The sequence below is a fragment of the Antechinus flavipes genome, chromosome 3, assembly GCF_016432865.1.
Source record: "Antechinus flavipes isolate AdamAnt ecotype Samford, QLD, Australia chromosome 3, AdamAnt_v2, whole genome shotgun sequence".
In the NCBI taxonomy this organism is placed as follows: domain Eukaryota; kingdom Metazoa; phylum Chordata; class Mammalia; order Dasyuromorphia; family Dasyuridae; genus Antechinus; species Antechinus flavipes.
Window position 1 is genome coordinate 568,030,290 of NC_067400.1, and position 72,089 is coordinate 568,102,378.

Sequence of the window (72,089 nt, forward strand, 5' to 3'; positions counted from 1 at the left end):
TAATAGCTTTCATTTTCTCAATTCTAATTTTTTTTTTTTTTTTTTTTGGCTGAGGCAATTGGGATTAAGTGACTTGGCCAAGATCACACAGCTAGGAAGTGTTAAGTGTCTAAGGTCAGATTTGAACTCAGGTCCTCCTGACTTTAGGGCTGGTGCTCTATTCACTGCATCACCTTGCTGCCCCTCTATTCTAATTATTAAAAAACTATTTTCCTCAGTGAGCTTTTATACTTTTCCCATTTAGCCAATTTTGATTTTTAAGGCATTTTTCTTCTCATTAGCTTTTTGCATTTCCTTTGGCATCATTTTCATTTCTCTTCCCATTTTTCCTTTCTCTCTCTTATTTGGTTTTCAAAATCCCTTTTGAGCTTTTCCAGAGTCTGAGACCAATTTTGTTTTCCTTTGAGAATTTGGATGTAATAGCTTTGACTTTGTTCAATTATTCTGAGAGTGTGTTTTGATTTTCTTTGTCACCATAGCAGACTTCTAGCCCACCTTCTCATTAAATGGAGCAACAATAAGGGTCAATTTTCACTAGCAAAGGGCATTCCCTTTTACACAGGTATTTAAAGCATTCACTGTCTCCATTGGATGTCTTTGTTTATAGAGAGAAATCACCATCAGTTTATTGATTACTGGGCTAGCCTAATAAATAAATTGGTTATTAATTACTCAGAAATTCTGTCTCTTGGGTCTTTATTTAAATTTATTACACAATATTTAAGAAGCACAAAACTCACATGTGATCTCATTACTAGAACTATATCCTAAAGTTATCAGTAATGTTTTTTAAAAAAACTTGTTTGTAGAAAAATACTCATAATAACTATGCCCAAAGGGTTACAAAATAGTGCATACCCTTTGATGCAGTAATACTACTAACAGGTCTGTATCCCAAAGAGATCATAAAAAAGGCAAAAGTATCAACATGTACAAAAATATTTACAGCAGCTCTTGTTTTGTGATGGCAAAGAACTGGAAATTGGGAAAATGCTCATTAGTTTGGGAAATGGATAGACTGTGATATATGGATGTAAAGGAATACTACTGTTTGATAAGAAATGATGAGCAGGCTGATTTCAGAAAAGCTTGGACAGACTTACATGAACTGATGCTGAGTGAAATGAACAGAATCAGGAGATCACTGAACACATTACCAGCAAGATTATGTAATGATCAATTGTGATGGACTTGGCTCTTCTCAGCAATGTGGTAATTCAAGACAATTCCAATAGTGTTGGGACAGAAAATGTCATCTGCAACCAGAGAAAGAACTATGGAGATTGTATGTGGATGAAAGCCTAGTATTTTCACCTTTATTTGTTTGCTTATTTTTATTTCTTATGTTTTTTTTCCTTTTTGGTCTGATTTATCTTGTACAACATGACAAATATGAAAATATGTTTAAAAGGGTTGTACATTTTTAACTTAGATTGCCTGCTGTCCTGGGAAAAGGTAAGGAAGGTGGACGAAAACTTGGGAACACAGATTCTTACAACAATGAATGTTTAAAACTACCTTTACATGTATTTGGAAAAATAAAATACTACTGGGGTTGGGGGGGGGGGAAGGATGAGCAGGTGTATTTCAAAAAAACCTGTAAATAATTATATTTGCTAATGTTGAGTGAAATGAGCAGAACCAAGAGCATATTATATACAATAAAAGCAACATTACGCAATAATCAACAATATACTTAGCTCTTCTCAGAAATATAACAATCCAATCCAATTCCAAAAGACTTGTGATGGAAAATACTATCCATATCCCCAGGAAGAATTATGGAGTCTAAATGCAGATTAAAGCATACTATTTTCACTTTTTTTGTCTTTTCATTTTTCTTGTTTTTCTCTTTTGTTCTGATTCTTCTTTCAAATGTGGAAATGTTTAATATGATTGTACACATATAAGTTATAGATGGGAGAAAAAATAGAGGGAGAAAAAAATTGGAACTCAATCTTACAAAAATGAATGTTGAAAATTGCCTTTACATTTAATTTTTAAAAATTAAAATGCTATTAAGTGTAAAAAATAAAAGTTCATAATAGCTAAAAACTGAAAACAAATGTGTTCAATAAACAGCTATAAGGGCTAAACAAATTGTCACATGTTAATGGAATATTTTAGTAATATTGAAATTTGAGCAATAAAAGAAAATATGTAAATACCTATTTGTATAAAGTCATTCATAAAGATTCGTAAAATAACAACACCATACATTTTGACTTCAAATTTTTTACACCACTGTAAACAAACAAACAAAAAAGACTATGAGGTTTTATAATGGGATTCAGAATGAGACAAAGAGAAAATTTGTTAACATTTATGTTTTTCTCTTCCTAAATATATGTTACAAGGAAAAGTTTATTGAGTAGGAGAAATATTATTTGAAAAATAAATATGTTATAAAAACTAAATATCTAAATAAAACAAAAATATGTGAAGTAAAAAAATGAAGATTTGTTTATTTCATAAAATGAAATTATGTATTTATGCTTTATAGTTCATCTAGTTATTAGTATGTGTTCTATATGTTAAGTTTTTTTAAAAATTATTTTAAAATAAGCAATTACATTTCCCCCACAAGAAATTTCTCATTCTTTACCAATTTAGGATTTGCAGACTTGCTCACACATATTTGCTATACCTGCAATACAGACTCACTCTGAGCCAATCAGGAAATCTCATGTTTGTATGATGGAAGATTATGGCATGTTCTGTCTACATTCCAACATAATCACTTACTACCTGACTGCCTCTTTCCATGATCAAAGGAAAGATGAGGAAATACATGCACAGTGCTCCTATTACCTCAAAAATAGATTAGCACTTCATAAATACAAACAAACAAGGCCATCACTTACAATGACCTTGTTCTGATTTCCACTGGTCCAGAATGTAAAAATATTTCCTCTCTGGAAATAGCCTACTTATCATTTAAAGCTCAGCTCACAATGCAGTTCTTCCAACTATTGCTACAACCCAAAATAATCCTGTGAGTTTCAGAAGATCAGAATGTTAACCAATGAGTTGAAGAATTAAGTGCATGCTGGGTTTGCTGTTAACCTAGGATTAATGCTGAAAGGATTAAGAAGTGATCTTCAATACTTAGTGTAGGGATAACTGAGACAAAGACTCATCTGACAGCAATCCTACTTTTAGGTGTGAATTTAGTGAGATCAATATTATTTAGAAATTGGGCAATGTCTAAATACATTTAGTCCAGAAATTGAGGTGATATAGGAGAAGAGTACTGGGGGACATTTTTTAGACTTTTGTTATTGCTGTATTTTCTAAGTAAATTTTTTCTTGTAATAGATAATTAAAGTCAGTTAAATAGAACTAGGATATTAATTACTAAGAGTAAAGCAAATAAGCCTAAAATGGGAGTCAATGAATGTAGAAAAAAAGATACCTTATCCCCTTAAGTGTATCCCTAGAACCTTGAGGGAGATATAGTCAACCTGTTTCTGTGATAATCAGAGAATGGAACATAGAAATAGAGTCACAGTTTTATATAGTTTTTTGTGTGTGTGTGTGTTGGATGTATATGGAAATACTATATACATATATATACATACATACATATGTATACATATATATATACATGTATATATAATTCTTTGGTGTTTAAATTCTGAATTAAAAAAAAATGCTCCAAATTTAAAAAAAAACAGGCAGATAGTCCTTGTTCTCAAAGAGATTACATTATAATAGGGGAAAATAACAAGGAAAGGCACTCTTGGTTCCCCTAGAATTAGAGGGATCATGAGGAGGGTCATTAATGATTGATAAACTTGTTTCAGGAGCAATCCATTTTGAGTTTATTGTAGTATGATTTGGTCTTTCAAGAGTAACTAGGTGACAAGGTGGATAGAACAACAGCTTGAAGTTAAGAAGACCTGAGTTCAAATCCAGCCTTAAACACTTACTAGCTGTATGACCTTGAGCAAGTCTGCCTCAGATTTCTCATCATGAAGGAAATGGCAAACTACTCCAATATCTTTGCCAAACACAACTACAACAACAAATGGGGTCACAAGCTGAAATGACTGAATAGTAACCACCTAGTTTCTGTCAATCTGGTTTCCCGTTTCCTAGCAGTTCTTCCCAAAGTTCTTCCTTAAGTAATCTATATTCTTGAATCTATCCAAAACTGGATTGTTGGGTTCAGTTTTTTTTTGGTTAATCCATACTTAGTCTGCTCCATGGATCTACTTTTTAATTTTTTTTAAGTAATGAGTTATGATAAACTTCTGATTTTCTTTTTTCTTTTTCTTTTTTCTCAATATTTTATTTTTCTGAATATAATGCTAATTTCCAACATTCATTTTTGTAAGATTTTGTGTTCCACATTTTTCTCCCCCACCTTACTTCTTCCTTCCCAAGACAGCAAACAATCAATATAGGTTAAACATAAACAACCCTTTTAAACATATTTCTATATTTGTCATGTTGTACAAGAAAAATCAGACTAAAAGGGAAAAACCATGAGACAGAAAAAGCAAAGAAACAAAGCATAAAAAGGTGAAAATACTATGCTTTGTTCCAAATTCAGTCTTCATAATTCTCTCTCTGGATTTAGATATTATTTGCCACCTCAAAATCTATTGGAATTGTCTTGAACCACCACATTGCTGAGAAGTCAAGTCCTTAGTAGATGATCATGAATCTTGCTTTTACTGTGAACAATGCTCTTTTGGTTTTACTCACTTCACTTAGCACCCGTTCATGTAAGTCTTTCCAGACTTTTCTGAAATCAGTCTGCTCATCATTTCTTATAGAAAAATAGTATTCCATTACATCCATATAACCATAACTTATTCAGCCATTCTCCAATTGATGGGTACCACTCATTTTCCAATCCCTTGTCACTGCAAAAAGAGCTGCTACAAACATCATTTTGCACATGTGTGTTCTTTCCCCTCCTTTATGATTTCTTTGGAATACAGACCCAGTAGAGACACTGCTGGATCAAAGGGTATGCACAGTTTCATGGCCCTTTGGGCATAGTTCCAAATTACTCTCCAGAATGGTTGAATCTGTTCACAGTTCCACCAACAATTTATCAGTGTCCCAGTTTTCCCACATCCCCTCTAACATTTATCATTATCTTTTTCTGTCATCTTAACCAATCTGAGAGATGTGAAGTGATACCTTAGTTATTTTAATTTGCATTTTTCTAATCAATAGTGATTTAGAGCATTTTCTCATATGAATATAAGTGGCTTTAAGTTCTTCATCTGAAAATTGTTCATATTTTTTGATAACTTCTCAATTGGGGAATGATTTTATTTTTATAAATTTGACTTAGTTCTCTATGTATTTTGGAAATGAGACCTTTATCAGAAACATTGGCTGTAAAAAATGTTTTCCAGCTTTCTACTTCCCTTCTAATCTTGACTTCATTGGTTTGTTTGCGTAAAACCTTTTTAATTTAATGTAATCAAAATTATTCATTTTGCATTTCATAATGCAAGTTCTCTAGTTATTCTTTGGCCATAAATTCTTCCCTTCTCCACAAATCTGACAGGTATACTAGTTCTTGCTCTATTAATTTGCTTATAGTATCCCTAAATCATGAACCCATTTCATCTTTATCTTGGTATGGGGCATGAGATGTTGGTCATTGCCTAGTTTCTACCATATTATTTTCCATAAGACAATTGTCATACAGTGAGCTCTTATTCCAGAAACTGGAGTTTGGGGGTTTATCAAATAGTAGATTACTACAGTCATTGATTATTGTGTCTAGCTTCTAATGATTTCCAACTTAATTTCACATACATCAAGAATCTTAATATAGATTTAGAAAAGGTAGCTGGAACATAAAATAAACATAAGGACATAGTACCTGGGATATAATGAGTATTTAATAATTATTTGCTGATTGATATATATTGAGCATGACAAACTTCTTAAAGACAACATATATGGCATAATTAATTGTGTATTATGAATAGTAACCAATAAAAATGGTGCCCCAAATTTGTATTGATATCAACTCTCACAGGTTTCTGAATGCAACCCAGAAAGGAATACCAAAATTGAGACACATGTATTAGAATATTTTTATTCAACTGTATTAAATAACTGAAAGAATTATGTTTTGTTTTATGTTTCATATTTATTATTATTATTTTTTGATGAGGCAATTGAGGTTAAGTGACTTGCCCAGGGTTACATAGTCAGTAAATGTTAAATGTCTGAGGCCAGATTTGAACTCAGGTCCTCCTGACTTCAGGGTTGACACTCTATCCACTATGCCATCTAGTTGCCCCTATTTTCATTATTCTTAAGTTTGTTTTATGCTAGTGCTATACATGCTTAAATAAATTTACCTTTCTAATTTTATTGTATCACATTTTTTGTGCTTCAAGGTTCCTACTTAGCTGTTGTCTTTTCCTTAGAAATATTTGAAAACCTTCTTCTTATCCCATCAGGCATGGACTACTGCAATAGTGCTGCTAGGTTGGCTTCAAATCTCTCCACACTCCAGTGGATCCTCCATTCAGCCTCCAAAGAGATTTTCCTAAAATACAGGTCCAAATGTATAATCTCCACTCCTCCATTCAGTAAACTCCATGAGCTCCCTTTCATCTCCAAGATAAAGTAGAAAAATCTTGTTTAGTGTTCCATCCCTTTATAACCTAGCTTCCTATCCCTACAGTCTTTTTTTTTTTTTTTTACTAATTACTTCCAGCCATGTACACTTACTTATAACTTACAATAATAGCCTCTCTTTTCTGTTCCTCAAAAAAGACACTCTATCATATTCTGGCTCTATGTATTTTCTCTGTTTGTCCTCAACAACTGGAACACTCTCTCTTTTCATATATACATATTGGACTCCTTGGTTTCGTGTAAATCCTAATTAAAACCCCATATTCTAAAGTTTTTTCCAATCCTTCTTAAATAAAGTGTCTTCCCTTTGTTGATGATTTCCAATTTATTTTTTATATAGCTTGAGGACAGAGACTCTCTTTTATCTTTTGTATAGTTTTGTTTTTCTTTGTATCTGAGCATTTACTACAATTCTTGGAACAGAGTACGCATTTAATAATGTTTGCTATTTGATTGACATTAAATTTTCATTTCCCCCATCCACCCCTTTTATTTGCCCTACAGGGTAATACTCTTTTTCAGGATAGGTTATTCTTGGTTGTAAGTCTTATTATTTTTTCCCTTTTGGAGTATTATATTCCAAAATATTTTTTTCCTTTGTAATGGGAGCTTCTAAGTCTGTGTGACCTTCAGTATGGTTCATTGGTATTTGGTCTGCTTCTTTCTGGATGCTTTTAGTTATTTTTTGTCGGTGGTAAAACTCTAGATTTTGGCTATTTCATGGCTGGGATTTTTCCTTTTGAGTATCCTTTCAAAAGGTAATTGGAGAAATTTTCTGTCTTTACTTTGTCCTGTGGTTCCAGTAGATCTGTAAAGTTTTTATATAAGAGTTATTAAAATTTAGTGTCACCCAGGAAAAGATAATGATTATATGAGAAGGTGCTCTAAGTCACTATTGATCAGAGAAATGCAACTTAAGACAACTCTGAGATACCACTACACACCTGTCAGATTGGCTAAGAAGACAGGAAAAAACAAGGACGAATGTTGGAGGGGATGTGGGAAAACTGGGACACTGATACATTGTTAGTGGAGATGTTAATGGATCCAGCCATTGTGGAGAGCAATTTGGAACTATGCTCAAAAAATTATCGAACTGTGTATCCCTTTTGATCCAGCAGTGTTTCTACTGGGCTTATACCCCAAAGAGATCTTAAAGGAAAGAAAGGGACCCACATGTGCAAAAATATTAATGGCAACCGTTTTTGTAGTGGCAAGAAACTGGAAACTGAATGGATGCCCATTAGTTGGAGAATGGCTGAATAAGTTATGGTACATGAATTTTATGGAATATTATTGTTTTATAAGAAATGACCAGCAAGATGATTTCAGAGAGATCTGGAGAGACTTACATGAACTGATGCTTAATGAAATGAGTAGAACCAGGAGATCATTATACAAGGCAATACCAAGATTATATGATGATCAATTCTGATGAATGTGACTTTCCAACAATGAGATGATTGATGCCACTTCCAGTGACCTTGTGATGAAGAGAACCATCTACATCCAGAGAGGACTGTGAGGACTGAATATGGATCACAACATAACATTCTCACTCTTTTTCTTGTTTGCTTGCATTTTGTTTTCTTACTCATTTGCTTTCTTTTTTTGATCTGATTTCTCTTGCACAGCAAGAGAATTGTATAAATATGTCTATACATAAAAAAAAGAAAAGATAATGATAAGTGTTGGAAGATGTGGAAAACTGAAACACTAATGCATTGTTGGGGATGTTGTGAATTGATCCGACTATTCTGGAGAGCAATTTGGAACTGAGCCCAAAGGGCTATAAAACTGAGCATACTCTTTGATCCAGCAGTGTCTTTACTGGGTCTGTATCCCAAAGAAATCATAAAAGAGTGAAAAGGACCCACATGTGCAAAAATGTTTGTGGCAGCCAGTGGATGCCCATCAATTGGAGAATGGCTGAATAAGTTATGGTATGTGAATGTAATGGAATATTATTGTTCTCTGGGAAATGAAGAACAGGATGCTCTCAGGAAAAAATAAAAAACAAACAAACAACTTGAGAAAGTTCTCCATGAACATGTATACAAAGTAACAGCAATGTTCTGGGATGGCCAGTTATAAATGACTTTGTTATTCTCAGTCGTATAACCACCCACAACTACTCTGAAAAATCCTATCCATACTCAAAGAATGAACTGATTGTATCTAAATACAGATTGAAGCATTCTCTATTTCCTTTCTCTCTTTTTCTTTTTAATTTAATTTTTTTGAGGATTTTTATTTTCATTAGAATGGAAGATCTGTTTTCTTTCACAACTTGACTTTTATGGAAATGTTTTGTATAACTCCAAATGTTATTTCTTAATTGTGAATGAATATAAGGGAGAGAATCTAGAGGTCAAAAATCTTAAAAACAAGTGTAAAAAAAAGTTTTGAATGTAATTGAGGGAAAATGTTATATATATATATATATATATATATATATATACACATATACATATACATATACATACATACATAAATAATGATAAATTTTGGAGGGGATGTGGGAAAACTGGAACACTAATGCATTGTTGGTAGAGTTGTAAATTGGACATTTTGGAGAACAATTTGGAACTATGCCCAAATGACTATCAAACTGTACATACTATTTGATCCAGCAGTGTCTCTACTGGGTCTGTTTCCCAAATAGATCATAAAAGAGGGGAAAGGACCCACATGTGCAAAATTGTAGTGACAAGGAACTGGAAACTGAGTGGATGCCCATCAGTTGGGGAATGGCTGAATAAATTGTGGTATATGAATGTAATAAAATATTATTTTTCGCTGGGAAATGATGAGCAGGCTGATTTCAAAAATGCCTGAAAAGACTTGTATGAAGTGAGGCTAAGGGAAGTGAGTAGAACCAAGAGAACACTGCACACAGCAACAAGATTATGTGATGAACAACTGTGATGGACTTGGCTCTTTTCAACAGTGAGGCAATTCAAGGCAGTTTCAACAAACTTGTGATAGAAAGAGCCATCTGCATCCAGAGAAAGAACTATGGAGAATGAATGTGGATCAAAGCATAGTATTTTCACTTTTTTTGTTGTTTGCTTGGTTTTTTTCCCTTTCTTGATTTGATTTTTCTTGTGCAGCTTGACAAATATGGAAATATGTTTAGAAGAATTGCACATATTTAACCTATTATATTAGGTTAGATTGCTTGATGTCTATGGGAAGTTATGGGGGGAAAGAGAGAAGGAAAGAAAATTTGAAACATAAGGTTTTGGAAAAATGAATGTTGAAAACTATCTTTGGAAGTATTTATAAAAAATAAAAAGCTATTTTAAAAAAGAAAAGAAAAAATTAGTTTTTTTTTCTTTGTAGCTTTGCATGTACCTGTTTTGATATTGTTGTCCTCTTCTCAGTTTGCGTTTTACTCTTCCTTGTCACCATAGTAACTTTCTATAGTCAGATTGTTTTTTTTTTTAGTTGTTTGTTCATTTTCCCAGCCTAATTCTTGACTTTTATCTTTATATTATGGTTATGCTCTGCTTCTGTGGTGGAAAGGGCACTGTCCCAAACTTTAGGTTTTTCATATTCTTGTTTTCAGGGCTAATTCTGGGGATCTAAGTTTTCAGTTCTTCCAACGTATTATGATCTAGGAAGAGGTGTGGTCACTGCTCTTCTGGTTTTCTGCTCTGGTCTGGATGACAAGCACTCCTCTGCTCTAGACCGGGGACCAGGATCCCCATGATCCTATGCCCACACACTCTAATGTGCTAGTGCTCCTCTTCACTCTTGGATTGCCACCCTAGTCTGTGACCTGGGTCCCCATTTGGGCAAAGTAATCCAGTCCTATACCCAGTGCCAGCAAAGTTTCCCCCATTATTTCTTTCTGACCAGTTTTCTGATCCCCTTTCCAGCTCTAGGCTGTAAATTCAGAGAGTCCCTTAAACTGATTGAATTAGTCCCAAAGTGGGCACTGGTTTTCTGAGATACAACTTGCTGCTGGCTTAGCCAAGCCACCTGTGCTAGAGTATACTCCACTCTCACCTTAGTGACACAGCCCTTTCTTGTCAACATTCTAAGTTGTCTTGAGCTGGAAAATTGTTTCACCCTGTCCTTTTGTGGATTCTGCTACTCCAGAATTCATTTTGAGGTATTACTTTAAAAGTTATTTGTAGGGGAATTTGGATCTCTCAGGTGAATTCCTGCCTTATTCTGCCATCTTGAATCCCCCTTCTATTTGTTGGTGCTTTCATCTGTCTAGCTTTAGTTCTTGAATTGGGACTTTCTGCCAAGACCAGGATCTATTCCCTTCTTGACTTTTGAGTGAGGTAGTGGGATCTATTTGTTTTCACCCCCAAATCACCTTGTTTCCTGAGCTGACTTTCACCTCTCAAAATTAGTTCCCCACCTCCCTGGATCTTTGACATCCAAAGTACTGGTTCTTCAGAGTTTAAAAAAAAGAGTATTTGGATCTTAAAACTGAGAGCTCTTGGGTTTGCTGATTGTTCCTTGATGTACTGCCATACTTATGACTTTCTGATAACCATGAGGCTTTGTCAGAGTAGAATTCCTCTTTGGTTACCTCAGGACACAGAGCCTTATAAAATACCAGTGTTGCTAGTCACCTGAGGAAGCTACTCTGTGCTGATATTAGCTTTGATAACTCCCTTTCTAAACACCCTCAAGCTGACCGCTTAAATAGTTTGGGAATATAAAAATTCACTTACTTTAGATTCTTATTATATTTCTTGATCACTGTTCTATGTAGTGCAAATTTCCAGGCTTTGATGGAACAAGAATATGGAACTTGGGTAACTGTCGTCTTGTTCAGGAAGCCATCTGGACAGAAGTCCCAAATTAGTGGTGTTTTTTTATACCTAGAGGTCCATAGTAACAGAATATCCTTGGTTATGCAATGACTTTAATGCACTTAGAACACTTAAAGGGCTGTTCAATCACTATTTTGATCTCCCTTCACTATTTATCTAAGCTACTACTTATATCATAGGCTGGGTAATTTTCCCCTCATACACTACCAACGGATTTACTTTGTTGGGCAGAATCTTATAGAGGGCATCTCTGTCAATTTGCAATTGTGTGTCATATTATCAATGTCAACATTCTTATGTAAATCTATCATAAATGCCCCTCAGAATACACTTCAAGCAGAATTTTCCTTTTTTCCTTTGGACCACTTCTTCACCATTTCCTCTAATAGCTATAGCTCTTCCTAGAAGAAGCACATATTTGCTTTTAGTCTTTTGTGCTTGCATGTATCAGAGGTTATGTCCCTTGCCATTCATAGTCAGCTGCAGCTCCCTAATTTTGGATTTCTAATACTGACTGAATTTCCTGCCTACCCTGTTCTCTCCAACTCCATCTGCTGCTTTGTCCTATCCAGAGTTATCACTAGCTTCCCTTCTCAAAACTGGCAGTCAGCATTTCAGCAAGATTCAGAGATAGCTCAATGACTTTTCTTGAATAATACCTTCAATTATGTTAATCCCCTATAATATCTTGAATTAAACTTTTACCAGCTATTTGGTAAAGTTTTTTTTTTTTTAACCAATTGAGTTTCCCTTCTTAATTACATTGATTTTGTTCATGAAAACCATTTTAATTTCATGAAATTATTTTCTCTTTTGTTATCACTTTACACATTGTTAAAGACTTTCTCTTTCTATGGTTGAAAATTCACTTAATAGCTATATATTTTTAAAATTTAAATTGTCAATCTTTCTCCTCTACTCCTCTTCTCATTTAGAAGGCAACAAATATGATCACCATTATACATATGAAGTCATAGCAAACACATTTCCCCATTAACTCCCTCCCCTCCAAAAAAAAAGCAAGAAGAAGAAATAGAAGAATATATGCTTCATTCTACACTGAGTTTATCAGTTCTCTATTTGGAGATGAACAGTGTAGTTCTTCATAAGTCTTCAGGATTTATGATTGATCATTTGTTGATCTGTTATTTACTTGATTTTTTATTTTTATTTTTATTATTATATTTTATTTACAAAATATATATTATTATATTTTTATTTACAAAATATAAATTATTATATTTTTATTTACAAAACACATGCATGGGTAATTTTTCAGCATTGATAATTGCAAAACCTTCTGTTCCAAATTTTCCCCTCTTTTCCCTCCGCTCTTCCCCCAGATGGCAGGTAATCTAATACATGTTAACTATGTTAAAGTATATGTTAAATCCAATATATGTACATATATTTATACAATTATCTTGCTGCACAAGAAAAATCAGCTAGAAAGAAAGAAAAAACCTGGAAGGAAAACAAAAATACAAGCAAACAATAACAGAAAGAGTGAAAATGCTATGTTGTGAACCACACTCCGTTCCCACAGTCCTCTCTCTGGGTGTAGATGGCTCTCTTCATCACTAAACAATTGGAACTGATTTGATTGATCTCATTGTTGAAGAGAGCCAGGTCCAACAGAATTGATCACTGTATAGTCTTGTTGTTGCCATGTATAATGATCTCCTAGTTCTGCTCATTTCATTCAGCATCAGTTCATGTAGGTCTCTCCAGGCCTCTCTGAAATCATCCTATTGGTCATTTCTTACAGAACAATAATATTCCATAACATTCATATACCATAACTTATTCAGCCATTCTCCAATTGTTGGGCATCCACTCAGTTTCCAGTTTCTTTCCACTACAAAGAGGGCTGCCACAAATATTTTTGCACATGTGGGTCCCTTTCCTTCCTTTAAGATCTCTTTGGGATATAAGTCCAGTAGAAACACTGCTGGATCAAAGGGTATGCACAATTTGATAACTTTTTGAACATAGTTCCAAATTGCTCTCCAGAATGGCTGGATGTGTTCACAATTCCACCAACAATGTATCAGTGTCCCAGTTTTCCCACATCCCCTCCAACATTTGTCATTGTTCTCCTGTCATTTTAGCCAATCTGAGAGGTATGTAGTGGTATGTCAGAGTTAAGACTTGATTTTTAAAGAATAATATTGTTGTTGCTATATAAATTATTCTGGTTATAATCATTTTATTTTATACCAGTTCATACAAATATTCCTAGATTTTTCTGAAATCATTCCCTTCATTATTTCTTAGAGCACAATCATATATCATAAATTGTTTAGCCACTTTCCAGTGGATGAGAGTGCCTTGTTTCCATTTTTTTTTTGCCACCACAAAAAACTGCAATAAGTATTTATATTTAGGATTTTAATTTTGAACTTGAATATAAAAAGACAAAAAAAGAACATTTCCATGCACACAGAACAACATGAAATCAGAACTCAATATAAAACCATAAATTTACATTTCACACTTTTTTTCCCAAAGCTACCTCTTTTCTCTGTGATACCTTCTAAGTTTTCTTTTGTTCTCTGCTATGCACTTTTTTTCTTTCTCACTTCCTATCCTTCTCTAAAGTAAAGTATTTTAAACTGTGGGTCATGGTCTCAGATGGGGTGTAGGTAGGGGTTATGAAATTATGATTTGTTATGAGTAAATGTTTGATTTGAAATAGCTATATATTAGGGGTTGTGCAAAATTTCTCAGTTGATAAGAGGTCATGAGTGGAAAAAATTTAAGAAGACCTGCTCTAAAGAAGGGCTACCATTAGACACAAATATATACTATATATATTACACATACAGGCTATACATACTTCTATTTATCCGTTTTTTGTCTGGATGTAGATAGCATCTTTCCTTCAGAGGCCTTTTGTGTTTTATTTGAATATTTATAATACTCAAAATGACTTAGTCATTTCAAAATTGTTCTCAGAATGATTTTGCTATTACTATGTACAATGTTCTCTTGGTTCTGCTCATTTCAATCTTCATTATTTCATGCAAGTCTTTCAAAGTTTTTTTTTTTTTTTACAATAAACCTGCTCATCATTCCTTATTGCACAATATTCCATGATAATCATATACCACAGCTTGTTTAGCCATTTCCCAATTGACAAGCATCCACTTAATTTCCAATTCTTTGCCACTACAAAGAGAGATGTTATAAATATTTTAGAAGATATCTTCTTTTCATTTTCCCTATTCTTCTTATAAATTTTACAAAATTCTTTATATTTGAGATATGAGATCTTTATCAGAGAAACTGTCTATGAAAATATTTTTCCAATTTTTCTGTTTTCCTTCTAATATTGGCTACATTGGTTTTTATATGTATAAAACTTATTAAATTTATGTAATCAAAATTATCCATTTCTACTTCACAATGTGCTCTATCTCTTATTTATAAATTGTTCTCCTATTCATAAGTAGATAAGTAATATGTTCCATGTTTTTCTAATTTTCTTGTGATATCTCCCTTTATATCTAGGCCATATATTCATTTTGATCTTATCTTGTTAAATGGTATAAGATATTGGCATATGCCAATTTTTGCCAGACTGCTTTCTAGCTTTCACAATAGTGTTTTTTTTTTTTTACCAAATAATGAATTCTTATCCCAAAAGCCTAAAGATTTACATTTTTCAAGCACATATCACATAATCATTTGCTACTGTATATTGTATGTAGTTTCCCCTAATTTTTTAGTGGAATCTTTAGAATTTTCCAACTATATCATCATATCATTTGCAAAAAGAGAGTTTTATTATCCCCCCCCTTTCCATTCAGATTCCTTTGATTTCATTTTCTTCTGTTATTGCTATTGCTAGAATTTCTAATAGAATATCAAATAATATTGGTGACAAAAAGCATCCTTTTTTCATTCCTAATTTTACTGGGAAGGCTTCTAGGTCATCTCTATTATAAACAATACTTGCTGACAGTTTTAGATAGCTGCTTCTTATAATTTTAAGGAAAAAAATCCCTTCATACTTATGCTTTCAAATGTTTTTTAAAAATTTAAACAGGAATGAATGTTGAATTTTATTAAAAGCCTTTTCTGCATCTATTGATATAATCATATTATTTTGTTACTTTTGTTACTGATATAAGCCATTATATTAAAAGTTTTCCTTACAATAAATCATCCATTAAAAAAATAATTTTTTGTAAATATTGGTTCTTTTCCTTTGATTTCTTTGGGATATAGACCTTGTAGAGACATTGCTGGGTTAAAGGGTATGCATGGATCATAGTTCTAAATTATGATCCAACAGTGTATTAATGTATCTGTCTTCCCACATCCACACCAGCATCTGTCCTTTTCCTTTTCTTGTTACCTTAGACAATCTGATTCAGTGTGAGGTGGTCCTCACAATATTTTTGTGAACTGTTTGGGTTTGCATTTTTCTAATCACTAGTGATTTAGAGCACTTTTTCACTTGTCTGTTCATATCCTTTGATCGTTTATCATTTGAGAATGTATAGCTATAATTGTGAAGATGAAATATCCTCTTTCATTCACTACCCAGGAGGAAACTTCTGTCCTGAGTCTCTGCTGTCCCAATTAATTAGTGACTATGCTAGGACTACTAATTTCGGAAAGATCTACCTTTAATGCTCTATTTCCCCACTAGTTTCTTCCACAAGTCTTCTATTCCACAGCCCTTCTTTCCTCCATTTTATAGTACTAAGAACTGAAGTCAAATCCATTTTATTATTACTTTTGAATTGCTTGTCAATCGCCTTCACTGGAATGTAAATTTCTAGAGCTTTTTTGTTTTCAAATCCCTAATATTTAGTATTGTGTGTTGTATAATCACTCAGTGATTGCTCTTCCATTCATTTTTTTCAAGTAAACTTTTATATTAAGTTCACACCTATTTGGAATTTATTATGGCATGTAATTTACCAACTTAATTTTGTTTACTGCTGATAAAAGAATTTCAATAGCTCAGGATATATCAGACAGGGAAATTATAGTTTAGTTATGCAATCAAGAATGTGATACATTACATATATTGGATTTAACATATATTTTAACATATTTTACAAGTATTGGACTACCGGCCAGCTAAGGGAGTGGGTGGGGGGAAGGAGGGGAAAAGTTGGAAGGCTTTGCAAGGGTCAATGTTGTAAAATAACAAACAAAAAAAGAATGTGATACATACCCTCAGTCAGGAGATAGGTCATGTACATCCTTACAACTTCACATATGACATATCTATATCTAAATTTGTTCCAAAGGCCATGAAGGCAGCTGCCGTGGGCACTAAGGAGCACTTGGAGCTTGGCTCCTCCACTGCATCTCAAGCCATCATCTTGCCTTGACTCTGTCCTAACACTGGACTGTGATGACTCTGGAGAACAACACGAGGTCAGCAAGATCCCTTCAATCCAATGTAATATGAATCAAAAAACATCCCGCAGGCCATTTTACCTTTTCTACCTGTCTCAGACTCCTGAGGTAACAGACAAGTGATGGAGCGGCAGGTGCAGATACACTGGAAGCTGTATCACAATCCTGTACTGCCCAGGCCAGAGGAGCATCTTCTCAGTGGAAGCAGCAGTGGGACTCAGCAGCCCCCAGGGCGTCTGAGCAGCCTTTTAGGAATCATACTACTCATCTCCTAGTGTGAGGGAGGAGCTAGAAAAACTGTACTTACCCAACCCTAGCCTGATTATCCTGGTAAGCTGAGATCCCACCCTGGGTTTGAAATACAAAAAAAAAAAAAAAAAACCAAAAAAAAAACCACAAAAACTTCTGCAAAGATGATTCCACTCATCATTGGTACATGGAATATATATATATATACACACACACACACACATACTTATAGACCGCACAAAATCCAGGAGATTTGAAAGACGAACAGCTGTTGTTTCAAGAAAACTCAGCAGCTATTACATCCAAATAGCAGGCCTGGATTAAACAAGACTGGCAAAGTAAAACCAGCCATGAGGCTGGTGAAGGTTTTGTACTCAGAAGTAATCTAGTCAACAATCTTGAATGCCTACCAAAAGGAATGAATGACAGGCTCATGATAATACAATTGCCACTTGCAAGAAAATACCATACCACATCATCAGTGCCTATGTTCCCACTATGACAAACTCTGATGAGGTCAAAGAAAAATTTTATGAAGACCTGGATACCCTTATCATCAATGTACTAAAAGAAGACAAGCTTATTTAAAATATATATATTATTGTTTTATTTTGCTTGTTTTCTTTTTTAAAATAACTTTTTTTATTTTCAAAATATATGCAAAGATAGTTTTCAACATTCACCCTTGAAAAACCTTGTGTTCCAAATTTTTTCCTCCCTCCCTTCCTCCCACCCTCTCCCCTAGACAGCAAGCAATGTTAAACATGTACAATTCTTCTAAACATATTTCCACATTTATCATGCTCCACAAGAAAAATCAGATCAAAAGGAAAAAAAAAACCAAGCAAGCAAACAATTAAAAAGGTGAAAACACTATGTTGTGATGCACATTCAAGAGACAGAGAAGATGTGAAAGTGACAAAGGCAACGTGTGACAGAGTGCTGGACTGATCATAGACTTATCTTCTGCAAAATATTTGCATCCAACAAAAGTGGGAGCCCACCAAAAAATAAATTAAAAAGTAGAGACTTCAAGGGGAAAAAAACCTACCAGAAGAGTTCATGTCAGCAGATTTGAGCACTTCAATAATTCTCTTGAATTATTGATAATTTAGAGGGAAAGCTGAGCCAGCACACAATTGGCAACAGTAGAGCAGAAAAGGAGTGGACAACCTTTAGAGATTTGATGTACATCGCTGCATTTGTTCACGTGGGTCAGAATACTCATAAACATCAAGACTGATATGACTGGGAAATTCAGAAGCTGCTAACTAAAAAACAAGAATTCCACAGAGTATTCCAGCAGGATAGTTCATCCATCTCTAAGAAGACAGCATTTAATTCCATCAAAAGTAAAGCACAAATGAAGCTTAGAGAGAAGTAGGAATCTTCGCTCAGTAAGAAGGCAGATGGAATTCAGTTTTATGCTGATAGTAACAATCTAAAGCATTTTATGTTACTCTGAGGGCTATTTATGGGCCAAAGAAAGACCTATGGTGCATCTCAAGTGCTGATGAAGCCACACTGATTAGTGATAAAGACATAATCCTAGAGAGATGGAGTAAACACTTCCATGGTGTTCTCAACAGAACATTATCAATCAGTGCTGCTATCTCAGGTTGAAGTCCTTCCCTCTTTAGCCAAACTTCTAACAGAACTGGAGATTTTCAAGGCCATTAGGCTACTTTGGTGTGGCAAAGTACCTGGTGCTCATATAAAATCTGATGAAAATTTTCCACAAGAGGAGTTCAAGGGGACCAATTGTCTATCTCTATAAAGGTAAAGAACAATCACAAATTTGGTTTCCCAAAAATGTCCATCAATATTATATGTCAATTTTACAGCAACTTGCTTGGTCGGGTTCTAGATAATGGAAAATGCTCTTGCACTTTCCCAATCACCAATGGAATGAAACTAGGCTCGTGTCCTTGCTCCCATACTTTTTAGCACAGTGCAGCCACATTGACAAAAACCTTCATTGAAGATGAATTATGGCATCCAGGTTAGCTATTGCACTGATAGTAAGTTCTTAAACTTAAAAAGCATTTAAGTCAAGACTAAAGTGGAGGGAGAGTTGGTGTATGATTTTTTATTGTTGTTGTTCACTCATTGCAGCTTCTGATGCTGAAATGCAATAAAGTATGGATATCAGTTTTTAGCTTAACAATTAACACCAAGAAAACAGACACCCTACTATCCATATATGAAACCATTGTTTACAGCAAATGGAGAAGTTCTAATTGCTGTAGAGAAGTTCACAAACCTTTTAGGAAGGCACACATTGATAAGATTGATCCATGCATTGCCAGAGATTGTTCAGTGTTTAGGAGGCTCTGAAGAAAAGTATGGGAGAGAAGAGGTACTAGATTGACCAACAAACTAAAGGTCTATAGAACCATTGTGCTGACCTTATTGTTGTATGCCTGTGAAATCTGGAGAGTAAACTAGCATCATGCCAGGAAACTTAATTACCTACATTTGAATTGTCACCTGGCAGAATAAGATATCAGATAATAATTGAACACAATTGCCAAGCATTCAAAGCATTACCGAGAGAGCAACTCTATTGGGCTGGCCACATTATTCAAATGCCAAAAAAAGAGTATTTTATGGAAAGTTCAGACAGGGCAAGCACTCACATAGTGGTTAGAAAAAGCCATACAAAGACACTCTTGTAATGCCAGAGAAACTGAACAAGATAGAGATTAGAGAGTATTTAATAATTTATTAAACAGGAAAGATTTACTGGGACCAAATAGATCCATGGTTTGGTCGCAGGGCTGAATGAGACTATAGTCTCAAAGAATGTCAGACCCAAGATTCTTTTATATCGTTATAAGAATGATGACATAATGGGGGAGGTACCTGAATGGGAATGACCTAATGGGGGGAGGAACCTAGGATGAGGATGACATAATGGAGGCAGACACCTAGGATGACATAATGGAGGGAGGTACTGGAGAGGCTCCTGATATTCTAATGATGTCTAAAATGGATAAAGACCTTTATCCCATCAAACATTAAGAGGGAATGGTTATAACCTGAGGCAGAGTAACTGAATAGGACAATTAGGGAAACTGGGTCAGGACATTAAAAGGGAACTGTGGCACAACACTCTCAAAGTCTCATTTTAAGAACTGGAATTGATTTTAGGATGGGGGAGACACTGCCAATGTGGTGTATCCTCATCAAAGAAGCTGCCCTATAAGCAAAGCAGAAATGAAGTAGGTCAAAAGAAATGCAAGATGCACAAATTTATAGAACCATCCCAAATGTTTATGGGGATTATTTGTGCCCAGTCTGTGGTTGAACATTCTGAACTTGTACCAGTCTGATCAGCTACAGGTGAACACACTGTAACTTGACTCTAACATAATGACTGATGTGGCTGAGGTAGCAAATGATGTGACACCAGATGATGTGCTTCAGAAGAGTACCAAATGTTGGGGTTCGGTCATGTGAAGAATTCACAAATGGCCATTCTCTTTGGCAAAAGATAGATTTATTTAGAAGAAGTTACAGACAAAATGAAGAGATACCATAGACAGGAATAGTAAGTATGAAATAGAGTTGGGATAGCATAAAAAGATAAATTCCCCAGTGGAACTCACCCGACAGAAAGAGACTGGGGCATTGCCTTTAGCTGGCAGGCTAAATCCTGAAACAGGTTTAGCACCCAGCTGTAAGGAGAAGTGGGGTTGACAAGCATAGTGGGGTTAGGAGAGGTACTACATGGCGGGGAGGAGAGGTAAGGGAAAAGACATATGAAACAAAGTGCTGTGGCAGACTGACCATGGAGGTCCAATGTCAAAGCCATGGCTTATAAGCAGAGTCATATGGAAAAGTTCGCTTCCGGGATTTGATGTAACTTAGATTTCTGACTAGATTACCTCCACAGAGAGAAGGACCACAGAACTTAATTGATCTTACTTTTTAGAGCCTTCTTTTTCCCTGCCCCAGGGAATCATTTTATCAAGTGCTTCATTTCTCTTTGCCAGCCCCACCCATCATTCAAGACCTCATCAGTAATGATGTCATTTTGTTCCTTTCTGAGAAGAAAGGACAACCATTTATATCTATATACCTATGCATACATATATATTCTCTCTCTCTCTCCCTCTCTGTATTTCTCTGTCTCTCTCTCTCCTAATCCCCTCTCTTCCTTGGAAATTGAAATACTATTTAAAGGGAAAAAACACCATAAAGTGGGAGTATACCATTGATCGACAGGCCAACCCTAAATGGGATTCAGCACCCTAAAGAGTTAGCTATAACAAGGATAAAGGCACCATGAAGCAAGACACCATGGCAGAATAACCCTAAAAGTGATTTAGCTGAGATTTACACCATGAGTGAATCTTTTATAAGGGAAATATAACCTTGAAGCATTAGCAGTTTTTTGGGTTTTTTTGCTGAGATAATTGGGGTTAAGTGACTTGCCCAGGGTCACACAGCTAAGAAGTGTCAAGTGTCTAAGACCAGTTTTCAATTCAGGTTCTCCTGACTCCAGGGCCAGTGCTCTATCTACTGCACCCCCTCTCTGCCTGAGGTATTGGCTTTCTTATTGGATAAATAAAGGTGGGATTTATAGAAAAGTACATTTTGGGAGTGGGATCACTTGAACAAAAGACCTACTCAAGAACAAAAGGCTTAATTAAGGCTGAGATGATCCAATCAGGTGCTTTCAGATTGCCCAGGGAAGATTGTAATACTCTCAGGGCTTTAGGCTTTCTCTGTTAACACCCACTTAGCTACTCAGGGCCTCATCATCACTTTTTTATCTATATCCCAAAAAGATCATAGAAGGGGGAAAAGGACCCATATGTGCAAAAGTGCTTGTGGCAGCCCTTTTTGTAGTGGCAAGAAATTGGAAATTGAGGGGATGCCCATCAGTTGGAGAATGGCTGAATGTTATGGTATATGAATGTAATGAAATATTGTTCTGTAAGAAACGACCAGCAGGATGATTTCAGAGAGGCCTGCAGAGACCTACATAAACTGATGCTGAGTGAGGTGAGTAGAACCAGGAGATCATTATACACAGCAACAGCAATATTATATGATGACCAATTCTGATGGACATGGCTCTTTTCAACAATGAGATGATTCAGGCCAGTTCCCAAAGACTTGTGATGGAGAGAGCCATCTACATCCAGAGAGAAAACTGTGGGGACTTAATGTGGATCACAACAGAGTACTTTTACCTTTTTTGTTATCCTCATTTGCTTCCTTTTTTTTTCTTATTTTTTCTTTTGATATAATTTTTCTTGTGTAGCATGACAAATGTGAAAATATGCTTAGAAGAATTGCATATGTTTAAAATATATTGGATTACTTGCTGTCTAAGGAAGGGGGAACAGGAGGGGGGAGAGAGAAAAATTTGGAACACAAGGTTTTGTAAGGGTGAATGGTGAAAACTATCTTTGCATGTATTTTGAAAAATAGAAAGCTATTAAAAAAAGATTATGTGATGATCAACTTGATAGAGTTGGTGATTCAAGACAATCCCAATAAATTTAGAATAGAAAATGGCATCCACATCCAGAGAGAGAATTACGGAGAGTGAATTTTGGTGGAAGCATTTGTTTGCTTTTTCTGTCTCATTTCCCTTTTGAGCTGATTTTTTTTTGGGGGGGCATAACATGACGAGTATGAAAATATATTTAAAAGTATGTACATGTATAACCTATATCAGATTGCTTGTTCTTTAGGGAAGGAGGGAGGGAACGAAAGGAAGTAAAGGAAAAAAATTGGAACACAAAATCTTACAAAAATGAATGTTAAAAAGTATCTTTACATATATTTGGAAAAATAAAATACTACTGAGGAAAAAAATTGCCTAGGCAGAGTGGAAAAGTTACTTATTAGGATGCTTAAAATGTTTCAAAGGAAAGAATGTGTCCTTTAGCTGAGCCTTCATAGGAATTTAAGAAATGGTATCTTCTTTATCAGTCAATTAGTATTTGATAAACTACTACTGTTTTATTATATAGGATAAGGAGAAGATGATGAGTTCCTAGAACTAACCAAAGTCCTATGAGTTTTCTTTTATAATGGGGAGAAGGAAGGGACCTAAGGAGATATGATCAAAGAAGTCAAATAGAGTACAAAATGGAATCAGTTATATTCTCCTCAAAACCCACTTTTTTCATGTTTTTATTTTTATTTTTTTAGTAAATTTATTTTTAATACACATTGCTCAAAACCCACTTTCAACACTGCCAAACTGTTTTGCTAGTTTTTGCTGTCGCTCTTGTAAAAAGGTAATACTTCTCCCGATAGTCTATGTTTTGGGGTTTATCAGACATTGAGTTCAATTGTTTCTTATTCTTGCTTATCTAGACTTATCTTATTTTGCCTAGGGGGCAGACAAATTAGCCTAGTTGAATCAGCAAGACACGGGGAAAGAAAGGAATATGCTAGATAAGTCAAATCACCTTCTTTCATATCCTGTTGGAGGTCCCGAGTTGGAGAGCCTTTGGATTAGTAGCTTTTCCCTCTACCTCCTCACTTCCCCTGTAGTCAAATAATATAAACTGAAGCCAGAAATTTTACTTTGGGCCTCAAATTTGAAAAGCTTAAAAGGTAAGCACAAGAATCTATATTTTACCTGGGAGTTCATAGGGAGCCACTATAATATATTGAGTAAAGATGTGATTAAATAGGTCTGTGCTTAAGGAAAATCACTTTGGCTACAGTATGGAAGGATTCAAATAGGGAGATGCTTGAGGCATGGAGACCCGTTAAAAGGCCTTTGTTCACTAGGTAGATGGAAGGTGATCAGGGGCCTGAAAAATTGCTACATAGAAGGGATGGGATATGAGAGATGTCATGGAGTAGAAACAAAATTTATGTACTGACTGGATGAGAGTGAATTGAGGATAATGTTCAGGTTAAGAACACGGGAGACTCTCTTCATCAGAAAGAGGGGCTTTAGAAAAGGACAAAGTTTTCAGGAAACTAATAAATTTTTTTATGATGTCTGGTTTGAAATGGCAATTGGAAATATCAGGTTTGACTCTCAAGGAAAAAAGTGGGACTGATTTTAGAAATGTAAATCAGCAAGTCAACTACAGAGAGATGACAATTAAATCCATGGAAGCTGATAAGGTCACCTACATAGAGCATAGAGAAGAAGGCCTAATGAGATGCAGCATCCTGGCTAGATCCATAAGAGCTTTTAAAAGTAAGGAAAGTAGTTTTAGCAATTAATTTAGCAATTGTTAAGACACCATGAAGGAGAAAGATGTCAAGTCGTGGCAAATGGGGGATTATGCCATTGTCTAGTATGCTAACCCTAAAAAAGTTAGGGTTTATTAGTATTAGCTATTGTGACACTTAGCAAGTATCTAATCCCAAAATGGAGTTGGAGTGGTGGGTGATTTACAGAAATGTAGGTCTTTTATAGGAGAAATATAATTTAGGTGTTGACATCATAACTTGGTTTTCTGATTGGATATAGTAACTATGGGGTTATTCTGGATTTTGTCCATTTAAGATTTTCAACAAAAGGCCCAGGTGATCCAAATCAGTGCTTCTTCCTGCTTGCCCCAGGGAGTAACTAGGTTTGCAGATTTACTGTAATCCAGGCTTCTCTACCCATACTACTCCTCCATAACCAAAGTCCTGGAGGTCTTATTCAGCCCCACCAGGTCCAGAAGAGAAGCTTAAGAAACATCATTGAGTAGAAGCAGCATGAGTAATGTCTCAAAAACCCAGAGAGAGTAGATTTAGGAAGAAAAGATAGTCATAGTGCCACTGAAATTTGAGAGAAAGAGATCCAGAACAAAGAAGTTTGTTCACTATGAATGAGAATTCCCAGGCACCATGGAAGGATGGTAGGGTTAGAGTGGAACAAAAGTAGAGTAGAATAAAGGAGGATGGAGATAAGAGAATATTGAGATTTGGGGATAGTTTGCTTCTGACTAACACTGGGATAGAGAGAAATAAGCAATGGGAGATTGTTAGCCATAAGGGTGTAATTGGTGACAATTGATCTATAAAAGTTCATGGAATCCAAGGTTTCAGGATCCAAGGACAGCTTTCAGTGGTTCCTTCTGCTTCTCCAGTATGACCCAAGAGAGTGGCTCAGAAGGCAAGGCTATGTTTGTCTAGTACTGGTATAGGGGCAGAATAGAACTTCTGCTTTTTCCATATTGGAAATTTGTATCATGTACACATAATATATTTTATGTATCAATCATCTCTACCTCATATCATGAATTCCATGAATATAAAGATTGGATCTTTTATCAACTTTGTATATAATCAGTGCAGGACACATAACAGATACTTAATGCTAATTAACTTAGTAAGTGATACACAATTATCAGTGAATATTTTTTATTAAATGCCTATTATTTACTGGGCACAGTGCTGAAGATGCAAAGAAAGACAAAAGAAAGTTTCTGCTCCCTAGGAGTTCACACTCTAAGGAGGAGACAACATGCAAACAAACTAGGTACAAATTATAAGATATATACAGGATAAATGGGGATAATTAACAGAAGGCACTAACATTAAGAAGGATGAGAATAGGTTTCCTGTAGAAGGTAAGACTTTAGCTGAGACTTTAAGAAGCCAGGAGCTAAAGATGGGGCCAGGTATGGGAGACAGCCAGTCAAAACGCTCAGAGTCAGGAAACAAGAGAATCTTGTTTGAGGAACAGCAAGAAAACCAGTATTATTATTGGATTTCAGAGTACATGCATGGGGAGGGGAGAGGAGGAGGAAAGGATATAAAGTTCAAGAAAACTGGAAAGGTGCCATATTGTGAAAGGTTCTGAATGCCAAACAGAAGATTTTATATTTTATATGGAAGGGGAAGGTACTGAATTGGGGGTAGAGGAGTCTGACATGGACTTTAAAAGCCTGGCTTTAGAAAGGTCAGTCTGACAGCTGAATGGCAAATAAACTGAGGTGAAGAAAGTCTGAGAAAAAGGGCTCACCAGAAGTTCAAATGTAAGGTGATGAGGGTCTGGACCAGAACAATGGCAATGTCCAAATGTAGAATCAAAGAACTATCCAACGTATTGTTTGGGGTTAGGAGTTGATAAGAATGAGGAGAGAGATTAGTGGGAAGATGGAGGTGCCCTCAATAATAACTTGGAGTCAGAGAAGTCAAATCAAAATCTCTGCTATTTACCACCTAAGTGACACTGAGCAAGTCACTTACCACCTCTGGGTCTCAGTTTTTTCATCTATAAAATGGAAGAATTAGAGTAACTGTCCCCTAAGGGACCTCCTACCTCTAAATCCATGATCCTAGGATAGAATTATTATCCTAACTGATTTTCAGTAAAGACTTCACATATATAATTTTTGAGAAAATTAGAATTTTAGTACAATTCAGTCAATGCATCCAAGCAAAAATGCCAATGTTCTTTCAAATTCCTACCAAATACAAAAAGCCCTCAAGATATACAGATAATAATCTACCTAGGTTCACTAGGTTCACTAATCAAAACTTTTCCTCAAATTAATTTCTACTCATATACTAACAGTTTTGAAAGTTTAACTGTATGTCCTCTAGCACATAAGTATCCCTTTGAATGCAATACTGTCAGAAATTAAGACAGGCACAGTAAGACTTCATCATTTTCTAGAGGATTTGTCTGCGTAGGAGACCAACTTCTTTACTTATAAAGTATTATTTGGGATTTTTTTGAAGTTTATACTAACAGAACACAGACTGTAGTAAATTCTCCTAAATTGGGTTTTTAAATGGTCTCAGTGAAAGCCAGAATACAATCCAAGGAATAGGCTAATGAAAAATGGCTAATCCTGTGATGACAATAGTAATTCACTGTCTCTATTAGGAAGAACAGATCAAAAATGGTTAGGCTAAACATCAAGTTGGTTCCTTTAAGAGGTTAAAAGAACCTTAAGGAAGGCCTCTATGGCTCTGGGCAGATGCTTTATGGAGGAACTTGTAAAAAGACTTAAGAAGTATGGAAGGGTCTCAGACATCTACAAAGGTGGGATTATATCAGAACCCTATGAAAGTTTTGTTTTTGCAGAAATTAGCAATTCAGTAATTTTCACTTTCTAACATATAGATTGGGAATATAAAGTAGAGAAGATATCAAAGAATCTCCGAGTTTGAAAAGATCTTGGACTATCTAATCTAGCCAGAGATTATACACTGCCCTACCTTTATCAAATGCAAAAATGTACATTTTTAAGTTACTTTTTTTTGGTCTTTTCTATAGAACTATGTTCTTACATTTCACTCCATCCACCCTACAATCTTGAAATTTATTCTATCTAGGTTTAGGAAAGGGTTACCCAGAACTGAGGGCTTGTTCCAATAAAGGAAAAAAACAAAACAAAACAACAAACTGTACTCTTAGAAAGCCATTTGTATTTGATTTAGATAAACTTAAGTATAGTAATGTCAAATGTATGTGCACAGTAATCTTGTGTATGTCTAAGTCCCTCCCTCTTTTCTAAACCCAACTCCCCAGATCCTAGAAACCCAGCCCCTTCTGCCCTCCGGAGGCGCCTCATGCTGTGCACAGGGGCATTTTAAATTAAAGTCTCCATTAAACAATGGTTCTGCAGGCAACCGCTCCGGAATCAGGGCCCCCCGGCTTCTGCGGAGGGTGCATCAGGGTGTAGGGAGGGGTAGGGGAGTGGGCGAAGCTACTGGTTGGTGCCTGGAATCAGTGCGTTGCCCCTTTAATTGTGTCCCCGGCCCTCGGGCGTTTCTGTCCAACGCCCACGTCAGCAAATACCTTTTGTTTCTCTCACGTTGGGGCTACTAGTTTAAGGGCGGCAGGAAACGGGATTCCTAGGGGCAATTCCCCAGCTCAGCCGCCGGGACTCCCCCCAGCCCGTAACCCGCGGTACCCGGTAAGTGGCAGCGCTGGGAGCGGGCAGAGGGCGGGTGGGGCGTCGGGCTTTTCATCCTGCGCTGGCCCAGATGCGACTGATTGCGGGAGAGGGAGGAGGCGGGGGGCGGCCACCGAAGAGGCGGCACGAGCACCACGGCTCAAGGCAGCCCCGGGAGCGTGGCAGCGGGAGCCCCGCACAGCTCTGGGCCCGCGCTGCGGAGCGGGGGGAAGCCTCTGCCCCTTGACGCTCCCGCTGCCGGGGGGCAGGGCAGGCGAGGAGCCGGGCACCGAGCCGGGCGGGCGGGCGCCATTTGCAGCCCTGGGCGCAGCGGCGGCGACTCCGAGGGGCTGGAAATGGCCACAGAGCCAGGAGGGGAAGCTGGAAACAAGGACGATGTTTCGGCGAGGAGGTAACCGAGAGGTTCGGTCCCTGTCGCGAGGTTGTAAAGAGGCGCTGGAGCGAAGAGGCTCCCGCAGCCCCCCAGGGGCGCCCCCTCCCCTATCCCCGGGGCTGGGCGCAAAGCACGGCTCTCTCGCTAGCTAGGCGGGGAACTGTGGTCAGTCGTGCGGACAATAGCTGGCTCCCCTCCTCCCCGGCCCCTGCGGGCGCCCCGCTTCGCGCCCGCCTGCTTGCACGCCCGCCAGTCTGCCCGCCCTGACAGCTGCCGCCAGCGCCCGTCTCGTCCTGCCCCGCCCCGCCCCGTCGCGCCCAGTCCCCGCTTGCCACCACTGGAGGCGGGGGTAGGGAAGAGGCGGGAAGAGTTGAGAAGCTTCGGAGCCGCCGGCGGCTCTCGTCGCCGCCCTTCCTAGAACTGTGCGGTGGAGGGTGCCGGGCGGGTCTGGAACCGTCGGGCGTCCCCAGATACGGAAAGGTCGACGAGCGTCTGCATCGCACTGGCTGCGTTGCTGAATGACAGTGGTGATTGACCAATGGGGTGGCGTCCGACGGAGCCCGGTTAGATAGCGCTAGAGAGTTCCGATGGCCCCGCGAAGCTCCTGCTCGCTTTCTGGGCACTAGCGAGGAGAAATTTACCAGCACACCGCCGCCAGCTGGGAGGGGATTCGCGGCAAAGTCCCCAAACCCTCTTAACTCGTTGTAGGAAAGCCCCGGTTCGCTCGGGCGACGGCAGTGCCGCATTACAGAGGGATTGGATCACACCTGGAAGGGCCCTCGGAGGCCGTCTAGTCCAGCCCCCTCATTTTACAGTGGAAAAAACTGCGACCCGGAGAGGGGATGACTTTCACCCAAGATCACACGCATTAGGTGGAGTGAACCCAAGTCCTTTGAACAAGAGGCAAACGGGAAGCCACTTTTAAAGCTTTAGAAAGATTAAAATTTACAATCAACAAAGCCTTTATTTTACAGGAACCCACAAAATTGATACTTCTAATTTGATATTAAATTAAATGTAAAACCAACACAAATAAGTAACCGGAAAGACATCTATATTAAAGTTTATCGTTTGCAACTGTATCAAAGGTTTATTTTCAAGCTGTAATAATTAGGGGTCATGGCTTAAAGAGAAATCTCAGAGATAGACAACCATCAGAATAATACCACTAACCGGTCCTAAAACAAAACAAACTCTACAATGGAAACATCCCAGCGTTTTACAGAGAAGTCTTTAAAAGACCAGATTTTGATAAAAAGTTTTTAAACGTGTTATTCTTGGGATTCTTGGTACTCCAGACGAAACAGTGGAGATAGAACAAAACTAGAACCTCATTCCTGGGCCAAGGTTCTTTCCAGTACACTCTTCTGCTCTCATCATTGCCATTGAATGGGGTCAAAACAGGACTGCCAAACATCGGAATTACAGCAAGGCTATTGCATAAAAGGTCCTATGTTTCAGTGCCGGGAGCCCGTAATTTCTGAAAACTCTAAGTACTATTACAAGGAGGCAGCCCTTATGGTGAAAGTTGACCTGGAACTTGCTATCTTCCCCCAAGGCAGTAAAACCTGCAAGTTGTGAAACACTGATATAAAATGTCAAATCCTGTGACAGAGATGGTGCTCCTTTGAGATGATGGTCCCAAATTAAAATAACAAACACTGTAGAAGTGTTGTGTGTGTGTGTTTTTTTCCCCCATCTTCTTAAACCAAAATGAACAGTCATCCCAAGCTGACTTCTGGTCAATTTACCAGAAAATGGAATCACAAAGAATTAGATGATGGTCTGAGACTACTAAATACCCTTCAAAGTAGACCCTCCCCAAACACAAATCCAAATTTGCTAGCTATAAGACACATGGTTTGTTTTCAAATCCTATGGTTTTCTGCTTCCTACCCCCGGGGGAAGTCTCTTCCCTTCTAGGTTTCCCACCTGGCTAGGTGAAGGGTTTCTTCCCATAAAAACATTCTGTAATTCTATGACTTAGGACAAGTGAAATAAAGAAACTGATTTATGCTGACAAGGAAGTTAATGATACAGAAATAATGCTTCTTTTGGATATTGCTGACAAATCAAAAAACATACTCCCAGTGAAGATTATCTGAAGAAATAGCTCATTCAGTCTTTTAATTCAGTAATTTCACAGAAAGGTAGCATGTAAACTACAAGGAATTCTTGTTCAAGAAAGCAGATATGCAAAAGTTAGGATCAGTACCCATTTGATGCTCATCTGTCATCACAGCACTATAACTGTTCATGATAATGAACCTGAATCTTGGCAAAAAGATTAGATTTTGTTCAATAAAATAAGGTGGGGAATGTGTAGTAATACATTTCAGAAATCCATCAAAAATAGTTTTAAAATATTAGCCCTTAGGGGTTTTTAAGCTTAATTGACTAGAAAATCTACTCATCTAGAATATGCAAAAACTTTTCATGCTAGATAAATCGATCTTTACTGTTGGGCATTTCTAAATGTTTTCTTTAGAATCCTGGCTCTAGAATGGACCTAAGGGGATCATTTGATGTAAACTCATTTTTATTCTACAGATAAATGATTTGTTCAAGTTCATTCATACTGTGCATCTGGGGTGGAACTAGAACTAGGTCCTCTCTCTAGAGCCAGTTGTAGATGTTTAACTGTAGACCACAATTTTCTACAATCCTTAAAGTATGAATTACTGAAGAATACCAGACATAAGCAATATTTGAAATTTTAGCTTTAATGTTTGGAATTAAAAAACATATATAAAGCCAGCATAATCAATTAGATTGTAATGAAATCTGTAATAATATTTAATGTTCTGAGTAATGTCCTAATAGTCTAAATAGTGAATTCATGAGGAAATCAGAAGATGATAAAAACAATAGACATGTATATTGCCTCATCAGGGTGGGTTCCATAATTGTTTAACAATAAACTTTTTATTAGATTCCAGTAAACTCATAATTCTAAAAAACAAAATATGATAAAAACTGGTTAAAATTCTGTTCACGCTTTAGCTTTCACTCTGACAAAAGGTAAATGGAAGGCCACTTTTAAAGTTTTAGAAAGATTAAATTTTCCAATCAACAAAATCTTCTAAGAATATAGTCAATACCTTCATATTGCTTAAATACAGTAAGACTTGATTTGTTGGTACCTGTTAGGGCAAAATTTAGTTAGCACTACAATAAATATTTCATTAGTACTGCAGAATTGTTTAGGGGATAGACTGTATTGAGAAATGAGTTAATTAAAAAAAAACAAATAATGGTCTGTTTGCCACCGTCTTGCCATAAATGGCCCTGTGATCCATGGGACTACTTGGTATATCTACCTTTAAGGCAGATCTACCATAAATATCGTGTCTTATAATAATACTGAAACGAACTGGATTTACTTTCTACCGTATGAATATTCCCCAACTTTCAGAGCTGTTCTAATTAGTGTGTCTTTAGTGTTTTTATAGGCTATTAAATATGTATATTAAGTATATGCCAGCGTTTACCCCTAAACTTATCCTACCTTTCTTACCCATTTTGTTACCAATATTCTAATGAGTCTGTGTTTATTATCAATCAAGTAGTTATTATTATTATTTTTGCTGAGACAATTGGGGTTCAGTGACTTGCCCAGGATCACATGGTTAGGAAGTATTAAGTGTCTGAGGCCAGATTTGAACTCAGGTCCTCCTGACTTCAGGGCAGGTGCTCTATTCAATGCCCCAATTATCTATTATTAATATAGATATTCTCTCTTAAATGCAGAATGCATTGTAACCTTGCATGCTTATGCTATGCTCCTATTGTCCAAATCCAACTTAAGAAGGTACATCCAACATACTTGTGTTCTTCTAACATTGTGTGGTGAATACTAGTGAAATACTACTGTTTACTCCTACTGTTGCTACATGACACTTTTTTTTCCCTAGTCGTATGTTTTTCTGTCATCTTTTATGCTACTTGTCCCATGTAATTCCTCGTTTGTAATGTTTGGCAGTCTACCTGTGCTCATTCTTTGCCTGTTTTGCACTTTCATATTCAGCTGCCTATTAGATGTATCAAACGTGTTTCCTATGTCCTGTAGACATCTTAAACTCAGCATGTCCAAAATGAAACTCATACCTTTCCCCCAAAAAACCTACCTCTTTCCAAATGTCCCTATTATTATTATTATTATCATCATCCTATCTTATGATATTATATAATATATACATTATATACCCTATTGTAATATTATATAATAATAATGCATTATATAATTGTAATAAGAAATAATAATTATTCTAATATATTCTGTTATAATACTATTATTTTTATTATAATTAATTAGATATTAACTATATGTAATTACTATTGTACTATTATAGTACTATTATTATTATCCCCCCAGTCCCCCAGCTCAAAATCTGGATGTCATGCTCTCCTCTCCGTTGTTCCCACCCTCCGTATCTAGTCTGTTGCTAAGGCTTGTTGATTTCACCTTTGCCACATCTCTGTGATTCATTCGTCCCCTTTTTCCCATGATACAGAGCAGACCCTCATCTCTGCCTAGACTTCACTGTTAGTGTCCGTCTCAATTCCCATTGCAGGGCGTTCATTCTATACTCTGCAGGTAAAGTGATCCAACCATATCTCTCTCACACACCCCTTCCCTCTCCCTGAGTAATCCCCAGTGGCTCCCTAGTCATCTCCAAGAAGAAAGACACAAATCCCCTTGGCCATTGAAAGCCTTCTAGGACTTATTCCCCTTTACTTTTCCATCTCCACCTTTCCAGTCTTACATCCTCCCTTCCCACCCCTAACACTTTCTGATGCTGGAGCACTTCTCTTGGTTCTGGGCTGACCTTTGCATCTCCACCATCCCCTTCCTTTAAATTCCAGCTAAACTCTCATCTTCTACTTTTCCTACTCCCTTTTAATTCTAGTATCTTCCCCTGGATATAGCTTGTGTATAGAGTTGTTTACCTCTCTCCCCAGTCAGAATGGGAGCAGGGATGATCTTTTGCCTTTTTTGGAATCCCTAGAGCTTATCACAATGCCTGGCATATATAGTAGGTGTTTAATAAATGCTTATTGATTGACTTTATTGATCTCTCTATTGGTCTTTGGATCATTCTTGGTACAGTTCTTTGGGGACTGTGGTATTTTATAACTATAAATATACATCATCACTGAAGGGATACTGGTATAAAAAAATTGGGCTTTTGTTTCAGGTACAAGAATTTCCTAAGGCAATCTAGCCTGCTCAATTCTGTTCAGTTCTGAGCTCAGCTCATTGTCCCTTTGCAGTGTATATCCAAAAATGTATGTACTTACATTTTAACGTGTGTAACATACATTGGATTACTTGCCATCTAGGGGAGGGGATGGGGGGAAGGAGGGGAAAATTTGGAACACAAGGCTATACAAGGGTCAATGTTGAAAAATTATCCATGAGTGTCTTTTGAAAATAAAAAGTCTTGATTAAAAAAAAAAAACACTAAAATATATGTACTAATGTACAGTCCCTAAGGGTTTTCCACATAACTGTACATCACAGTATAGACAATAGACATTCTAATTTTTTCTTGAAAGTTTTCTTAGATTTTCTTGAGGCAGCTAGGAAGTATGGTAGATAGAATGCTGGGCCTGGAATCAGAAAGATCTGAGTTCATATTTCACCTCAGATTCCTAGTACTTGTGTTACCTTAAGCAAATTCTTTAACCTCTGCCCAGTTTCCTCAAATGTAAAATGGAAGTGATAATAGCAGCACTTGTTAGGACAATCAAATGAAATAATATTTATAAAACACTTACTCCAGTGCCAGGCACATACCGTGTTTCCCCGATAATAAAACACTGTCTTATTAAATTTTTTTGGACAGAAAAACACCAGAGGGCTTATTTTCAGGGGAGGGCTTATTTTAATGAACATTGATAGCAATTTTAATAAACAGGTAAATGTGAACAAAAAAAAGTACCTTTATTCAATAATGATCATGTCATCTTCTTCAACAACATCGTCATAAGTGTCCCTACCCTGAATTCCGTCCTGGATGTCTTGCGCCTCTATTTCCTTCAGAAGAAGTGGACCCAATCTGTCATGTCCCGCAATATAGCTCTCTTTAAATGAACATGTCTTGTCCAGGTCACCTGCTCGTAGTGCCTTGGCGACACAGCTGTCATTAATTTTATCCCATGACTTCTTCACCCAAGTCACGACTTCTTGCAGACAGGGCTTCACAAAGTTTCCACGTGATTGCTTTCCATTCTATTTTCAATGTAGTCATTGACTTCCATGCGCAAATGACTTCCATTTCTTGAATGGCTTGTTTATTGCAATATCAAGGGTGTGGAGATTGGCAGTCATTCCTGCAGGAATCATTACTTGACCTATTCTTCCCTCTGCAAGGAAGTTCTTCATTTCTTTAGCGCGGTGAGTGCTGGCTGAGTTCTTCTTCTATCCTCCATCATGCCCCCTGAGTTCTTCTTTTATCCTCCATCATGCCCCTTTTATCCTCCATCATGCCCCCTCACTCCTGCTTACATAAAATCCCGCTTTGGGTTTTTATGTTGTCCTGCCTCAGCTCTCCTCTGCGGCACTGCTCTCAATGGCGCCAGCAAGCAAATCACTGGGGAAGAACAGGATGATGCCCTCACTGCTGCAGCTCTGATTGGATGCAGTTCGGAGAGCGGCGTGCGTTTCACCTGGGGGGGTGGGGAGGGACGATGCATACAGAGGATGTAGCGTGTAGTGCAGGGGATCACCTTCATTACAGTAGCAATCTCAATAGGGCTTATTTTTGGGGGAGGGCTTATTTTCGGGATAGGTCTTATTATTGGGGAAACATGGTAGTGGATGCTTAACAAATGCTTATTCTCTTCCCTTCTTGAATGAATGAATTTGGGGCCTTGTGAAAGATTATATCTTATTTAGAAGGTTCTAGGTCTTGATGCAAGTTAATACAATATCACTCACAAAAGGAGCATCTGGAAGAACTGCCAGTCAAATACATTTTATAGTCAAATAGTACAGTGTTTTTTTTTTTTTTTTGTTTTGTTTTGTTTTGTTTTTTGTATTTTCCATACATATACTTTTTTAGTTATTTTTGGGATTGTAAGGTTCTGGTATGCTGTGGCAACATACATTTCATTTGGTAGAAACCTGCCTGTTCTTTTTCAAGTTGCCACTCAATGCATGTAATAGTTATATTTGTAAAAATTTTGTATAGATGAGGAATTAGGCATATGGATCAGTAATTAACGATAGTCTCTAAATTGTCTTTCTTGTTGATAAGATGTCTGAGCTATTTTTTCCTCATCTTGATTCCATTTTTAGATATCTTAAGAATTTGCTCCCTTAGTGCTTTTTTCTTCCATTATCCTCAGTAAGATTTTACAAATTACTTCTAAACCCATAATATCATTAGCTGCCAAAGCTCTCTACCTAGTAAGATCAAACGTTTGCTAGCCAAGGTGGTTTCTGGAGTCTGTCTTCTTCCTTATTGTGGCGATTTATATTTAGAAGTTAAATTCCTTAAGAAATGGTGGTAATGTACTTTCTTTTATTGAGTTCTCAATTTCCACAGTAAAGTGGCTTGGTGGGTTCTTAAATGCATGGGATATTTGATTTTTATTTCTTCTAGTTTGGCATTGATCTCGATCTTTTTTTCCTAACAACTTGATGAGGTGACTATACAGACAAGTGATTCAGACACTATTCCCTTATTAGTAATTAGCTATTTCTTCTTAATTAGAATGTAATCAATTTTCATTTTTAAATGACATTTTTTGATACTTGCCACATTTGAAGATTATGGTTTACAGGCAAGAGGCTTTTTTTTTTTACCATCTATAAACCTTTGGTATCTCATTTCTTATTTCTGAACCAGATTTTCTAATATTTCTCTAACATTTTCCCCTTTTGCCCACATTTATTGGTTCTTGTCTTTTGTTCTCGAAAAGGACCAAAATTTTAGTATGTCTGATTGTGGCTGATCAGAGAAGTAGGAGCTTGGACTGTTCCACCACAGGTTGGACACAAAAAGTCCATGTGGAGTGTGGAGAGTGGAATTCTCCAAATTTGGGCAACTTGTGTTTCTTTTGAGCTGTTTCACTTTTGCTTTGCTTTTAGGGCACAGCTGGCAAAGGCACACCGTGTTGGGCTCCTCCTATGTCCCACAATCAATTCTAAAGTTCTTGAGAGTGTTCTTGTTTGGCTTTTTCTGACTCCCTCAAGAGAACTTGCCCTGTGTGAGTTTGCCATAAAATTGTCTTTTTGGAAAACATATATTTGACATCTGAACAACGTGGTCAGGTCATTAGAATTGTTCTCTCTATAACCGAGTTTGATTGATTAGTTTATCTTAACTTATCTTAAACATTTTAACAATTTTTTTGGTAAAACTTTTATTCATCTGCAACATAGTTGTATAAGCTATGTTTTTCATGGTGTTCTTTTTTGAAAATTGAGATTATGCAAATTGAGAAATTATGAGAATTGAAATTGAAATATGAGACTACCCAATGTCCTATGAAATGATGTTTTTTTGTTTTCTGAGGATGGGCAATAAAACTAACTCAGCCAAGTCCTTTATTTTTCTATTCAAGGAGAACTAGAGAATTCTTCTGTTTAGGTGCAACTTCCTTTCGTGTCCACTTTGATTTATAATGAGGATGCCAATATTCATATGATTCAGTTCCTTCATGTCTACTGATCAAACATCCCATATTTAGTATTCCAGTGGCTAAGTGAATGTGCTTCTCTAGCTCAACGCCCTACTTTACTCTCCAACAAAACAAAATTACTGCAGAGCTCTTCTCATTTCCAGCTTTTCTTAGTGTGTTCTTCTAACAGACAACAGTATTCTGGATTGCTCTTTCTTACTGCTTTTGTTCAGAATATCTTCTGTTTTTCATTGTGACCACCATTTTTTTTGAACATTTCTTCTCTTTTTATATGCTCTTATTTCTTAACTTTGAATATCAGGTTGGCCTGGGTTTTATAATTCTGACCAAAGACAAATTAATAATTTTCCTTCTGCTTGGCCAGTTGACCAGTTATACATAACTATGTGTAAAAGCTGTGACTTTTCTTGACTATTTCCCTTACTATCATAATTATTTATAGTATTAGTGATAGTAAGGGCTTTTTTCCACAATCCTGTGACTTAAGTAGTACAATTATTATCTCCATTCCATAGAGGAGAAACTGAGGTCCAGAAAGATTCTATGATTTGCTCCAAGTTACAGAGCTAGCGTAGACTGAAACTTAGGGCTCAGGTGTCTTGGGTCCAAGCTTAATACTTCCCCTACTACACTACACTATCAAGCTTGCCAAAAGGGTTTTTTTTTTTTTTCTTCAGAATTTAACAGTTCAAGTTGTATGACTTCTAATCCCTCACCTTTTTTTTTTTTTTTCTTTTTTCTTAAAGGAAAAGAAGGAAACAAGTGTTTATTAACCATCTACTATGTGTGGAGTACTGTGCTAAATGCTTTACATACAAATATCTTCTCATTTGATTCTCACAACAATCCTGAGAGGTAGGTGCTTTTCTTATCCTCTTTTACAATTAAGGAAACAGATAAACTGAAGTTAAATTACTTACCTAGAGTCACACAGCTAGTAAATGTCAGAGATTGGTTTTAAACTCAGGTTTTCCTAACTCCACACCAATGATTTATCCACTGGATTACTTAGCTTTGAGACTTGGACTTCCTTAAGCTGAAATAGTACAGCCATGGCTGGATTCCATCATTGACTGGGATGGGAGCTTTGATTCAGTCAGTCAATAAACATTTATTGAGTATTGAATATTTAAGCACCTACTATGTGCCTAAGCACTGGGGCATAAAAAGCCAATCCTTGCCCTCAAAGAGCTCATAGTCTAGTGGGGGAGAAAACAAATTAATAAATATGTTAGAAGGTACACACAGTTGGGAAAGACTTCTTAGAGAAAATGGGATTTTGAGTTTGGACTTATCAAAGCCAGGGAAGCCTCTGGTCTAGTGGAGAAAGAGCATTTTAGACTCGAGGGGTAGCCGATGGGAGCCAAGAAATAGAATGCTCTATTTTTTGAACAAGTTAAGTGACAAGTTAAGTCACTGGATCAAAGGGGGAGATCAAATGCTGAAAAGCTGGGTTATGAGCAACAAGAAATGATTTTGCATTTCATCCTGGAGGCAGTAGGAGCCAGTAGAGTTTACTGAGTTTACTGAACTTGTGCTTTAGGAAAATCACTTTAATGATTGGATTGGACAGTGAAAGGTAAAAGTCAAGTTGAATTCAATAGCCTTGTGATTGGATATGGGAAATGAGAGATAGTAAGGAATATAAAGTCAAACTTAGGTTGTAAGTCTGGAGGTCTGAAAGTATTGTGTTATCCTTTAATAGAGAAATTAAGAGGGGAGGGAGGCAGATGAGTTCAGCTTTGGATATGTTGCATTTAAGATTGTCTATTGGAAATCCATTTAAGATATCTTTGGGGCAATTGGAGATGTGAAATTACAGGTCAGCAGAGAATTTGGGGCAGGATAGGTAGATTTAAGAATCATCAGCATAGAGATAATAAGTCAGTTTATGGGAGCAAGAGATCTCCCAAGAGGGAGAAGAAAAGAAGACCCAAGACAAAACCCTGTTGGACAGCTATGGTTATGTATATGGTTGAAAATCCAGCAAAAGAGTCTGAGAAGAAGTGATCAGATATGTAAAAGGCCAAAATCTAGAAAGGCAAAAGCAGTGTCTGAAGCTGCAAAGATCAAAGAAAATGAGGAAGGAGAAAAGGCTTTGAGGATTAAAAGCTTATCAGTAACTTTGGAGAGAGCAGTGTCAGTGGAATGATATGGTCAGATTGTAAAGGGTTAAGTAAGAAGAGTATGAAAGGAGAGAAAATGGAAGCAGTTATTACAGATGACCTTTTTAAAAAAAAAAACCAAATCTTTTTATTTTCAAAACATGCATTTATAATTCTTTAACATTGATCCTTGCAAAATCTTGTATTCCAATTCCCCCCTCACCCCATTTCTTCCCCTCTCCTGAATGGCATGTAATCCAGTATATGTTAAACATGTTAAAATGTTTTAAATCCAATATATGTATACATATTTATAGGATTAACAGATGACCTTTTTAAGGAATTTAACCACAAAGGGCAGAAGAGACATAGAACTATAGTTAGTAAAGATGGAAAGAGCAAATAAAGTATTTTTTGAGAATGAGAAAACATAGATGTATTTGTAGGAAGAAAGGAAGGAGCAAGGAGACAAGAGAGATTGAAGATAAGTGACAAAGTGGAGATGACAGAGGGACTAATCTGGGGGCTCACCACGAGAGAGATACAATTTACCTAAGAAATGGTTCCTATTCTCAAAGAACTTGAAATTTATCAGCGTAAGACATCAATATAGATTATTATAATAAAAATATATAGATTTAAATATTATGTGTATAATGTTTTTATAATATACAATATTATGTGATTATATATTAGAAATATGCATATAACATTATATGATGGCCAAGAAGACATAACTAATTTGTGGAGTTCAGACAATGCTTTATGGAAGAATTAGCATTTACATTTATCTTTAAAAGCAAAGGTAGGAATTGAACAAAGCTAAAAAGACAGGGAAGGCACATTCCAAGGCATAAAGAATACTTTAAGCAAAGGCCCTGAGGAATTAGAGTGAAGCATCTGTTAGAGAGGAAAAGAGCATAATTTTACTGGAGCGTAGGATGTGTGGAAGGGTTTCCTGTAAGATAATTGGAAAGATAGGTAAAGCTTGATTATGGAGAGTCTTAAATGACAGGCAAAAATGTTTAAACTTTTAATTAGTAGATCAATAGATAGTAATTTTTTTTTTTAAACAAAGGAGTAATTTGGAATCATAAGGTGTAAAGCTGGACATCAGAGGACATTTAATAGTTTTATATTTCATTTTATAGCTGTAGGAAATAAAGTTTTTGGGGTTTTTAAGTGATTTGTCCAAGCTCCCACAGCAAGCATGAGAAAGTCTGACTCCACACTGGGTGTCCTTTTCACAGCAGTCTTCCGTGACCACAAAGCTAAGTTTCTTAGGGCACTTGTATGAAAGGTGATTAGGATGGTGTGGAAAAGGAAGGACTAAAGCCAGAAAATCTGAAAGGATATTATCACAATATTCTAATTGAAGGCCCTTACTAGGATATTGACTGGGTGGAAAAAGGAAGGGAAGGGATGTGAAAGTGGAACTGACAAAACTTAGTAACCAGATATGAGACTCGAGGGAAGATTAAAAACAAACCTAAGTTAACAAATGTGGGATAATGGAGGAATAGTGTTAGATCCTTGGGAAATATTCTATATTTAAAGGATCTGAAAGAAAATTAATCAGAGAAGGAACACTTACAGGGTGGGTATGGTCCAGGAGGCTATTTGGGGTCTGAAGACAAGGGGTGCAAGTATTTAATAAAAGGAGATATTTAATATTTACTCCAATTCAATAAATATTAAGCACTTACTGTGTTCTAGACACTGTACCGAGAGCTGGAGAGGCAAAGAAAGGCAAAAGACATTCCCCTGCCCTCAAGGAGCTCAGAAATCAAATGGGGGAGATGAAGGAGGAAAATGATTATGTACAAAAATAATCATAGCAACTCTTTTTGTAATGGCAAAGAATTATAAATTAAGAGGATGCTTATCAGTTGGGGAATGGCTAAACAAGATATGGTATGTGAATGTGATGGAATACTGCTGTATTGTAAAAAATGAAGAAGAAATGGACAGTTTTAGAAAAACCTGGGAAGATTTGTATGAAGTGATGCAAAGTGAACGAAGCATAATGAGAACAATTTATATGGTAACACAATATTGTAAAAACAAAAAAATCAACTTTGAAAGTCTTAGCAACTCTGCTCAGCATAACAATGAACCTCAAATCCAAAGGATTCTTGAGGAAACGTGCTATCCGCCTTCAGGTAGAGCACTGATGAACTCAGAGAATTGGATTGTTAGCATATTCTATTTATTTTTCTTAATTTTTTGGTAATATATCTAAAGTGGATATTAGTTTTGTATAACTATGCATATTTGTAGTGGGTTTTATTCTCAATTGGTTGGGGAGACTGAAGTGGAAGGGAATGAATTTGGAACTGAAAAATAAAAAAAATCCAAAATAAAAATCATTCCTATTGCCTTAAAAAGTCCATTGAAGAAATGTGAAATCTACTTTCTGCTAGAGAACCAGATCAAATGCTTTCACAAATATGTTGGAGAATTCTTAACCAAATAATGGTGATCACAAGAGACAAAATAAAGAATTTCAATGTTTGGTGAAAATACATATATCAAATATTTCTGAAATTGGGTCTGATATCCAGGGTATTTACAGAATTTACACACACACACACACACACACACACACACACACACACACACACACATGGAAAAAAAAAATATATATATATGTGAATTATGTCAGACCTTTTGTCCCACTGACCACAGTTAGGCATCTCCCATCCCCCGATTCCATATCTCACACATTCCTGAATAGATCAAAGTCAGAAAAGTCCTAGATACATAAAAAATATTAGTGGCATCACTTTTTGTAGTAGGAAAGAACTGGAAATAGATGTCTATTAACAGAGAAATAGGAAAACAATTTATGTATGTGAACATAATGGAATGTTACTGTTCTATAAGAAACAGCAAATAAAAATTCAAACTTATATTGAACTGAAGAAGATTGAAAAAAACAGGACTAACAAAAGAATATACACAATTTCAACAGTGTGTAAATGTGGAAAAAAATTGAACATTGTTTAGTTATAATGATCAAGTTTGGCTCTGGAGAAGAGTTGAAGAATTCATTTTCCCTTTCTTTGCAGAAGTTAGGTTTTTATGTCAGATATGGCTGATGTGTTTGTTGTTGGTTTTGCTGAACTGCCCCTTTCCCCCATTTATTTATTTAGTGATTTGTATATTTGTCATATGGAATAGCTCACTAGATAGGGGGAAAAGGGAAGATGGAAATGAATATGTTAACTTTTATTTTTATTGATATCTTTTTATTTCATAAATGAATGTGAAGTTTTTGGTGGAAGGTCCTTGAGTTAGCTAAATGCTATGACCATCCTGTGACTTTTTACAGAAAAATAAAACTTAAACTCCATGACTAATGTCTTTCTGTCTGCTAGTTCTGATATTTTAAATATTTTTCTCAGCACTTATTTCATCTATTATAAAAATATATTAAAAGCACTTATATTTTCTCTTTACAGAAAGTACGAGATAACCCAAATTGGCAGATTTGGACACTCCCCTGTTTTGACTCTATTTCAGGAGCAGTCCCCATTTATTTACAGGTATAATTATTGACAATATAGATACTTCAGTATACAAAACTAGCAGATTTATGTAATAAAGTCAAAACATTTATTCATTATTTAAAGATTCACTTTATGAATTTTTCAATATATGGGATATATTGGCTAATTCTTCCAATAAATGGTTTTATTCCTTTGATATTTCCCTGGTTTGTTAACTTGTTATTGCATTTCTTATCATTGTCTTTGCCATCTTTAAGTCTTCTCATATTCAAAATATTGAGTTTGGTTTTTACTATTGAGTTTCCTTCCCTCTTTTCTTGAAATTCTTTTACTTCTTTGATTCAGAATTTCAGTTTGAAAGAGCCTCTGTCCATTCAGTCCAACTCTCATAAATTCCTTTTTGCAACATCCCCAATAACAGACATCTAGCTTTTATTATTCTTTTCTTCTAACCCTCTACTCTGCAAGTTTTTCCTTCTTTCCTGAAACTCTTTCTTCCTCTTATTTACATTTTTCTACCCCCTAGACATGAACTTTTCCCTTGGTTTTTAGCTCTATGTTTCCTATAGAGAACCCATCTATTTCTATCTCCCGGGTCTAAATGACTTTAGAAACAATCTCTTCAGTTTTGAGGTCTGCTCCCACATTTCAAAACTGCCTACTCAACACTTCTACTTGAATGTTGTCATAGCTTCAAATTAAATTCATCATGTCTGAAACCAATTTCCCCGGCAAAAATAGTATCTCTCTTTGACTTCCTTGTGGCTATTAATGATGCCACCAGTCACCAAAACTCAAAACTTCAAAATCATTTTAGACTCTTTCAGTATCATATCAATTAAATCTTTCTAATGATTTCTTCATTGTAGTACTTTAATATACAATCAATTCATCCTGATTACTACCTTATTAGGACTAAATCCCCTAAGTTATTTTTCTTTTCCTATCATTTCTCTTATTTAATCCATCATCATCTTAATCTTTTTAAAACATGTCAAAAGTAGAGAATTTTAGGCTTTGAAGGAGACAAAAAAGTCATCTATTCCACCTGGAAATGAATAGAAATTCTCTTTAAAATATACCATAGTATTCCTCTGTAACATAAAACTTATACTTTTAAGATGAATCTCTTATCTTATACTGTTTTACTTTTGCCCAGTTTTAATTATTAGGAAGCTTTTCCTTATGTGAAATAAATAACTGTCTCTTTGTAACATCAACCTATTATTTCCAACTGGGCATCTAGGATAAAGCGATACAAGTATAACCCTTCTTATGACAACTCCATCATGTTCCTCATCCTCTCCCCATTCAGTCTTTTGTACTCTGGGATAAACATCTCTCAGTATTTTCAGTTAACATGATTATATGACATGATTTCCAATCCTTTAATCATTATTCTGTATGCTCCCAGCCTGTCATTTTCATTCTTGAATATAGTACCTAGAATTGAACACAATAATTCATATATGATCTGACCTTGGCAGAATACAGCAGAACTGTGACCACCCCAAAACTGGAAATTAATTGTATTTCTTAATGTAGCCTAAGGTTGTTTTATTAGCTTTGTTTGCTTGTTTATTGAAAATTGAATTTGCAGTCTTAAAAACCTCCAGATTTTTTTCACATCAGTATTGACCAACTTTATCTCCCCATCCTCTCTTTAGAGACAGTTGATTTTGAAAAAATCCAAGTGTAAGACTTTACATTTATCGCTGTTGAATTCCATCTTATTATATTTGATCTACATCATTTTTGAGGGTTTTTTTTTTGGGGGGGGGCCTCCAGTTCTGTCATCCATTAACTATCTGTCCCAACTTTATATTATCTATTGAGTTTGAAAAAAAAGTTTGTATTTATAAGCCTTTTTTAATATTTGTACTTAAAAATGTATTTGATAAACATATAGCTATGATAAATGTGCCTTCATTAAAATCACTGACAAAAATGTTGAAACAGAACAGAGCCAAGAACAATATCCTTAAGATGTACTACATCGAAGATCTTTTGAATTTTTTGTGATCAAAATTAGCTGTTTGACTTTTATGATCTTTTATGTCCCTAGCCACAGTTGTGAAAAATTGTTGTTGTTCAGTTGTGTCTGACTCTTTGTAAATCCATTTGGTGTTTCCTTGCCAAAGATACTAAGTGGTTAGCCATTTCCTTCTCCAGCTCATTTGACAGATGAGGAAACTTGGGCAAACAGGATTAAGTTATTTGGCCAGGGTCACAGAGCTAGTAAGTGTCTGAAGCCAGATTTGAACTCAGGAAAGTTCATCTTTCTGACTCCAGACTCAACACTCTTATTTTCTGTGCCATCTCACTGCCCCAGCTAGCTGGCTATAAAAAAGTACCCCCTTCTGTTTTCATTTGTAGTTTTTTCATACATCAGTTAAAAGAAAATATCTAGAATTTAAATGTTTATTTTTGTTGATAATTTATTTTTGCAATTAAATTTCCTAAAGATAAATCTATTAAAATAGTACTGATTAAACTTTTGAATTTATGCTGATTTACTTTCTATTGACTTTATAAGATATACTTCATTTCAGATTCATCATGTTAAAATAATCATAATAAAGCATTTGTAAAATTGATTTTTTTGTTTTGTTAAAGTAAGGTTATTTTTATAGTACGTGTGTGTAGCCTCTAAAATTGAAATCTATGAATGAGGAAGGTGACCAAACAAAGTATGGTTTTGTGGGGGGAAAAATAAAATGGAATCCACTGATTGTATTTCAGTTAAATCACTCTTAAAAAGGCAATCTCATTTATTTTTAGGTAACTGTGTTTTCCTTTTCCTCAAGGATGGAGATTTCCTCTCATCAGTCTCACCTGTTGCAACAACTTAACGAGCAACGTAGACAAGATGTTTTTTGTGACTGCAATATTTTAGTTGAAGGGAAGGTCTTCAAAGCACATAGAAATGTGCTGTTTGCAAGCAGTGGCTACTTTAAAATGCTCCTTTCTCAGAGCTCAAAGGAGACAAGTCAGCCAACCACAGCTACATTTCAGGCATTCTCCCCTGACACTTTTACTGTTATTTTGGACTTTGTATATTCAGGCAAACTTTCTCTCACGGGTCAAAACGTCATAGAAGTAATGTCAGCGGCTAGTTTCCTTCAGATGACCGATGTCATTAGTGTCTGTAAGACCTTCATTAAGTCCTCTCTTGATATAAGTGAGAAAGAAAAGGATCGCTATTTTAGTCTCTCCGATAAAGACGCCAGTTCTAACGGGGTAGCAGAACGTTCTTATAATGCTGGCTGGTGTGGAGAGAGCAGCCCCCCGCAATCTCACGTAAATCCAGATCAAGGGACATGTACCGTGAGTGGGAAACCATGGAATAATTACAACTACTATCCGGCTTCCCAGCGGAACTCTCAGCAAGCCCCGAGCAAACACGAGCAAAGACCAGAGTCTGTGAAAAAGTCCAGGCATTTGGGGCTACCACAGTCTGCGGATGTTCCTCATTACAAGTCAAGCAAACTTGAGGAGCGGACTTCTGAGCCGCTTAATAACACCACTGCGTGCGAAGAAAAGGTCCAGAATGAAGCTGGGATTGACTCCCCTCGTGTGGGACATAAGTACAGCAAAGGGTCCGATGTTACCTCCAGAAGTCTTCCAGGTTCCCAACAAGAACAAGAATCCTCTAGGGCTACATCCAAGTCTCCCAAAACTGATGAACCCTATTCCAATATGCCTTTAATTCTAGGGGTTATGGGCAGCTGGAATGAAGGTAAGAAGTGATTGCTTTTAAGATTTATACTCAAGGTTTTCTAACATTATACTTTACATTTAATTAATTGCCAAGTTAAAGAAATCCCCCATACAGAGGACATAAATATTGAATACATTGATTGACAGCCAAGAAATGATAAGAAGCAAAATATACTTTTCTATTAGTACACTAGGGAGATTGCTGTTAATATTCTATCCTAATTCCTAAATAGTTCAGTCTTTTAAAACTGATATAAATGTTTTATTTTTTCCAAATAATTATAGTTTTGCAGAAAGAACTGATTATAAAGTTTGATAAAGGGGAGGAAAAATGATCATGTAAATTGACATACATTCTCATAAGCTCAGTAACTACGGAATTAAATTAGCTCTAAATCCATCAAATTATATACATACAGGAAATTGAATGAAAATTGCATATCTTTCCTTATTCCCTCCTATTCCAATGTTAATATTGTACTTTTATTTTTTTTTTTTCCTGGGCCATTAGGGTTAAGTGACTTGCCTAGGAAGCAAGCTACAAAGTGTTAAGTGTTTGAGGCCAGATTTGAACTCAGGTCTTCCTGGTTTTGGGAAGAAAATATCCACTGCCCCATCAGTGCTCCAATATTCTACTTTTTCATATGACTAATATAGGCTACTAACAGATGCTACTATCATTGACAAGGTACTGGTAAGTATAGAAGGGGAGAGTAGTAAAAATTTTCCACAATGGTTGTTAAAAAAAAAAATTATAAGTCCCAAATAGTCACACTAAGAGTTATTAATTAAGCTCCTCTTATACATAAGCACTTTACCAATAAAGCATTAGAGATACAAAAAAGGGAATAAAAGAAGTTCTTGCTTTCAAGGACCTCACAATCTAATGAAGGAAAGCTATGCATGTAACTGTTCAAATAAGTTATATACAGGATGAATAAGGGAGAATCAATAGAAGGAAGGCATGAACATTAAAGGAGAACAGAAAAATTTTCTTGGAGAAGATGGAATTTTAACTGGGACCCAAAAGAAGTCAAGGAATGTGAGAAGTAGAGAATTCTAGGCATTAGGGACAAGTCAGTGAAAATACCTTGGGAATATAGGAGTTGGGAGATAGAATATCTTATGCAAGGAAACAATATATCTGGGTTATAGAAAATACAGATATGGGAGTAAGGTATTAAAAAACTGGAACTTAGAAGGGGGCAGGAAATAAAGGGCTTTGAAAGACAAAAGGATTTTTTGTTTTGATTATGGAGGTAATAGGAATCTTCTAGGTATTTAAAAAATTATTGTTCTTTTACAAAAGAGCAAAAAGCCATCTTCTTTTTTTTTTGCCTCCAAATTGGGCAGAAGTGGAAATTTTAACCTACTGATAACATGATTAACTTGTTAACTTTTATAAATTATAGGTAATTGCCTCAGTAATATAGACAATCTTTTATAAAAAGGCTATTAAACCCTGAAGTCAGGAGGACCTGAGTTCAAATCTGACCTGAGAGATTTAACACTTCCTAGCTGTGTGACCCTGGGCAAGTCACTTAACCTCAATTGCCTGGGAGGGGGGGGAAAGGCTATTAAATTGATGCATTGTTTGCCTTTGTGACAAATTCTCTTTTTCTTTTGTTAACATTTTTAGTCTTTTAAAAGGACAGCATTACATGTAATGGATAGAGTGCTGGACTTAGAGTCAGGAAGACTTGGATTCAAATCCTTCTTCTGACACCAGTTGTGTAACTATGGCCAAGTCAGTTAACTCTGAACCTCAGTTTCCTCATCTGTAATAGTAGTAATTTGTCTATTTTTGGTCCATCTAGTTTCAAAATGGAATGTTTTTCAAAAGCGTAGTAAATCAGTAGAATGTACTTAATATAGCCATACACCTTTGGTTATTGAATACATAGTTTGCTAAAACTTCCTTAAGTTAAAAAAAAGTCCCTTAAAATTTTTCAAGTTTTTATAACTTACTAGAGTCATTTTATAAACTTGCTATTTATTTAATGAGATTGTTTTGTAACAGATGAACTGCCTAGAATGAGATTCAAATGCCCGTTCTGCACACATGTGGTAAAAAGGAAAGCAGATCTAAAGCGCCACCTTCGTTGCCATACAGGAGAACGGCCCTACCCTTGTGAAGCCTGTGGGAAAAGATTCAGCAGGCTAGACCATTTAAGTAGCCATTTTCGAACAGTACGTATTTGAAAATTTTTAATACTTATTTTAGTAGTGTATACTTGTGGATATTAGAACAATAAATAGCCAGTACTATCACAAGACAGTCAAGATTTTGCCCAAGGTACAAACATGAAGGCAGCTTCCCCAATCCCAAGCCTGCTATCCTTTCGGGTCATAAGGCCATGAAGCTCCTTTCCTCCTAGGACCCACTTTCTTTTTTAAAAGGTTGTATTGATGTTTTGTTTTTACATTACAAACATTTACATATTACTTTCCCTTTGTGGGGTCTCTTATAATAAAGTAAAATCTTTAAGTAAAATTAATAATACCTCATCTGAAAGTCCATGTAACATTTCCTAGCTATATCATCTCCTCATTAAAAAAAAAAAAACATTAACAGAAATCTCTCTCTCATACTTCTCACGCCATTGGAAAATAATAATCAGTTTCTTTCTTTATTTCTTTCCTTTTTTTTGCTGAGACAATTGGGGTTAAGTGACTTGTCCAGGGTCACACAGCTAGGAAATGTTAAGTGTCTGAGGTCAGATTTGAACTCAGGTCCTCCTGACTTCAGGGCTGGGGCTCTATCCACTGAGCCGCCTAGATGCCCCAATAATCGATTTCTTATAACACATGCATAAACAAAATAACCGCTCCTCAATGGCTGTATAAAAATGTTCATGTATGTCTCATCATACACTCCAAATTTATCATGTCCGTGTATATAATAGATATCATCTCTCATTATTTGGTCTTCAGGAATCAAAAATAGTCATTAAATTTATCATAGTTATTATAACTTTCAAAGTCATTGTATAAATTGTTCTCCTTGTTTTACTTATTTCATTCACTGGTTTATAAAAAGTCCTCAAAATAGATCATTTTCATAACATTGAAGTTGAGTATAAATTTTTCTTTTGGTTCTATTTATTTCACCTGCCATGAGTTCATAAAAATCTTTCCATGTCTTTTTGAGATCATCTCTTTCTTCATTCCTTACAGTCCATAGTATCCCATCACAATGTAGTTATCTAACTTTTTTAGGTCTGTTCCATATGATCAAACTGAGATAGTGTAACACAGTATAAAGTGCCCAGTCTCCTATTAGTATCTGTAGAAAGCTTACCTTATAAAAAATTTTGGAGATCTTGGCCTAATATATTGAAGAACCTAGTGATTTGAAGTAATGTCAGTAGTAATAATGACTATTCATAATTCAGTGATGATTTATTTCCAAACCTGATTCCTTTTATGTTCTATGCCTAAGTGGATATTATCCTGAAGAATATTACCATGATGGGCCCACTTAAATATCTTACAGAAGGGATGTTGACAGAGAATTAAATTCTGTGAAATCAAGCATTTTGACAACCCTTTGGGTTTTCAGCTTCTATTATTAAAAAGATGATTTCTAAGAAAACTAGTGACAGCATAATTATTACTGATTCTAATTGTGTTATGTTTGTTAATTTTTAGAAAATCTACCTATTTTCAAGGTCTAAAACTTTTGCAAATTCTACTTAGTAAACTATCCTCTAAAGAGAAATAGAAAAGAAATATAAGTTATATAAAAGATATAGTGGAATGGAAAAATTAAGTGATTTATCTAAGATCACATGGCGAGTAAAATGATAATACTAGGACTTGAGAAAGCAGGTTTTCTCATTTTTAGTCCAGTATTATAAGATATGATACTGCTTTTAAGAAACAATAGCAAGTAATCCTTTCCCCATTAAGAAAAAAACTAATTTTGGTAAAATTTAATTTGGGGAAAAATGTTTATTTTCTCTAATGTAACAAAAAAAGCCAAATAAAATAAGGTAGGATTTGGGGTCAAGTTGTGTTAGGGTGAGGATTTTAACTTTCCCAGGCTCATCTTATAGTTGGAAAGACTTTTAAAGACATTTAAAAGTGGATCACTCTTGTATCTGCAACATCTTTTAACCATTCCCCCTGGTACTCCCCTCTAAGACCAAACACGAGGGAAAAATCAATAGTTCAATTATATCTTTCCCACTAAATTGTATATTTTTGCCATGTTTTGCCAAAATATTACTTGTTTAAAGGAAAATCAAAGTTAGAAAGGATTAAATTAAATATCTTAATTATTAAAACTTTATTCTTTACTTCAAAAGATTTATCAATGTAGACACTCCTTTCCTGATAAAGACTGCAAAGCCTTTATTCCAATTTGGTAGTTACTTTCTCGTAATTTATTAAGGCCAGAAAAAGGGTCAGCCTTTCTCTGGTGATTAAATGGCCTCTCTATACTCAGCTGATCTTTGTGTAATGTATTCTTAGTCTCTTTGTGCCATAAGACATCTTTTGGAAGATTAATTTTATAACTTAACATTTTAGAAAAATTCTATCAATTGAAGTATTCTGGAGCTTAAGAATTGAACTTAATGGATTAATTTAACTTAATAACAAATATGATTTTACTTTAAATATTTCAAACTTAGCCTGAAATTGGATATCCTCTTAAGTGAAGTCATTCTGTTTTATGATGTGTCCTGCTTTTGAAAAAAAAAAATCAATGATTCTATATCTATTTAATTATTCTCATAGATTCATCAGGCATGCAAGCTAATCTGCCGAAAATGCAAGCGTCACGTTACTGATCTAACTGGACAGGTGGTACAGGAAGGAACAAGGCGCTACAGACTGTGCAATGAGTGCCTTGCCGAGGCTGGGATAGACAGCATCCCCCTTGATTTGGGAGCCGAACAACCCCTTGCATCCCCTCCAGATGGAGATAAGAAATCAAAATGGCAACTGAATGAAGGACAAAAAAAATCTTATGTGGAGATTGTGGAGGATGGGTCTGCTGATTTGGTCATACAGCAGGTGGATGATAGTGAAGATGAGGAAGAAGAAAAGGAAATTAAGCCCAACATTAGGTAGTTGTGAAAGAACTGACCCGGCATGTCTTGTATTTGAATGCTTACGTTTCTCTCTTCCCTTGACGAGAGTCTGGTTAACACATCTGTCATACTGGCTATTTTAAGTGACCTGATCTAATTTGCATGCATTTATGGACAGACCATTAAGTTCACATTCTGAACCATGTTGCTCTGGGGTACTCGTATGTTGCTGCACTGGAAAAGAGAACCTAGCTTGAGTTGGCAGGATGGATGAACAACTCATCTCTCAACTATAAGTAATACTTTTTATACATTAGAAGATCAACTTGAGAAATTTTTCAGTAATAAATATTTAAGATAAATTAACTATAGCCAGACATGAAACTTTATAAGAATTTGCAGATGCTTAAAAAAAATAGATAAGCTATCCTATATTGCATATTCCTGTGGGAAAAAGGTAAGAGCACATTTCAGAATCTTGCTGCCCACCTGAATGCTCTAATAAAAAAAATCTTTTATGATAATTTCACATCTGATTTGTTATTTCAAAATGTATAAGATGGCTTAGGAATTAGAAAACTACAGTTTTAAGATCAGCATTTGAAGTTAGAAATTCATATGAAGTGCCATAGTCAGAATTGTAAAACTTACAAAGTGCAGCTGGAATCAGATTAAAATGTAAATGCGAAATGAACAAAAAGTAAAAACCTTTCTATTTGAATTTGACACCAGTGAATTAAATTTGGTGACTGACAAAAAGTGAGAAACAGACAGCACTTTATTTTAACTTTTTTAACAGCAAGAAACCAATACTAAAATTAGGCTGGAGTATCTGAAATCTTGTTGCTTCAGTTTGCTTGTTTTGGGTTTTTTGCTGAAGCAGGTGGACTTGTCTAGGATCACACAGTTAAGAAGTGTTAAGTGTCTGAGGTCACATTGTAACTCATATCCTCCTGCCTTCAGGGCTGCCTCTGTATCCACTGGGCCACCTCGTTGCCCCTTTTCAGTTTTAAGATATGGAAATTTAATAGTTTATATTATTCTTGCTGATTCTCTTCTGAAACTACTAAGAATAAAGGCAAAGTTGACTAAAATGAATTAGAGACAATTTAAATACAATACTATTAAAGTGTTGCTAGGTAAAACATCTGTTTTTAATAGATTAAAATCTTTAGCAACACCAACTGTTTTATGTAAACTAAATGCTTCTAAGACTTTGAAAAGTTTATATTAAAAATAACTTTAAAGTATTCTTATTGTTAAAATCACTTAGCATGCTTTAAATTTTTTTTAAACTTAAGCAATTAAGTAAATTTCAGTTCTGCTGAAGTTATAAAATAAATCCAAAAGAAGAGCCAAAAGTTGTGAGAAATTAACTATAGTTCTAAAATTGAAAACCAAATGGTAGAATTAAAGAACTAAGCCATTCTGTATTATTAAAAAGTCAAAGCAAGTGCTGTCACTATTACATTAGAAATTTTTTTTTTGAGATAAAGGCTGCATACTCTTAAAAAAAATACGAAAACATGTTATCACATCAAAATGGTACCTCTTATTTATATTTTTCTATCCTTGTTAAATCATTATCCTTGATATCAATTTGTGGGCATAAAGTTATTGATGTATATAAGCACCAATGTAAGGCCACTGTTTCTTATGGCATTCTTAGAACTTCATCAGGATTATCCATACTTTAAATTACCTATGGAATCAAAGCACAGGAAATCTAGCTTATACTCTGGAGTTCTCCAATATGAATGTCTCTGAATCGGGATGCTTAAAGCTGTTCTGTGCTCATTCTCTAATGGCATTGAGGGTAATATTGAAACTTTCCCAAAAGTAACATTTTAATTAGGAATCTATAGGCACAATGGCTAATTTGAAATTCAGTCTTATGAATGAAATAGTATCTCATATGTGCTCTCATTTTACATGTGTACGTTTACATTTAAATGTGTGCCCTCTCAAAATTTATGTTTTGAATGTTCTTTTATGCTATTATCTTTTCTGCATGGGAATGTAAATACTGTCAGCATGAATGTTAATATTTCTCCTCAACATGGTACCATACCAGGGTATATAGAGTAATTGTATTTTTTCAGAAATGATACTACCCCTTGACAGTAAAGACATTAACCAAGTTATCATTCCCCAAACCAACAACATCCAAATTAAGTAGGTCCAAATTACTGGGTACTTACTGGTGCTTCTGTTTTTCCATTATAGCAAGATATAATCTAAAAACATGACAAATAACATCCTTGCAAAATTTCTAATTAAATTATAAAAGATAGCTGTAATTAACTTTAAAAAGGATTTTAATAAGAACATCTTCTAAATTGTGATTCCATACAAAGTGACTCTTTTCTGTAATGAAGCATTCTATACAGGGGATGCTTAATAAATATTCAATTTAAGGGGACTAAAAAGTTGAATATTATATATGAGAAAATGTTATATGGGGCAGTAATTGCTTAAGTAAGCCTTATACTAAGAATTTTTAAATTTTTTAACACAGGAAACTGATTTAATTTGGAGTGAAGATTACAGTAGTAGACATTTTGTTCCAATCACCAACTTCTGACTCTGTCACAACTGTCAATGGAAGAATGTTAACCGATGAGTTTGGATCCTTGCAGAAACAATGTGGAACATAAATTCTCCATTTAAATGCAGTTCTGCCTGGAGGCAACAAATGAACTAAGTAACTTTGGGAATTCTCTTTGAATTCTATCATCTTAAAATCGCCTACCCTCCATTTAATTTTTTACACAAATGAAGATACTAAAAAAGAGGATGACTTTTGGAATAACAAGTAATTCTTAATATGTTCAAATTTTCTTATAAATATAGCTGTTAGTGCTGAAGTTTTTCATTGAACGTTAAAACTTAGCAACATTAGTTTTGAACAATTAAATTAAATCACATAACCTGTTGTATAACTTATGGTAAAAGCACAGCTTAAACTTGTTTAAATTTGATGCTGCCACTTACTACCTACATGACATCAGGCAAGTTACTTCATCTCTCTAATCTTCAGTTTCTTCATCTGTCAAATGAAAAAATTGGACTACATGACTTCTAAGGCGCCTTCTAGCTCTAAATCTATGATCCTGTGATCAAAAATGGAGATGACTTTAATATAAACCAATTAGAAATTTTTGATTCAGTTCCACAAATATTTATTATCTACTTCATACAAGGTACCAATAATTACTGCTCTCAAAAAGGTTACATTCTGTTGACAACTTATGAGTTATCAGATGGTTGTTAGTTCAGTATTAAATTCATCAAAAGTTGTTTTTATAAGCCATGTGGCCTAATAAATATCTCTTCCCCTTATATTTTCAGCTTTTGCATTTTTAATTTTCCAAATTTATTATACAACATTAAGAAATGGTATGTTTAAGAATTTAATTGGTACATTGTGTAACACCATTTCCAGAGCTTTCCTTACATTCGATTATACCTGAAACTCCAAATTATAAGTAAAAAATTATATATTACATTTTACTACAATTTACTAGTATTCATATTTAGCCTTTATACTGCATTTTATATTTGCAAAGTGCTGTAATAATCATTTTCCTTCATATACCTATAAAATAGGGCAGTTATTTCACTTTAAAGATAAGGACTCAAAGGCACAAGACATTTAAGTAACAATGGCAGAAATGGAAAGTAAACCCATCAGCTTCTTGGAATTCTAGAGTAATATGTACGATTTAGATCATAAATTGTAATGTTTATCACTCTAGTTTTATAAGGTAACTTTTTACAAATGACATTAATTTGTTTTAAAGCATTGTATGGATATACCATATATGAAATAAATATTGTTCATATAAAGCAGACTACTTTTAACTACAAGAGTTTTAAATGACATGAAATTCAGGTTATCACAAAAATGGTATTAAAAGTACATTAAGACGTTTTTATAAATTGTGAAATGTGATTCTCTTATGTTCAACTTTTTGTTTTGATGTTCAATCCATCTTAATTGAATTTTTGTGCTAATGAGAAGAACAGGGTGGGAAAAGAAATTACTAAGGCTCCTCAAACCTCATTTTAGACATGTTAGCATGTTCCCCCCATCCCATAAACTTTTAAATCAGATTTCTTAGCAAGTAACCAAATAGTATACTTATTTAAGTAATCAGATAGTATAATTATATTATTTCTTGGCAAGTAATCAAATAGTTATCTTTTCATTATCCTTTCACTTTCCCATCCTTTTAAGAAAAATACTAAGTAAATTAACTTTTAAAATAGCTATTTATTTTTATTACATTTCATTTGCTTTTGTTCTTCATATTTTTGTTCAATTGTAGAAAATTTGTGAAATAGCATCATTTGTTCCTGGGATGGTTGTTTTTCATACCATCAAAAGGAAGGTACCCAGAATCTTGAATGGACCACTATGGTGAATTTAGGGAAAGATATGGACAAGAGTTGCAAGGGGTGGCTTCAGAAACGTATGATCTCCATAGTTGAAGGGGAATGCTCATATTGATGACATTACAGATTCATTTTGATATCACCCCAAAAACTTTAGCCATAAACCTAAATGAATAGGATTATGCAAATCATTCCTCTGGGAAACAACTGAGAATATACTCTTTAGTTTCTACTTAATTGTCTCAAAGTTTGAGGAAGCCAATTGCATTTATATTTATCCTCTAAGAATGATTACCTTTTAATATGAGAAAAAAGAATTTGAGCTTTATTTATTCTCAAAAGGGAGTTTTATGACATATCTAGTCTGTTTTTTGATGGTTAAGAAGTTGGCTGCAGGAGGCAACAATCAGCTCCTTGAAGTCCAATACTATTTTCAAAATATCACTTATAACTACTAAGTACTATTTCTTATATAGAGATGTTATAAACTTATGCCCAAAATAAAAGTTCTTCTTTTTCTGCACTGGAAAAATAGTTTTACTTCTTAATACAACTTTTATTTATGTTGCTCATTTAGAGGTGCAAATTTAACCCAATTATCCAGGATGAAATTGGAAAGAAAAAAGGATTTTCCTGACTCCCAAGGAAGTTGTGAACTACAAAGGCAATTCTTCCTACACTCAATTTGAGGGGTGCTTGTGTCTAAATCTAGGATGAAGTACAAAGTATAAACTAGAATAGAAGATCAAGATGGGAAAAAGAGGACTACAATCCAATCAGGCTTTTCCTAGCTTCATTTTTTAAAAAGTTATATGAGTTTCAGAACACAAAATACTTAACCATATAACTAAAGCACCCTTCCCTGCAGGGGGCGGAAAAAAAATTTTTAAATTTAGAAATTTAGTTTTTAAATTATCTACTATTTTGGATTTTTCATGCTATTACTCCTAAATATTTTGTTGAAGAAAAAAAATTGTCTAAGCTATACCCTATGTTAAGCACAATTATGCCAGAAACAGTATTGATAATTGAACATTACATCGAAGCATTTCTTGCATAGAGAGAAATGGATATCCAAATTGCTGGAATTGTGTCATGGCTCAACCTTACGACAATTTGAGATGACATTTATAGGAATATTGAACAAGAAAAAAGCTGCAATATGTTAAAAATATTGTTTGAAGTCAGCATTCTAGAACAGGGGTTTTTAACCTGGGGACCATGAATTTGAACAGAAAAAAAAAGTGCCATTTTATTTTCACTAATCTCTAACTGACATTTAGCATTTAATTCAATTATTCTATGAAGCAGCACATTACCCCAGATTGTGAAAAAGGATCCATGACCAAAAAAAGGTTAAAAATTTCATTTCAGAAAAAAAAATCACTTAATCTTTCTTTTTTGACTACTGTTCTCAAGGAAAGTGTGAAGTCTGGATTAGCTCCCTGGAGGCCTCAGAATCAGCAGGAGTCAGGATCAGCTAAAGTCCTTGGTCTTTAGGGGGAGAAGTGAAGGGAATGGATGAAACTGCCACACAGCCTTCACGGACTGACCTCCCTTCTCCTCATACTTCAAAGTGACTCTGGCTTGTCTTACTCTACAATTATCTGTATACACCAAAAGATCGGGCCAGCAAAGAATAGTGAGAAGGGCCATTTTTCCAAGCATGTGCTAATAGAGTATTGTCCAATAGGTAATTAGTCTTAAGTGGTTGATTGTCTGATTCCAGTGCACATATTCAGTTTCAGCCCTTGACAGGAAAGGGCTTCCTCTTTATGGTTAATACTTTCATTTCTTCAGAATGGGAAAGAAGACATAGTCATAAGGGGAGCTATTGCTCCTATCACTTCAAGGAATAAGAAAAGAAATGATTTTAACTAAACAAGAAGCACTTTTTGTTGTAAATTTAATTATCCCTCAATCCATTTTTTAGAGGTCTTAATTTCTTGTTCTTGACCTTCCACACATTTTACTAAGGAGAATTCAAAAAGGATTCCAGACTGTAAAAAGATTCTTAATTTCTTAATATTTTCAGTTTAACTTTTTATTTTTTTATTTATTTTTTTAGCATATTTTTTATTTAATTTTTATTTAATAATTACTTTATATTGACACTCGTTTCTGTTCTGATTTTTTTTTCCCTCCCTCCCTCCACCCCCTCCCCTAGATGGCAAGCAGTCCTTTATATGTTGGATATGTTGCAGTATATCCTAGATACAATATATGTTTGCAGAACCGAACAGTTCTCTTGTTGCATAGGGAGAATTGGATTCAGAAGGTATAAATAACCCGGGAAGAAAAACAAAAATGCAGATAGTTCACATTCGTTTCCCAGTGTTCTTTCTTTGGGTGTAGCTGCTTTTGTCCGTCATTTATCAATTGAAACTCAGGTCTCTTTGTCAAAGAAATCCACTTCCATCAAAATATGTCCTCATCAGTTTAACTTTTTAAAAAAGGTTTAAATACATTTTTACATTCTGAAAAAGATAATTTACTAAAAGCAGAAAACTGAAAAAAAAAAAAAACCTCAGTGTTTTTAATGATCAAAAAGTTTTAGCATTCATTCACAAACAGTATGAAACAAATAGCAATATTACTATGTATAGAACCTTTTATTTTTTGTTCAGTCATTTCGGTAGTATCCACACTTTGTGTGATTCTTGACAAAGAAATTGGAATGGTTAACCATTTTCTTCTCCAGAAAACTGAGGAAAACAGGGTTGTTACTTGCCCAAGGTCATACAATTAATCCATGTCTAAGGCCAGATTTGAACTTGAGAAGATGAGTTCTTTTTAACTTCATAGCCAGTACCCTATCCGCTACCTAGTTGCCCCAGAACCTTTTATAAGTAAATAAAATTAATTTTTTCAGTTTTACTCGATTAATTAAAGAAGACAAGTGCTTAGGACATTACTTCAGTTTGAAAAAACTTTCAAGTTAAGATTTTGAATAGAAGAAAATGTATCTTTAAAAAGCAGAATTGTGTTGCTGAAAATGTTAGACTTGGTGCAAAGTCATCTTAACTATTTCTAGCTGTACCACTTAAATATTATATGATCTTGAGCAAAAACTATCTCTCCAAGTCTGTTTCTTATCTGCAAAATTAGAGTATCATAACATGGATAAGCAGTCACAAAGATTCCTTTCAGATTAAATATTGTGGCTGATGAGTTATAATTTAGGTTTTTAGCAAAACAATCATTTTCACAATTCCTAAATTTAAGAAATATATTATACAATCCAACCTTTAAAGTATTCCTGCTTCTAAAAGGTAGCTGAGATTGTACCAAAGCAAGGGTGACAATTTCCCCCCATATTTATTAGCTATGGTGTTAGAAATTTCTAATAGCTGTAGCAAAAAAGATAAGAAAAAGAAAGTGAGGAAATAAGCAAATAAAAAGGAAGACTATCTCTTCAGAGAATATATACTTAATTTTAAAAAATTTTTAAAAATTAATTGAAAAAAAATAGCTTTTGTAAAGTAATAATACAAGATAAATTTCTCCAAAGCACAAGCATTTCTCTGTTACTAATAACTTCAGAGGAAGAGAGAAATTTCATTTATAACAACAACAAAGTACATTAACTATCTAGGAGTTAATCTGCCAACATACACCCAGGACATATAAATACCACTACAAGATAATTTTCACAGTAATAAACAGACTTAAATGCCTGGAAAAAGTGCAACATTTATATTTGCTCTTGTATATGATATAAAATACTGGACTAACTATTTTTTTAAAAAACCTTATAAAGTCAACAAGTCAGGAACTGTACTGAGCTAAGGATACCAAAAAAGGCAAAAAATAAACCTAGCTCAAGAAGCTCAGTTTAATAGGAGAGACTACATACAAACTACTAATATATAAACAATGGAAAATGATCAATGGAGGGAAAGCACTAGCATTGAGGAAGCTCAGAAAAATCTTCATACAGAAGGTAAGATTTTAGTAATTGGGCTTGAAGGAAATAGGAGAAGGATATAGTGATAAAAAGGGAAAGAATTGCAGACTTGGGTGTAGTCAACTGAAAATGAATGGAGCAGGATGATACAGTATCTGCTAGGAAGGCAAGGAAGTCAAAGTAGCTAAAGCAGCCAGTCCATAGAACTAGGAAAGTAGGAGGTTATAAAAGGCTTGAAAAGCTAAACACAGAATTTTATATTTGACCCCAGAGGTCGTTGACAGCCAGAGGAATTTACTGATTTGGGAGGGGAAGGGAGAGGAAGGTGCATGCTCCTTATGTATGGTCCAGATCACTTTTAGAAAAATTTTGGTAGGTGAGTCTAACAGGATTGTCTGGGGTAAGAAGAAACGAGGTCAGAAGTTCTGTAATAGCTTAAGTATAAGATAATGAGAGCCTACAGCTGGAGTGTCAGACATTTCATATATACATACATATATATATATAATGTTTCAAATCTTATATATAAAATATATCTATATAAATATATATGTTTATATATAAATTTATATATAAAATATATTATATATAAGATGTTTCAAAGGTAGATTTAATTTATAAGATGGAGTGTGTGTATGTGTGTATAAATATATGATGTTTCAAAAGTAGCTTTAATATATAAGATATTTCAAAGGTAGATTTAATAGAACTTGAACTTGGCAGCAGATTCCAAGGGCTACAAACTGAAAGACCCAGCACTGAGAAACTCTGAACTACCAATGCAAAAAGCAAGTTCTGAACTAACTCTGGCTTGGGGGAGAGGAGGGAGGAGGGAGACAGAGACTTAAGAAATGGAGGAAGCAAGACAAGTTCCCAGGACAGGACATCCTGCATGGAGGGAGTTGTGCAGCATTCCATCAAGTCAGAAGGAAAGAGCCACTAGCTAGAACCATTTCTAACCATTCAGAAGTTAGCTGAGGTAGAGACTTAGGCTGAGGAACCCTGAGTTGCCCAGTGTGGGAGAAAGCTGAGATGTTTTGAGTCTGGCCTCTAAAGAAATCATAGTCAGAGAGGAGTGTGCCAGAAATACAGCGATAAGAAAAATAGTTACAGGAGGTGGAAGAAGAAAGTTACAAAAGTCAGAAAAAATTCAGAGGAAGAAATCTCAAAGACTTTGAACACAAACAGATAAATCAAAAGTCAGAACAGTTACAGAAGGAAATAGCTTCCACATTTAATAAATGAGTTCAGGTATCTGAACATTACAACATGGGAGAACACATAAAAAGAACTTGGAAGGAGAGCTGGGGGATAGAGGGGAGTATGGAAGTGCCCAAGTTTAAGCAAGGACTAACAATGAGGGAAAGATGATTTCTGTGGGAAGGGATGAATGCAATTATGGGTAAGGGGAAATGAAGACCTTACACTGGATGAATTGGTGCCTGAAAAGTCTACTTTGTCCTGGGAGTGGGTGAGGTGGAACCCCTGGCACCTGGAGGAGTGGAGAGCATGGACACAGTAAGGAGGTTCCTGGGTAAATGTGGAAAACGGGAGAAAGAAAGGTCAACAAAAAAGGGTATAGATCAGTAAGGGAAGGAGGGCACCATGTGGCGAAGTCCTCTCTCTGACATCTGCAATAAATATGACACGACATAATGGAAAAGAGCAATCCATGAGGTAAGTAATCCCTTCAAAGCAGTGGCAGAAAACATCTAGTTTGGCAAAGCCAAGGATACCTTGGAAGTTTTGATTGTATAAAGAATACAGAGAAAAGAGACTCGATGATTATAAGGGTCATAAATCAGAGAATGATGGTCGACTCTAGAATAAACAGAAAGAGAAGATGGATAATGGAGAGAGTGAAAAAAATCCTTTTTTGGAAAGGGGCACACAAAAAAGAAATGTCTAGTTGAAGGGAAAGAAAGGAAGGGGGAATCGACATGACTACCTGTAAGAAAAAAAAAGGAAAGAAATATGTCATAAGATAAAAGCAAGAGAGAGGAACAAATAAACAAAATCCTAAAAGAAAAAGGGTAAAAGACAAGAAAGGATCAGATCAGAAGAGACCCAGTGGAAACAAGACCACCTTTTTAAAAAAATAGGTAAAAAAATTAAAGGAATATAATACTATATTTACTAAAGAAGAGTGGAAATTTGCAGATGTGATGATATACTCGAGAATCATCCAAAAACCTACTTGAAACAATTAATAGTTTTAGCAAAATTGAAGGATATAAAATCACCACAAATCATCAGCATTTCCAAATGTTATTAACAAAGCTCAGCAACAAACAATAGAGAAATTCCACTTAAAATAACCGTAGGCAAAATAAAATATTTGGGTTTCTACATGGCAAGACAAATCCAGGAAAACAATTATAAAACACTTTTCACCCAAATAAAATCACATCTAAATAACTGGAAAAAATATAAATTGCTCAATTGTTAGGGCCATAACAATAAAATTAGCAAAAAATTATTTTATAGAACTAGAAAAAAAATAAAATTCATCTGGAAGAATAAAAGGTCAAGAATATAAATGGCAATGAGACAAAAGAAAAGAATTAAAGACACGCTGGAAAGCAAAAAGAAAGTGAAACTATTCTTGTTTGCTGATGATATGATGATTTACTTGGAAAACCCCAGGGAATCAGCAAATAATACTAACTGAAACTATAGGTTCAGCAAAGTTGCTGAAAATAAAAAGTTTTATTGCAAAGTTGCTACAAAATAAATCTTCAAAAATCATTTCCAATATTTCTATATAATAACAAAATACAATAATCAATTAAAGAAAGTGAAATCCCATTCCAGATTACAAAATGCATAAAGTATCTGGAGATCAACCTCCAAAACATTTATAGCAGCAGGGTTTTTTTGTTTGTTTGTTTGTTTTTAACAGTAAAAAATTGGAAATAATAGGTACCCATCAAATGGGGAATGGCTAAGCAAATTGTGATGTAGAAATGTTTTGGAATAATACTGTGCTATAAAAAAATGATGTGTTAGATGAATATAGAGAAGCATGGAAAAAGCTGTATGAACCAATTCAGAGCAAAGTGAGCAAATTCAAGGAAACAATATATATGCTAACTACACAATGTAAAAGAGAGAGAGAGAGAGAGAGAGAGAGAGAGAGAGAGAGAGAGACATTAAAAAAAAATCAAAAGTAAATGTAACAAAAATATAAAGGTCAAGTGAACATCAAATGAAGAGATATGAGAAGACACTCCCCACCAACTCTTTTGTAAAAGTTGAATGTCCACAGGTATTAAACATTGCACATGTTTTTGTGCATGCATAAAAATAAAAAAATATCAACAAAAATTTATTTTTAAAAAGAAATAAATGTATACAAGATATATGTAGAATAGAGGAAAGATGATCCTTGAAGGAAAAGCTCTAACTGCTTGAAGGGACTAGGAAAAGCCTCTTGTAAAAAGTGACAATTGAGTCAAATCTTGAAGGAAGTTGAAATCCTAAAAGGTAGAGATCATTCAGGCAGATTTCAGAAAGGAAAATTTCAGAAGAAATATCATTCAGGCTTGAGGACAGTAGTGCAAAAAAAAAAAAAAAGACATGAAGATGTAAGATAGTATATTTAGTTCAAAGAACTGTGTGGCTGGATTATAAAATGTGTGAAGAGAAGTAAAATATAGAAAACTAAACACCTATGAAGGGGCTTCAAATGCCAGAAACTTTCTATTTAATCCTGAAGGTAATAGGGAGACAGTAGAATTTACTTAGGTGAGGGAAGGTACGATATGGTCTAAACTATGCTTTAGGAAAATTATTTTGGTAGCTGAATGGAGGATGAATTGAAATAGGGAGAAACTTAGGGTAATGAAACCAATCTGAAATTTACTACTACAAGACAAGTAAAGAGATGACAAGGGGGTCTGAATTAGAATGACAGCTATGGAAATAGAGAGAAGAGGATGTATAAGAGAGATGTATGAATTTACATTTAAACTGCTACATTAGGTTAACTGATTGAATGTATAAACTGAGTGGGAAAAAATGAATAGTGAACCTCTGAGAGAATTGTAGTGACAATTATAATAATCAGAAAGCTCAGAGGGAGAGAGGAAAGGGGAGGAGGGTATTGACATTAGCAAAACTATTTAGCATGGCATAAATAAGCTGATCTGTGAAATAGATTAGATAAGCATAACAAATGTACACAAGCAGTCTGGTGTTTAGTTAACCCAAGAATATAAATTACTATCTAAGAGAGTCTTTGACAAGAATTGCCAGGAAAACTAAAAGCAGATGGGCACTTTCAAGGTTATGCCTCTAGAACTGGAAAAAATCTCAAATGTCATGTAGTCTAATCCTCTCATTTTAGAGATGAGGAAACTGAGTCAAATGACTTGCCCAAAGTCACAGAAGTAGTAAATGTATTGGGGTGAAATTTGAACTCATGTCCTCTGAAGTTTAAGAGTCAATGATCTTTTCACTAAGACAAGGAAAAAAAAGTTTTATTCTAGCATCTTGTACCACCTGCTTTAGCAAATTTCTTTTTTCCTCATATTTTTAAAATTTTATTTTCTCCAATTACATGTAAAACAACTTTTTTTGTTGTTATATGTGTATACTCATTTTTTCACATTATTTCCATATGAACCATGTTAGGGAAGAAAAATCAGGACAAAAGGGAAAAACCACAAGAGAAAAAAAAAAAGAAAAAAGTGAACATAGAATGTATTGATTTGCATTGTCTCCATAATTTTTTTCCTCTGGATGCAGATGGCATTTTTCATCCAGAGTTTATTGGAAATGTCTTGGATCACTGAACCACCGAGAATAACCAAATCTGTCATGGTTGATCATTGCACAATCTTGCTGTTGCTGTGTACAATGTTTTCCTAGTTCTGCTTGTTTCACTCAGCAACTCATGTAAGTCTTTCCTGTCCTTTCTAAAGTCAGCCTATTCATCATTATTTATAGAACAATAAGAATGCATTACTTTCATATACTATAACTTATTTAGCCATTCCCCAATTGATGGAGAGCTAGCTATTCATTTTCTAATTCTCTACTACTACAAAACTAGCTGCTACAAACATTTTTTGTACATGTGAGTTCTTTTCCCCCTTTCATGATTTCTTTGGGATACAGACCAAGTACTACAACAAAATTCAAACAAATAAATTATTTAAATGAAAAAGTCATATCAAAAAACAAAAGGTCAGGAACTTCAAAGTAAGCATGGGGGGAAAAACTGTAAAGGAAGCAGATTTAGTAGTATCAAAGTGTAACCCACATTACAAAATGAGGGCATTTTGTTGAAGTGTAAAATGGATAATTTTGATTATTTTAAAGAAAAAAATTTTATGAATAAAATCTAAGGAGCCAAGAATAGAAGGAATGCAGAAATCAAGAAGTAGGAAGAATGGGCAAACAAACAAACAAAAAGAATCCCGCCATAATGAGCTATTGTAGTGGCAAGGATGCTCAAAACACAAATGCAAAAGAGAAGGACTACAAAACATCTCTTGATATTGCCTCAGAGAAAAACATATCTTAGGCACAAACTCAGCTAGAATTTCAGAAACAGATGAAACAAAAGTTAAAAAATATTTTTATAAATTAAATAAGAGGACTTGAGGGGGAAAAATAGAACAAGAAATGAGCCATGGAAGAATTGGAAATGGAATTAACAACTTGGCAAAAGAAGTACAAAACTTTGCCCAAGCGTTAAACTCTCTCAAAATTAGATTGGACTAGATAGAAGCCAATGACTTTGTGAGACTACAAGAAATATTCAAACAAAGACAACAGGCTGAAGAAATACAAGGCAATGTAAGATATTCAAACTAAAAACTGACCTGGAAAAAAGATTGAGGAGAAAATATTTAAGAATCATTGAACTATCTGAATACCATGGCACCCCTGTACCAAAAAAAAGGGGGGCATAAACATCAAATTTTAAGAAACTTAAAAGCACTCAAGTCTCTTATACAGAACCAGAAAGCAAAGTAGAAATAGAAGGAAACCACCAATCATTCCTCTACCACCAAAAAAAGAAAACTTCAAGGAACATTCGAAGCCAAAATCCAAGTTAAAGAGAAAATAAGGGTAAGTAACCAGAAAGAAAGTATTAAAAAACCACAATTAGGATCATACAATTAAGCAACTACCACTAAGAAAAACAAACAAACAAAAACACAGAGAACTTGAAATAAGATATTCCAGAAAGCAAGGGATATGGACTTTCAGTCAAAAATTACTTACCCAGAAAAACTAAATAAAATGTTACAGGAGAAAAATGGATCTTTAATAAAATAGGATAGTCAAACATTCCTAATGAAAAGACCAGATATGTGGAGAGACTATGAAGTACAAAGGTAGGAATGAAGAGAGATATCAAAAAAATAAACATGATTGAACAATGAGGATTAAACAAATATGAACTGTTCACATACGAATGAGGGAGATAATGTATGTATTTCTTATGATCTCTATTATTATCAACACTCACAGATGGAGTCCAATTAGACAAGGGCTAGGAGTTGTTCTGTTATACAGTGTTGATCTTAAGAAAATAATAAGGTAAGAGTCAAAATGGCAGAGTTTTTGCCTAGCTCATATAATACATCTCCTCCAGAACAGCCTAGAGAACTTAGCAGGCTAAATTCTAATTGAAAATGCAAAAAAAAAAAAAAAAAGTCACTAGGAGTTATTTTTAGAACCCAAGGCAGTTTAAAGAGACAGATAGAGATGTTTGCCAATACTGAGGCACCATTGGGGGAATATTCCAGCACCCAAGGGCAGAAAGAGAGCTGAGCCAGAACACCAGGGTAGGAAATACTGAGATAGAAAAAAATCCCAGGAGATCCCTGAACTAGTGGTAAGTACAGGAACCATCTGGCACCTCTGTTTCCCATTACCCAGTTATTGGGCACATATCTAGGTCAGAGAGAATCAGTCCCAAACAAATGCTGGGTCTAGTTGAGTACCAAGCATGGAACACATTCTGGAAATATAGCTATGTGGCTCTGAGCCTGGAAACCAAGCAGCAGGAACTCAGTTCGAGCCTTTAGTTCAGTGTTTAAACCTTCAATGAAATAACTAATGCTGAAATCCCTCACAGAAAAGGACTCAGCAGTTTAATTACTCTGAACTTCCCAGAGCACTAACAGTAACTGAGTCCAGTAGCAGTCTACTCAAATCCATACACAAACCAATAGAGTAAAACTCAAGAACATGCAGAAGAGGACAGTGAATAGATCTTTCATATTTTACTAGTCCACTTTGGGAGCACTGAAAATTTGCAGGTCCCCCATAATGTTCTCTCTAAAATGTAATATTCTCTGTTGAGGTTTTCTTGGGGTCTCTGGAGGCAGCCTTCATTTCAGTTCAGTAATTACCACAAGAACAGCCAGTTCTTGTTAAAGCCCAAAATCCTTTATTGTCTCTTTCAAAGTCTTGTCTCATTTCCTGGGGCCTGGTTAGCTTTTTTATAGTCCAGATCCTTTATTATCTCCTTTCTGGAGCTGGCCAGCTTTCTGGAGAGCGTTTCAGTCTGGCCTTAGTCTTAGTGGGGGAAGTGCAGGAGTCCAGGCCAGCCACCAGGAAGATCGAATTGAATTTCTCCTCTTGGTTCTAAGAACTAAAGCTCCTGCCACCAGTCCTTTGCCTTCTCTCCAAATGCCTCTGAATCTCCCTGGCTGAGGCTTCTAGCTTATATGCTTCACACTGAGTACAAACTAATCATTATATCACTAGGAAACCATTATTTGTTGTAGGATTAAATCAATGCTAAACTAGATTTAACCATTGTCTCCTTAATTCCACTTACCTTGTTTCAAGTTCTGGCCCATAACATCTCCTTGTAGGATTAAATCAATCATACCGAATCATGCTAAATTAGATAACTATTGTCTCTATCAATTCCACTGACTTAGTACATTGTAAGAATCCTTTGTTTCAAGTTCAGAGTTCTGGTCCATAACAGTCTCCAGCTAGAGCTATGAAAGCAGCAGGACATAAAAGCACTGAAGCTCATCCTTCCCACCTCCTAAAATATGCAGTTAGAAGTAATAAAATCCAAAGTCAAGAAGTAGACTGGAAGAACCAGTGGACAAAAAAAGAACCCAAACATAAAGAGCTGCTAGGGAAGCTCAAGAGACAAATATAAAAGACAATGACTTAAAAAACATCTACAAGCAAAATCTCAAAGGAAAATGCTCCCTGTGTACAATCCCAACAAGAAGAATTAGAAAAGTTATTTTAAAAAAAGAACATTCCCCCCCAAAAGAGAAAAATTAATGATTTTAAAAATCAAATGAGAGTAGTAAAGAGGAAAATATGGGAAAAGAAATGAGAGCTAGGCAAAAAAAAGTTATAAAAAGATTGCTTGATAAAAGAGGTACAAAATCTTACAAAAGGAAAAAAAAACTCCTTAAAAATTAGAATTGGCCAAATGGAAACATAAGGACTCCATATGACATCAAAAAATAATAATTTTTTAAAAGTTGAAAGACTGAAAAAATAGAAAATTTGAAATATCTCACAGAAAAAAGCAACTGACTTGGAAAATAAATTCAGTAGAGAAAATTTTTAAATCATTATATTACTTGGAAGCAAGAAACAAAAAGGCACCTAGAATTACATCAAGGTCCTCTGTCTAATTAGATTGCCTCTAAAGCTTCAATATAATTAGACAGAGGCCTTGGTGTAATTCTACTGTATTCTACCATGCTCTCAAAAGAATAGATGGATGGCTTTTGATCTGATTTTTCTTGTGCAGCATAATGAATGTGGAAATATGTTTAGAAGAATTGCACATATTTACCTATATCAGATTGCTTGCTGGCTAGAGGAGGAGGAGAGGGAGAAAAATTTGGAACACAAAGTTTTGCAAAGGTGAATGTTGAAAACTCTTTGCATGTATTTGGAAAAATAAAGAAAAACTTAAAAAAAAGAATAGACAGGTGAGGTGGAAGAATTCATGGGTGGAGGATGAGGGAGGAGCAAAAGAATAGGGAAAATTATCTTACATAAATGAGGAGTACAATGAAGGATTTATATAATAGAAGGGAATGTTGGGGTGGGAAGCACTTGAAGTTCACATTCATCTGAACTGGTTACAGGAGAGAAAACACATGCATGCAAAGTTGGGCATAGAAATTCATGTTACCAACAGGGAAGAAGGACAGAAAAGAATTAAGAAGAAAGGAGCAGGAGGTGGTACAGAATAAAGGGAGACTAGATTAAGGAAGGAAGGCAGGTGTGAGAAGCAAAATAAACTCTTCCAAAGAAAACAGGGAAAAAAGAAGAAAAAGTACAATATAAAAATGGAAGGAAACAAAGTTGGCAATCAAAGCTATAAATGTGAATGGGATGAACACACCTATAAAATGGAAGAAAAGAGAAGACTGGATTAGAAATTAGAATCAAACAATACACTGTTTATAAGAAACAAACATGAAACAGAATACTACCTGGGAGTTAAAATAAAAGACTAGAATAGGATCTATTATTCTTCGGCTGAAGTTAAAACAAAACAAAACAAAAAACCAAACAAGAGGCAGCTAGGTGGTGCAGTGTATAGAGCACCAATTCTGAAGTCAAGAGCACCTGGGTCCAAATCTGGCCTCAAACACTTAACACTTCCTAGCTGTGTGACCTTGGGCAAGTCACTTAACTCCAAATGCCTCAACAAAACAAGCAAACAAAAAAAGCTAAACAAGCTGGGGGTGGGGGGTGGGGACAGTCATGATTTTGACAAAGCTAAAGTAAAAATAGATCTAATTAAGAAAGATAATCAGGGAATATTTTGCTAAAAGGTACTACAGACAACAAATTAATATTAGTATCAAATATATGTATACACACACACACACACACACACACCCCAAATGGTATAGCATCTAAATTCTTAAATGAGTTACAGGAAAAATGGACAGTAGTATAACAGTAGAGAATCTTAATTTACCCCTCTCAGACCTGAAAAATAAAACCAAAAAAAGTATATTATATTATAACTAAATAAGACAGTACCTGAAAGGAATTTTGGAAAAGTTAGATATAGTAGACCTCTGGAAAACACTGACTGGGAACAGGAAGGAATATAACTTTTCTCATCTATGTATGAGACCTCTGCAAAAATTGATTGTGTATTAATAATACATATACCTCAAAAATTGCAGAATACAGAAAAAATGCATGCAAGCAGACATATTAAGTGCATATTTTACTAACCAAAAAAATTACATTCAATAAAGAACCTTTGCAACAAAAATTTAAAATAAATTGGAAACTAAATAAATTAATATAAAGAATGGGAGGGTGAAAGAACAAATAAAAGAAACAATCGATAATTCCATCAAAGATAATAAAAACAATGAAATTACAGGGCAAAATTTGTGAGCTGTAGCCAAAGCAGTAATTAGGAGAAAATATCTATCTCTAAACTATTATATCTATAAAAGACAAAAAGAACAGATCAATGAATTGGGCATGCAACTAAAAAAACTAGAAAAAAACAGTTAATAACTCCAAAATAAAAATCCTGAAAATCAGAGACAAAATTAACAAAATTAAAATTTTAAAAATAAATAAATCTAGGAACTAGTTTTTAAAAATAGATAAGCTGTTATATAATTTGATTAAGGAAAAAAGTGCAAAACCAAAAAAAAACAGTAAAAAGTAAATTTCTAATCAATGAGGAAGAAATAAAAACAATTATTATGAATTATTTCATCTATGACAGTTTCAATAAAACAGTCAAATATTTATAAAAGTATAAACTGTTCATGTTAACAGAATGGAAATAGACTTTATATTACAGAAAAGAGAAATTAAACAAACCATAAATCAACTCTATGATAACACAAGTGTGGTCTACATAAAATACTTGAGAATACACATGTCAAGGCACATACAGGAACTCTATGAACATAATTAGACATTTATTTTCATACAAATAATATTTGAAATAATTGATGAAATATTAGTTACTAATAGAGTATATGAGACAATATATCAAAAATAACCAAATACCAAAATTACTTATTCTGTGTCATACCAATAAAACTACCAAAGGGTTATAGAGCTAAGAAAAAATAATAACAAGACTAATCTGGAGGAACAAAAGATCAAGAATATTAAGGTAATAATAAAAAAAATGGAAAGGAAAGGGAACTTGCAGTATCAGACCTAAAACTATACCACGAAGCTGTAGACATCAAAATAATTTGATCAGATTAGGTACACAATATACAAAAATAAACATAGTAACTAATGTTTAATATACCCCCAAATCTCGATTTTTGGGGACAAAACTTACTATTCAACAAAAACTGTTGGGAAAACCAGAAAGCAATCTGGCAAGATCTAGATGTATAGTAACATCTCAATGGTATGCCAACTCAAGCTCAAAATGGGTATATGATTTAGACATAAAGGTTCCTTGTTTATGGAGCATGGAAGAAATAATCTGTTAGCTGTATAGATGAGGAAGAGTTCATGATCAAACAAGAGATATTGTGGTTCAGAGGCCATTAAAATATGTAATTTTCATTGCATACAATTTAAAGTTTTTTGTATAAGCAAAACTAATGCAGATAAATTAAAGAGAAAAAATCTATATGGTAACTTTCTCTGATAGATAACTCAGCCAATTTTACAAGAAAAAGAATTGATAAATATCTAAAAGATAAGAATGAGAAATTCTCAAAGGAAGAAATCCAAGTTAGCTATCAATAGCCATATGAATAAACGCTCTAAATTACTAATAACTAAAGAAATGCAAATTAAAACAATTCCAAGGTATCACTTCGAACCCTTAGTTTGGCAAAGATTGTTAGGAGTGCCAGAACTCTGAAAAAGTGTACTTGAATCAAGGACAGCAGGGTAGTTATAGTTAAACACCTACTCAACGTGAGATAATGGTTCTCTACACATATATTTAATGTAATATGGTGATGTAATCGTTGTACATACTCAGTTGCTGTAGTGATGTAATTGTACTGAAGTATTTAAGGGCTGGGAGAACTGGAAATGAGCCTCTCAGCATGGACACAGAAGAGTCTCAGACATAGACACAGAGAAGATTTGGGACTCCATCTTTGACTAGCCTCCTGGTGGTGTCCTGCCTTCATAACTTCTCCACCTAAAGAGTAACGCCTGTTCAGAGATTCCCCCAGAAAGCTAGCCCAGACATTACAAAAGATGACCAAAAAAAAAAAAAAAAAAAGGAAAATTATAAATGTTAAAGGGTATGTGTGGGGGGGAAAGAACATAACACTGTTGGTGGAACTGTGGACTAGCTCAACCATTCTGGAAATAAATTTGGAATTATGCCCGAAAAGCTATTAAACTGTGCATATTGTTTGACCCAATAATACTGCTACTATATATATATTCCCCAAAGAGTAAAAAGATCCATATGTACAAAAATATTTACAACATCTCTTTTTCTGGTGATAAAGAATTAGAAACCAGAGCGGGGGCATCAGTTAGGGGAT

At 35.1% G+C, this 72,089-nt stretch overlaps 1 protein-coding gene and 1 long non-coding RNA gene across 2 annotated transcripts; both read left to right on the forward strand.

The window, feature by feature from the left end:
- The first annotated feature begins 27,419 nt into the window (after positions 1-27,419).
- On the forward strand, positions 27,420-42,574 carry LOC127555513 (uncharacterized). Its single transcript, XR_007952229.1, has 3 exons — positions 27,420-27,907; positions 37,679-37,787; positions 42,502-42,574. It is a non-coding gene; the product is annotated as an uncharacterized LOC127555513 (long non-coding RNA).
- A 2,715-nt stretch (positions 42,575-45,289) lies between these two features.
- Positions 45,290-55,278, forward strand: ZBTB8A (zinc finger and BTB domain containing 8A). The gene is made up of 3 exons (XM_051987856.1): positions 45,290-46,288; positions 48,290-48,459; positions 51,013-55,278. Exons 1-3 carry the CDS (start codon positions 45,358-45,360, stop codon positions 51,346-51,348), a joined length of 1,437 nt encoding a protein of 478 aa, XP_051843816.1. The 5' UTR covers positions 45,290-45,357; the 3' UTR covers positions 51,349-55,278.
- The last annotated feature ends 16,811 nt before the right edge of the window (positions 55,279-72,089 follow it).

Bases quoted from the DNA above. Each gene is read 5' to 3' on its own strand.
- ZBTB8A (XM_051987856.1), top strand. From the start codon at position 45,358: ATGGAGATTTCCTCTCATCAGTCTCACCTGTTGCAACAACTTAACGAG. The intron at 46,289-48,289 runs GTAAGAAGTGAT...GTTTTGTAACAG, and splicing joins TATGGGCAGCTGGAATGAAG to ATGAACTGCCTAGAATGAGA. The intron at 48,460-51,012 runs GTACGTATTTGA...TTATTCTCATAG, and splicing joins TAAGTAGCCATTTTCGAACA to ATTCATCAGGCATGCAAGCT.